At 35.4% G+C, this 72,089-nt stretch overlaps 2 protein-coding genes and 1 pseudogene across 7 annotated transcripts in view; 2 read left to right on the top strand and 1 right to left on the bottom strand.

Annotated features, from left to right (window-relative positions):
* The window catches only part of LOC113110546 (keratin, type I cytoskeletal 13-like), a 15,783-nt pseudogene extending 8,419 nt beyond the window's left edge, over positions 1–7,364 (top strand).
* An 11,223-nt stretch (positions 7,365–18,587) lies between these two features.
* On the bottom strand, positions 18,588–68,643 carry LOC113110646 (sarcolemmal membrane-associated protein-like). Of its 6 annotated transcripts, XM_026274767.1 has the most exons (24): positions 67,311–68,641; positions 56,545–56,692; positions 55,290–55,362; positions 45,757–45,793; positions 44,506–44,568; positions 43,176–43,271; positions 42,949–43,020; positions 42,724–42,864; positions 42,249–42,386; positions 41,710–41,878; positions 41,515–41,565; positions 40,215–40,277; positions 36,506–36,565; positions 36,296–36,370; positions 34,319–34,399; positions 33,734–33,793; positions 28,820–28,939; positions 28,667–28,741; positions 27,307–27,612; positions 25,416–25,533; positions 24,847–25,018; positions 23,645–23,779; positions 22,698–22,785; positions 20,386–20,740 (listed from the first exon to the last, which is right to left on the bottom strand). In XM_026274767.1, the coding sequence occupies exons 1-23, from the start codon at positions 67,506–67,508 to the stop codon at positions 22,702–22,704; spliced, it is 2,535 nt and encodes an 844-aa protein (XP_026130552.1). In that variant the 5' UTR covers positions 67,509–68,641; the 3' UTR covers positions 20,386–20,740; positions 22,698–22,701. The 6 variants fall into 6 exon arrangements, with proteins under 6 accessions (XP_026130551.1, XP_026130553.1, XP_026130555.1 ...); XM_026274766.1 differs by lacking the exon at positions 22,698–22,785 and having other exon boundaries at positions 18,588–20,740; positions 67,311–68,643; XM_026274769.1 differs by lacking the exon at positions 40,215–40,277 and having other exon boundaries at positions 67,311–68,640.
* Positions 68,644–70,544: 1,901 nt separating this feature from the next.
* Positions 70,545–72,089, top strand: part of LOC113110656 (protein DENND6A-like) — a 20,396-nt gene continuing 18,851 nt past the window's right edge. Inside the window, exons 1-3 of the mRNA XM_026274785.1 lie at positions 70,545–70,858; positions 71,331–71,369; positions 71,465–71,507. Of these exons, the coding sequence (XP_026130570.1) occupies positions 70,655–70,858; positions 71,331–71,369; positions 71,465–71,507 (286 nt within the window). The 5' untranslated portion in view covers positions 70,545–70,654. The remainder of the gene's footprint in view (positions 70,859–71,330; positions 71,370–71,464; positions 71,508–72,089) is intronic.

Raw genomic sequence — 72,089 nt, 5'->3', positions numbered from 1 at the left:
ATGAAATCAATATAGTGTTTTATTATTATAATTTTTTTTTGTATAATATAGTAGTTTTTCCAATCCGAATTTCTAGAAACATATACTCTTCTTTATTCGTTTATGCATGAATAATGATGTGTCTAATAATATTGTTGGCCTGATTTTGAAGCTCAGATTTGTTTTAAGAAGCACAAGTGGTGTTTGACATGCACTAAAACGTTTAAATGCGAGAGAAACTGAAGTTGTGGCATTAGCATATTAATCTGAAATGTGCATAATTGATCAAATCTCAGGTGATTTATTAACCCACTGAATACTTGAAACTGAACTATATAAAGTACCAGCTAGCCTGAAGTTTACAAAGCAATAAGACAGACTACTATTGCACACAATAAGTGCTGTTTAGATGAGGGTGGAGTATAATTAGAAGGATTTGATGAAGACTAAAGCAGGCTTGAGAAGCTCCTTGTTATTAAATCACTGAAACTGAAGAGAAGAGGAGAATATGATCCCTCCACAGCTTTAAAGTTGGCCAGTATGGTCGTGTTCAATCCTGTCCAGGCTCAAGAACAGCTGGGTGGGATCTAGGTTAAAATTACTGACATACTGAAATAATAAAGGTTGCCAAGTTATTCCATCACCACAACAGCCAATCACTGTGAGAAAAGAGGGTCATGTGACCTCTAATGGCTGATTCCTATTGGAAGTCGTCCATATTTGCATGAACTGCATCACATACAGTGGTCATTAATGTTTGCAATGGAAAGTCTCACTTTTGCGTACTTTGTCAATGCAAATCACATCTCATTACACTGATTAACAGGCTCAAGGTTGCACAGAAACCGATACCTCACCTGAAATTATTTCTCTTATTCTCCTGTCAAAGACTTCAATTACTTCTGAACAACCACATGACAAAGAGCCCAATAAACCCTACTGAACATTCAGGATCTGCAGATCCTTGGCTCGATATTGCAAACAGGAGCACAAGAGAAGCCTGCAAAAGCAGAAGGTAGCGGTGGACGTCTCGGGTTTCCCGCTTCCAGCCGGACACAAGAGCTCCTGTATGAAAGCCAGTGTAATCTCAGAAAGTGTCTATTGTAGGAGCTGGGGGAGAGGAATATAAGACAAGAGGAGGCAGAAACCGGCAGAGAAAGGACGTCCTGAGCAGCCGAATGACATTTCTCATGCTTTAAAAGGGTCTTTTTCACCTTTGCACCAGAAGAGTTACTCAAAACCCAGACATGAGAAAGTCGGCCAAGGCCCAAAGGTTTCCAAAGTAGTGCTGTAAAACAGCCAATTACTGTTGCAATGAAATGAGGTGCTGAGAAATCTGCTTTAATTTGACCTAAATTCAGTAATTTATTTATTTATTTATTTTTTACAAATTTCATTCCTTCTATTTTTTTATTATTATTATTTTTTCCTTCTGGAATGCATTCTAACTAAATTAAATGTATTAAAAAGCATTGGCTAATTAATTTAAATCATGATTTTTTTTTTTTTTTTTTTTTAAACAAAAACACTTTTAGGGTTTCCTTTTAATCTAATTCTGTTTTATGTTTACGGAGTTCTGTGCTTTCAATTTATTGCTTTCAATTTATTTTTATTTTTATGGATTACATTTTAATAGTTTGATTACATTTTATTAATCAAGCATGTCTAATTTTGAATTGATAAATACTTAAAAAAAAAAAAAAAAAAAAGCTGAAATACAATTTGTTTTTAAAGCTTATTCATATTAATCAAATGGAAATTCAACAAGCTTTGAGTCATGCACAAAAGGGGTTTACCGTTAAAATTAAAACATTGAATAAAAATTATGATTATTACTTAAAAATAAAGTATTTATAATCATTTTATTAGCAGTAGTAGCATTACATCAGGAACTGTAAGTCGCTTTGAAGCGTCTGCTAAATGCATAAATGTACATCAAGATGTATAGTAAAACACTGCATGTCACAATTTCTTCAAGTTAAACCAAACTTGTATTATGATAGGCTGTTGTGAAGAGTTTTAGGTTTCTGTGTATATATGATCTGATGATAGTTTTTCTCAAATAAATGGCAAAAGGCTCATGAATTATGAAGATGACAGCGACTGAAAACACTGCGAGTGTCACACGTGCTTCAGTACACGTGTAGTAAATGAAACCGTGCCATTCATTCATAGAGGCATGCAGAACATATCTACATAGATTCATATCTAAATAGTCCTTTTGCAGCTTAATATTAACAAAAATGAATCCATATCACCATTTCATTCAAGCACACTGGCCTACTTTTAATTCATTCATCCAATATTTTCTGCATTATACAGTAACTTCCAAGTTCATGACTGGATTCTGTCAATCTGTCTGCAATTTTCTCATCATGGCAATCAAAGGACCCTAAAAATAGCATGCAATACATGCAAAAGAGTGAAGAGAATTGCATCGAAGAAAAGGTCCAAATGAGCAAATCTTGTGTAAAGCCCAAATGTCTGAACATGCCTCAGAGAATAGAAAGGCTTTGAAGCTTTTTTAGACATCTGAAGTCATCCAGGCTCGGCCGAAGCCAAAGTAAATAACACAGTAGGCAGGAAATCTGTGTAGCTGTTCGCAAATCTTTTGACTTATTTCTCGGTGACAAACAGCAGTGAAAAGTCACATAGCAACAGAAACACGACTGGCCTTCTGGGTGCCTTCCAAACAAGCAGATTGCTTTTCTAAAGGACCCTTTGTTTTGCGGTTTTATTTGTGCTTGTAAAAATCCCCAGCACTCCCTGATCTGACAGACAAGTCTGAACTGTAAATCAAACACAAGCTGTGGTACCTTCCACCGGGCAATACGACCTACACACAAGCACAGAAAACACTGGCTTACACCCAAGGGTGGAGACTGCAACTGCTTAAGGAGCTCCACTGTGTGATACTCTTCTTAGGTTGAAGTTCATGTTAACAAATCCTATATGCTGCATTTATACGATGCATTTCAGCCTTAAACCAGCGCAAGAGCGTGCAGGGAGTCCATGCAAATGTTTACAGAAAAACTAAATAGACAAAGATAAAGAAAAATCTAAATGATATAAAAATATCATTACATTCAAATAAATGAGTAAATAACCAAAAATATAAAAAAATGGAATAAAAAAAAAGATAAAAATACATAAGCTGGATAATTTAATAAAAATGATCAAAAAAACAAACGATTAATAATGAACAAATATTTAAAAACAAGTATATTTACACATTTAAAATGACTTAATCTGATTAAAAAAAAAAAAAAAAAAATCTAAAACCGATTAACAATCAGAGTAAAATATATATGAACAAAAACTAAATTAAAACAAAAGGTAAATTTAATTATATAAAAAAATGGATTAAAACAATTAAAACAATTTGTTTACATGTGTATAATACATATATACACTTATTTTGGATATGATTAATTGTTTTACAGCACTAAAATTAAGCATTACATTTAACAAAAATAAAAAGGTGTTAGCATGCATGCATACAGTAAGAACTTGATAGAAACAAAACTATTTTCCAAATAATATTTGTAACTTATAACATTATGTTTGAACAGTAGAACGTTGGTCTTAATGCAAAAAGCTATACAAATACCTTTTAAATTTTAGGATGGGGGTCACTCACATGAGAATGATCATATTTGGGGGTCTGTGGCTTTTAAAAGACTTAAAACCCACAGCCTAAACAGGCTTTTTGACCTTAAACTAGCAGCCTCTAAACAGAAAACCCAATGCAAATCATTGAAAATGGTGCACATTTGACCTGCAAAGTACAAGCAGCAGAACATGCAAGAGATGTTTTGAATTAAGCACATGACATCAGAGTCAAAGCATCTGAAAAATGCCTATGAAGAGGTTAAAACGAGCTTCAGGAGCGTGCTTGTGTAAGTCTGTATGAGATCATCGGATGTGCAGACGCAGTCTTAACACAGATGGCAAGTCAGGAGAGTAAATGATTAACTTTAAAATCACATACTGGCCCACTGCACGGGTCTAAAGAACAGCAGAAGGAGCGCTTCGAGCAACATGGTGACTGAAGTGTTAATGCAATCCAGATAACATGGAGGAAACCAGAGACGCTTGTAAACTTCTCCCTCTAGGAAGCAAAGCCAGTCACTTTAAGAAAGAGAAATTGCTTTGTCTTAGGCTGATGTCAATTACATGGTTTGCTTTCGCTCCTTGCATTGGCCCCCGAAGGTCAAAGCGTCATTGCAAGCAATGCAATCTGACCTTTGCTACCATGCATGCATGCATTTCCCGCTTTGACCTAAAAACAACTCCCTCAGGTTGAGTCGGTGTAAAAAAACCTCATGCGGTCAGACTTAACGTAATGGAAGATGTTAACTTCCAACTCAACTGCAGACCGCAAGAGAAACCTGTGCAGACGTCCCACAGAAAGCTGGGGTTGTTTTAGGCAAGCTCACCTTCTCTGGCTCTCATGCATGTTTTAACACAGCGTGACTGAGAATATTAATGCTGAAGTTGTTCTATAGCAACCCTGAAATATTTGCTCAAGGTCTCGCCTTTTTTGACGGATGCCGTACGTGTTGGTTTTCCACTTTGAGGTTTCGTTATTTGGACCGAGGGCAGAATGTCAGTATCTGGGACGCATTACTGAAACTGTGATGCAATCCGTTCTGCTGCAGGAATGTGAGGTTTCTGCATCCGCGGCTTCTGGCATCGGTGCGAGGAACTGAACTTTGGTTAGGGTTGCATTAGCGAAGCCCTGCATCCTGTTGCTTCTTTTAGACTCCAAAACTAAAGCAGATTACAGCGAATTACAACATGTCAATATCTTGTTAGGTGTGGCTTATTCATCTGAAGCTTAATTAGCGGATTGATGAAAGATATGCTACTTATTTAAACGACTCTTTCAATTGAAGGTGGTTTACATATGGGATTAAAACTAGGTTTTGACTTTTTATATCACAATTTTAGCTTTTCTCTTGCAATTCTGACATTTTTCTCAATTTAGAAATGCTCCGAATCACGAGATATAAACATGAAAGTCAATCACATTTTCATTCAGTAAAAAAAAAAAAAAAAATCATTATGATTCAAAAAGGTGGGAAAAAAATCATTGGAGGAAAAAAATTGGGGGAAAAAATGCTAAAATTGAGAGACGTAAAAAAACTGAATTCAGAGGTAAAAAAAAAAATATATATATATATATAAAAATTTAATAATATTCAGAAAACGTCAAAACCACAAAATTCCAACAGAATTTTGAAGGAGGGAAAAGAACCATAAAATTAAAAAAATAATAATTAAATTGTGAGATATAAAATTAGAATTCCAAAAACAAAAAGCTAAATGAAAAAAAAGCGAATTACAACCGTTTCTTTCACAGAAGTTTCATAATTGTTGAACTTTGCAACTCTGAACTGAATAATGATGACACTATTGTATTGTGTAGAGCTGCTTTATAAATTGAATTGGTTTCATAATTGATGATCTTGCAACCTTTACACTGTAATTTTGTTTATTACTGTGAAGCTGTATTGTATAAAGTGCTGTATAAATAAATGGGACTTGGGAATGTGGTTATCTCTTTAATACAGTCAGTTTAACATGAATGCAAACACTTTCTCAGTGTGTTTGTGTGTGTTAAAGGCCAACTGATGGCCAGAAGCTCTACACTCATCCAGTACAACAAGTTCTGAGAGTTTGGCTTTGTGTATAAATCAGTGCCTCATCTGAGACAGAGCGGGTCGGATAACTTTGGGGAAAACTAGAGATGGACGGCTTTCATTACCTGCATTTACCTGAACAGAGAAGTAAGAATCACCAGGTGACAAATAAATACAGGTTTAGGATGACCGACTACATGCAAGGCTGCACTGTTTGGTGTGTGTGTGTGTGTGTGTGTGTTATGGATGTACAATTTGTCCAAACATTTTGTGATTTCCAAGACCACAATTTGACTTTTAAATAATAATAATTACTTAAAAATGAGTAACAAAATACTTTAATATTTCACTAATAATTTCACATTATTTCAAAGAATGGTAATTTAATAATATTATTATTAAAAATATAAAATATATATAATAGAATATAATATGATGATGATGATTATTATTATTATTATAAAAATAGGATCAAATAGCATTACATTTAAATTAATCTCTGAAATTTCTGTTAGATAATGTCTAATAAATAATATTGTTTTATTATAATCATTACTAAAAAATTTGCTACAAAATAAGGCATTAATTTCTCAAATTAAAAGATCAGTATTTAGTAGTAATAGTAGTAGTAGTAATAATAATAATAATAATAATAATAATAATAATAATAATAATAATAATATAGAAGATTTGAATTACGAAATCTATGTACGATGTCTTAAATATTTTTTATGACTTATTGCTACTAAAAAATTTGTAATAAGACATTAAAGTTTCACTAAAAGAATTATTATTTTTTATTATTATTAAAAATCATGTGGAAATAAAATAGAATAAATTACATTTCTGAAACATCAGAATAAGAGACAATGTCTACTAAATTAAATCATTGCTCTTCCATAATCGATATTACTAAAAACTTAAATTAATATACTACTACTACTACTTCTACTATTACTACTAATAACGTATACAAACTTGATATAATGGAATAAATGAACTAATATAATCATACAGAAAAAGCATTGTCAAACACCAATTAGGATACAAAGGCTAAAATGTAGGGCCCTATAATTTCTGCGATGAAGAAAAGGTTATTTTAAGAAACAATTGAAAAAATGTAGTTGTTTTCATGCATTTAAATAACTAGACATGCTAAAACACAGAATTAAGTAACAATAAAACATATGGTGAAGAAAAAATAAAACATTGCAAAGGGCCGTAAACATATCATTTTTCTCACACTTTAATAAATTGTTGTGAAAATGTATAAGTGTTATGATTTTAATTAATTAGACATGCTTTTTGATTAATACATTTAAATGTAACCATTAAAAATAAAGTTGAGAAAATTAAGACAGAAAAAATGGAAACCATTGAAAAAAAATTTTTTTTTTTTTTTTTTTTTTTTGAAAAAACATAATTTGGGAAAAAATAAAATGGATTTATTAGGGCCCTAAAAATGTTATTACATTTTTTGTTGGATGAAGGAGACTAAATGGTAGTTGCAACAAATACTGATATTTTCAGGCCTTATTTCTCCTACAAATACAAATTCAACTAAGAAACTGTCCACACCCTGAACATCTGATCTGCTCATACAGCGGCCTGTCGGAACAACTCCTGAAAACCTTCACAGCCAAAGAAACTAACAGTTCCCCTAATCCCACACGTTACTCTACAGGTCCGACTCCTGCCGAAAGGGAACGTCTTGAACGAGGAAAAACTCTGAAACTCTGAACTAAAGATCATTCGGAGTCAAACGTGACCATAATGACAGGAGACAATCCAGCCCACAAGAACTGACTGAAACCATTTGTTTTGCTCCGAATCGATCTACAACAGATTAAACATGATCCTGAAATTAAAGCATAATTTAACGCCACTCCAAACAAAACTCTTTCAACTCTCTGGTGGGGAAGCTGGCACACAGTTTTTAATAATAGGCTTTTCCATCAGCCTTTGCCCTGGGAACACATTCAGACGTCTTAATTTGCTCTGAATATCTCCGAGGGGAAGTTTTAAATCTTGGGCGACTCGGACGAACTTCAGTTTTGGATGTGACTAAGTCCTTCACAAAAACACTCCAAAAATCCCTGAGCTATTCTTACCAGCAACAAACATTACAACGAGATGAGACTCAATCTGAATCATTATCTGCCCACACTTATAAACTGGTTTTTGTGAACAAAAGAAAAGCTTAAAAGGCTTTCCTGCGGTTTTCCTTCTGTTTAGTGAAAAGGAAAAAACATAAAAACAAATTAATATTAGCATTGGTACTTTACAGTTATACTCTTTACGGTTTATAAAATAAAAAATTATTTTCTTATGGAATTGATTTTTATTTTACAGGCAAATGCAATAAATATTATAAATTATTTTAATTAAATTTGTATTGCTGCCAACATATTTACTGCCAACAAATATAAAGGACTATAATAATAATAATAAATATATTTAATAGAAAAAATTAATAATTTGTTAAAAATAATTTCTTTTTTTTCATTATTGCCAACATGTCCAAATTTCAATAATAATAATAAATTATTTTACAGTGAAAAATATTTTTATTATAACATTTAACCAAATATCAATAACAATAATAATAATAATAATAATAATAATAATTAATAATACATTTCCTATATACACAATTTATTTTACAGTGGAAATTAGAAATAATAATAATAATAATAATAATAATAATAATAATCAATACAACAGCGACAAAAACAACAAAAAACACAATCTTATATACACTATTATTTTAGAGTAAAATTATTATTATTTCCAAATATTTGGCCAAACATCAAATGACAAAAAAAGTTACTATGCCAAGAAAAGTGGTGATTTCTGTCAATGATATACACCTGAATATATACTTTAGAGTACAGCTACTTATTAATATTATTTTATAGTCATATTGATACATAGAAATAAAACGTTTGGTCAAAGCGAAGTGAAGAAGGCCTACATGCAGCACGTGTCTCACTGAGAAGTGAATCAAGAGGGAACTGAAAGAGCAGCAGACTGTGTTTACGCAGGACTTTCTGAACAGATTACAGTCTGAATCTGTCTGAGCTGATCTCTGAGGGAGGCCTGCGGTGGCTTGAGGCTGCTGTTGTGATTAAAGGACATAAAACACCAGTGAGCACGAGCAGAGCTAAAGCTTGAGAGCAGAAGATGCGAGCGGGACAAGCTTTCTGCATCTTCCAGGCTCAAGACTCTCTAACATCATCGCTGAGCTGCTAGCTTTTAGAAGAAGCACAGCAATTTCCATTCCTGCAGTGAGCCGAACTCTTGTAACACTACCATTGAGAAGAACTGCACAATAAATCTGAATTACAAAAAGAAAGAAAGAAGCCAAAAATAGTGTTTATTTAATATATTTGGCTTGCGTGAGTGAGTGTAGAATCATATTTATTATTATATATTTGCCACAAACAAAGTTGATTTATATATAAAACATATGGTGACCCTGGACCCCAAAACAAAGTTCGGGTACATTTTTTGCAATAGTCAAAAAAACACTATGGGTCAAAATGATCGATTTGTCTTTTATGCCAAAAATTATTAGGACATTTTTACAAAATATCTAAACATTAAAACTACATTTTTGATTCGTAATATGCATTGCTAAGAACTTCATTTGGACCACTTTAAAAGCGATTTTCTCAGTATTTTAATTTTTTAGCACCATCAGATTCCAGATTTTCAAATAGTTGCATCTCTGCCAAATAATGTCCTCCTAACAAACCATTAATAGAAATAATTTTGAATTCATGTAAACTTGATTCACTTTAACAAACAATCCTTGTCTAAGAGGGAACGAAGCATCAGTTTTGTGAATGACAAACTGAATTTACTTTGAATTCAGCAGATTTGCAAATGTGCATCACCTCCCAGAATACAGACTGGAAGACGCTTAATGATTCAGTGCACATGATTCAGCACATCCTCATCCCACAAAACTAATGCTGAACGACCCTAAAGACACTTTAAATCACCTCCCGCATGCCTTCAATCACGTCTTTAACTGTGGAAAAATCAGGACACATGTCAGAGCAGAGTCAGAGTTAATGGACTGACTCAGCACGAACCGTCTTCAGAACATCAGTAGAACCACTCGGGATAATTTGGGGGGCGGCTGATGACCACATGATGATCAAAGACATATTTTGGAACCAAATTGATACGGTATATAGCCATCACGTCAGACCACACTCTCAGAGGCCAGGGGAAAACAAAAAAAAAGCACAAAGGAGGACTGAAATGACATGGGAACTGGCTAGAAACCACTTTACAGCTTATTCTGGACTAGAAGAGGCTGTAAAAGTTCTTCAGCTGACCTTTTCGATTATGTCTTCTTGTCTTTGACATTAGAGAGAGATTAACAAAAACACTGGCAAATGTAACCCGGTGAGATTTACGCTCAAAACAGCAGACGGACGCTGTGACCTTCTCGTGTTTGTTTAGCTGGGACTTCTCACCCATCTCTGAACACCGCTGCCCTTCCAAACAGTGGAAAGTCTGGGCACTGAACCTCACGATAATGCTCAACCTTTCCAAATGTGTGCGAATGAAAAACGCCCCACCAGACTGTTTCTGGAGCGGAAGATACCGTCATTCAGGAAGTGTCTGTGTAAATCCCCAACTAAAGAGCTTCTCCATGCATGTCCTGTGTGACACAACTACTGTAAGAGAGTAAAAACAGCAACACAACCAAGAGTATTCAATAAAGGACTCATAAGGAAATCTAATTTACTTTGTTATTTTATTACTTCCCACTTGGATCCTTCATACAGATCAACGCATTAACACAGGAAGATCCATTTACACGCCTATTGTGCAATCGAAGGGTTAAATTGTTTTGGAAGGATCACCGTTAGAAATATATATATATAAAAAATATAAATTTCTAGTGAAATAAATGAATTAAAAAATTATTTAAAAAATACATTAAAAAAATGTAATCGAATATTAAAAATCAATTAAAATTATTTGAAAAAAAAAAGCTAAATAATTGAAAATGAAAAACAAAAAAATATATAAAATGAAAAATAATATTTAAATATTATATAAAAAATATATAATGTATTTTAACATTGTATAGGAATAAATACAAGTGAAATGATAAAATATATTTAAATAGAAATTAGAGTTGTTCCGATTCCGATACTAGTATCGGAAATATCTCCGATACCACAACAAATTCTGGCATCGGCATCGGCGAGTACATGAACCCATATACCGATCCGATACCATTTTCTTAAAAAAGACCTAGTTATGACCGCAAGCTTTGCCTAACCGCTGCACGGTTCTTCTTCGCTGCTCAAAATGCATTGAAAACACAGGAAGTTGTGCTGTGTTGCCACAAGCAACCCCTGTTTAGAGCAGCGAAGAAGAAATGAAAACGCGTTAGCAGCCCTTATCTAAATATGACTGGATCACTCATCACATTCTAAACTGCCAAAAGACAGTGAAGCCGCTACTATATTATAGATCAGTGGTTAGCAGTATGTCTCTGTAGTACCGGTAGTTACAGACTCTCGAGTATATTCAGTACCGGCAACTGCGTTCAGTCGCTTCCGTGTAAGTCAAAACGCAGGGCTCCAGACAGTAGCCGAATATATACTAGTGTCTGTGAATATTAAACTGCAAAATACTATTTAAATATTACTCCCGCAAAATCTACATCTCTGTGGGTGACTGGCACAGATGCGCGAGAGCTCGCTGTTTTGTAGTCTCTGCTGTGTGTCATGAGGACACGAACGCATAAACCGTCACTTCATGAGAATTTACCGTTTCATTTGAGAATACTGTCATATCATAAACACAGACACTCAAAGATCTTCATGGCAGCCCATGAAAATAAATGTTTGGTTTACATGAGTAAATTGACAATATATAAAGCTACTGTTGTAGCCTACAGTAATAATAATACATCTCTATAATAATAATAATTATGCCTAGATGGTTGCTTGTTTTTTACTTGTTTTTTACTTTATCTGATTATCTGATTAATAGATCTTTTTTTATATTCCTAGACTTATTTGTTGCAGTTTTTTTATACAGTTATATTGTAAAACTTAAATACCTTTTTTAGTTTGCGGTGTTAGATTTTTGGCTGCATTTGAAGTTCTTTTTTGCATAAGAAAATAAATAATACTGTCAAATTCATGTTAGATAATAAAAATACTGTAATAAATACAGTAGTTCACCATGTATTTGTTCATGTTTTATTGAGGGATCTGTCTGAAGCACACCATAAAAAAATTCTAGCAATTTACACAGGGCTAGTAGTATATACAGCTGTATATACAGATATACACCCAGGTATCGGATCAGTACTCGGTATCGGCCGATACCCTGAGCCCAGGTATCGGAATCGGTATCGGGAAGAGAAAAAGGGTATCGGAACATCTCTAATAGAAATTATGTTTAACTAGAAAAATAAAAATGATCAAATAAAATGGACAAAAAAAATGCTATAAAAAATAAAATAAAAAAATAATGTTATTTCATTTAACAACAAATTTGCAGCTGTATACAAACCATGCAAAGGCATGTTTCCTAAAGGCACAGTAGCAAAAACAGGGCATTAAAAAAATAATAACGTGGTCCCAGCACAAAACCAACAACAAATGTCAAGCCTCAGGGGAAAAATAAGTGTGCTAAAAAATATTTTAGCACATTTTGTACTGATAAAGTTTGTCGTCCATCCAATCCTCTCTATCTTATCACCTTCAGGTCTGAATGCACGTTACTCCCTCTCCCTCAGATGAATGGAGATGTCTGATGCAGTGCATGAGTGACTGGTGATTAGGTCACTGCATCGACACGCCACAGCTCTCCAAAGACACATCAAGCTTGGGAAAATCTCTACGCAAAGAATGATGAACATCCCAGAGCTCATCCTCTGCTTCGGAGACGCACAGAAACATACAACAGGAAGTCCAGCCTGACACGTGTTCACGCCCTCACACCTCAAATTTAATCACAAACGTGAACTTTGATGTCATTTATTTGCTCACAAACATACGTAACCGGGCAGGAACTGCACGGAAATCAGATTAGGCGTTGTCATGACAGTGTTTGCATGCATTTTGCAAACAACCGATTGCCAAATATGGAGGAAAAGTCCTCACCCCGACTGTAGAAGTGACAGTAAGCACCTGTTCTGAGATTTGATGTAGGTTTATAATCTATTTCCAGGGTTTACACAAGCACTGGCACGTAAAACAACAGCGAAAGCGTGAGAAATCACATTAAGCCGTAAGAAACGCAGCCTGGTGAATTTGGATTGGTCCCAAACCAGTCAAAGGTGTGGCGTTCACACCAAACACAAGCATAGTGGAACTACATCTTAATATTTAAGCCTCTGGAATCCTGAAAGTCTCCAGATTTCTAAATCTGGATCAACACAAGAATGCAATTAAATGGTGCAACTTTCTCACGCCGGCCCAAATAAGGAAAACCAGCAGAGATGAGGCTGATAATCTAGTGAGACTCAATAGACACTCGGTGGCCGTTATCTCTTTATCTGCTGTGAATGAATCATCTCAACAGCTCTTTAACATGCGCAAAGATGCATTTGGTTTATGATGCAACGACACAAACCAAATATGTTTTTTGAGGGGTACTTCCATGTAACACATCCATTGTAAACCACAGATCAATCAACAGATAGAAAATACAGAAATAGTAATTTTTTTTCCAGATATTGCACCACACTCATTCTGTTTTTGATAAGCATCGTAATAAATCCTATTATAACTGGCAATAAATACGATGGTAGATGAATATGATGGTGATTTAGCAACTGACCAACTTTGCAATATATAACAGCAAAAACACTTCTAAATCTCTAGTGTTTTTTTTTTGTTTATACAATGGCAAAGTCATTAAACGCATACAAAACAATAGAAAGACATGCATTTTAGTACTGTGGTAAACATACGACACCATCAGTGTGCAATGAATCTTACAACTACTATAAAATATCAATGCATTCCATCTGGTTCACATTAAAGTACCTATATATGATCCTGGAGCTCGAAAGCAGTCTCGAGGCGCTGGGGTATATTTGTAGCAATAGTCAAAAACACATTGTATGGGTCAAAATTATAGATTTTTCTTTTATGCCAAAAATCATTTGGATATTAAGTACATATCATGTTCAAAGAAGATTTTTTATAAATCTCCTACCGTAAATATATCAAAACCTAATGTTTGATTAGTAGCATGCATTGCTAACAACTTAATTTGGACAACTTTTTTTTGCCCTCTCAGATTTCAGATTTTCAAATAGTTGCATAACAAACCCTACATCACTAGAAAGCTTATGTTGCATAAATCTCAATTTCACAAAACTGATCCTAATGACTGGTTTTGTGGTCCAGGGTCACTTATAGGGGTACTTTATAGTAATTGAACCCCTTTCCCAGTCACCAAATGCAAAAGTGTGTCAATTTACTGAACTGGTGTTCACACTAAATACCAACGTAACGTTACATTAATACGAATTAGTAGCACGATACAATGGTAGGCTACTAAAGGGTTAACCGTGTATTATTGACACTTTGACTCAACTCTCGTCGGGTACAGCGAGCAGAAGAAGCTGAACTCACCGATGGACACGAGCTTTATATTCTCTCTGTCCAGGAACTCGAGCGCCACGGACACGTTCTCCAGCTTCATCTGTCTGAAGGTGGGTCTGGCGTGGTACTTTCTGTACATCTTCTTCTGGCTGAGCACCTCGAGCAGAGAGATGAGTCGGAGTCCGTCGCTCAGGTCCAGCTGCAGGTCCGCGACGCGTTTGTTGACGCTCTTCAGGTGCTCGTTACACCAGCGCGTGAACGTGTTCTGCTGGATCTTCTTCCACGGCGCGTCGTCCGCCAGGTCTTTCTCTGTGGCCGGCATGATGGTTTAATACTCGTGTGTTGTGTGGTTAATAACTCTGGCTGTGTCTCGCGAGTCTGCGCTCGTGCGCTCTGTATTCAGAACTGTGTCTCTCTCGCGACGCGCCTGCGCGCGCTGTTATATACGGCATGCGCGTGACGCACCTGCGCAGCATCAGACCTAACCTGCCTTTTTACTAACTACAGACCTTCTCTGTCCAGCGAGCTCCGAACCAACAAGAATTTTTGATGTTTTACATTTAATAAAAACATTAACATAAAGATGAATAAACAGTCAAATATAGGCTATATTTACAAAGTATATATTGGTTAACATTTTATTTTATATTATTATATTATATTATTAAATAGGAAATATTGTCTATATTTACAAATTTCTATAGGATAAACATTTTTTATATTATTTATACATTTCGATTAAATGTTGATTGTGTTCTCTAAAACAATTAAATTAGCAATAAAAAAGCACTGTTATTGTTTTTTTTTTATTTAACGTTTTAAAAGCTTTTTGTTTACTATTACTGTGTTAGTTTTTTCCTACTCTGTGATTTATTTGTAATTTTGTATATATATATATATATATATATATATATGTGGATAATAAATCATAAAATGATGTTAAAGCAGAAACATTTTTAGAAAGCATAAATAATAAGGAAACAAATTGATTGAGACCAGGATTATTAATGTTAACTTTTTAGATTTTAGTAAAAATAAAACTGGAATAAAATAACATTTTGTTAGAAGAAAAACTTAAAACTTAATCTAAAGTTAAAGTAAAACTTAAATAAGTTTAAAACAATAAGATTATTAACTGTTATTTTTATTAATATATATATATATAATTCGAAAATACTGAATGTAATGTTAAATACTAAATAAATGTATATAAATCAATAATAAAATAACTGCTAAAAGCAATGTAACAAACATGTATAAAAATATAAAGTAAAAGTTATAAATCAATCTAAATAGTATTATTTTATATGCAAAATATACAAAGCATCACACACTGAAGACTTGTTCTTAAACCTGTTCGAATCTTTTTATGTTGTTTTAAACTTTCATTTGATCTATGTTTTATTAACTTGGTTTCTACATAAATAAAAAGAAACATTAAAAAAAATTATTAATTACTTTTGTGTTTGTGTGTGTGTTCTCTAGTAATTTTCATAGCAATCTAGAGTAGATAATCGTGTAAATGTGCACTGATTGCAAAAAATGCTCTCCACAAAAGGCCCCCAAACACTTTCTACTTGTTTGATAAAAGCCACACAGTGCCGTCTAACAGATTTCAGATGCATCTCTGTAATGGACACTTTTATGATTCGCCAGACAAATGTTTCCCACACGTTTGGCAAGCTCCTGACGGCTTTGTTTTGTCTCTGGGAAGGTGTCAGCAGCACTTTACAATCATAACAGACATATCCAGAGGTTTTCATTATACACGTCTTTCCCCTTGCCCTCATATCCTGCACGGCTTCCCACCTTTGCTGACAGGAGTCTTAATATTCACTCCAGTATCAACAGCGGCTATTATTCCATTCAGCCCTGCCATCCCCAACGTTTCCCATGCAGCGTACAGTACATGATCAGCATTAGTCACCAGGGTGGATCAACATTGCATCACACTCTTACAAATGAAAAGAAAGACGCACATCTGCGATATGACAGCATTCGAGGCATTCGAAACAAAGCCAAACACTTAAAGGAACAGTTCACCTAAAAGTGAAAACCCTCAGGCCATCCAAGATGTAGATCAGTTTGTTTCATCATTGGAACAGGTTTGGAGAAATGTAGCTAGTATTGCATCACTTGTTTACCAGTGAATGGGTGCCGTCAGAATGAGAGTCCAAACAGCTGATAAAAACCACACCAGTCCAGCAGTAAACGTCTTGTTTGTGAGAAACAAATATATCATGAAGATGTTTTTAACTTTAAACCATCACATCTGGCCAAAATACGAGTCCATAATCTATAATATTGATTCCTCCAGTGAAAAGCATTATTATGGACTCATATTTTAGCCATGCAACGTTTTTTGACGTAAAAAAAAAAAAAAAAAAAGGATTTGTTTCTTACACACAGCTTTTGTCTTCACAAGATGTTAACTGATGGACTGGAGTGGTTGTGGATTATTGTGATGTTTTTATCAGCTGTTTGGACTCTCATTCTGACGGCACCCATTCACTGCAGAGCATCCATTGATGAGTAGGTGTGATGCTTCATTCCTATAAAGCTGATGAAGAAATAAACTACATCGAATGGCCCGAGGCTAAGTAAATTTTCAGCAAATTGTCATTTTTTGGTGAGCTCTTCCTTTAAATAAAGACTGAAAGAGGTTTTTAAATATCCTGAAGTAAATATGTGTTGTGTTCGCTGCAGAAGTCCGTCCTGTAATCATGTTATTTTTTAACCTCAGTGATGACGGTGATGATGCATCAGTCGGTTGAGAAAGATTGCAATGACTGAAGTGATAGTCTCTCACCTCTCTGAGCTGAGTAATGCGTCTGAAGCACAGATTACAGCCTCTGTCTGTCTGTCTGGACTCAAACCCACAGGCTGCACCAAACTGAGGCCCTCAGGCACGGCACGGACCGACCCATCTGTAGGATGACGTACTGCTGGTAAAGCAGATCGCATGAGATCTTTAATAGTGCTGGCATCACATTTCCAGGTGCATCTGAATCATCAGGATGTCTCTGTTAGAGATCAGCACTGTTCATTGTAATAGAATCAGAGGCACATTTTCTGTCTGAAGGGCACCTATTTAACAATGAATCTGTGTTTTACCAAACTGCTTTGATTGTGAGGCTGAACCTTTGAGCAATATACTTTTAATGTGTTTTCCAGTTAATCATTAAAGATTTTCAAAAGGAATTTCTTCTTGTGCAACCAAAAAAACCTTTAATACGTTCTCGGCACGGTTAGCTAAAATACTAATTTGTCATAAAAGGCATGCATTTAATTTTTTTATTGTATAATAGTAAACTGATATGTTTTGTTTTGTTTGATCGCTGATTATTTTATTGCATTTATTCAGTGCATGATTTTATATCAGATGCACATGCATTACTCGTCTTTAACTTGTGATTTGAGTTCGCTGCTTATACGACTGATGTTGCATAAATCTCAGTATGAGGGTGTGTAGTGCTATCAGACGGGGCGGGGAGCTTCCTATCATCGCTGCTGTCCTGAGTCAGGCCCGGTTACACTCCCACACCACAGACATGTCAAAGCGAGGCCCCGAGTGTGTCAGAGAGGAGTCGATGAGCTTCGGCACTGCTTTTTGACATTCTATCAGGACTCCATGAGAATGTGTTTCTAACGCCGCAGGAAACACTGAATCTCAAGTTTACAGATCCGTCCTGATTTCCAGACAATAGAACAATTCAGCAAAGGTATTCCAGACATTCCACACCTTATTAGCAATAAAGATCAAGGAGATTATACACTTAATAATCTCGCCCTGAGAACAAACATATGGCCTTGTAAATGCCGAAGACGCTTCATAATGCACAAGAAACGAGAAACATGACCGCTTCTAAAAAAAATTTTGTTAGGGCTGCCATCTTGTGTTCAAGCTGAAAACATTTTAACACACTATGCCTAATGTTTTGTGTTAGATTCATGAGGAGCCTATTCATCTTATTTTACAACTCTAAGCAATTTTCTGTGAATATTCATGACATCTATTTCATTAGCAGCTATAGGTATGCAAATATATATAAAGTACAGTAAACGTTTAAACTTAATCAAATTAATGCATTTATGATTATGATAGGTTATTTAAATAATATAAAATACCAGTTTACAATATCAAGCAGCATAACGGACTATTTTTGTACATTTAAAATTACTAATGAAACCAGAACCTGTTAGAAACGGTGCAATCACTCTAACGTTTGTGAATGTTCGCCTCCTAAAATATACTGATTATTAGTTTTGAAAAACCCATACAGAAACAAAAAAACTTTTATATGCTGATATAGCTAAAAATAGATGAAATAGGTGTAGACCACAAAGAATCAAGCTAGTCAAGTAAAGTGAAGTTGTTTTATTGAAGTCATGCACATCACACTTGTTAGTGCAGATACCCTTTCTGTATTCCAGAAACTGTGTTATATCATTCTGTGTCTTTACAAAATAGAATTTGGACAATTAACGATCTTTGATGTTTGAAACAAAAGTGTAATTCCAAGCTCTCTCGGTTCAAGAAAAAAAAAAACTCAGTATTTATGAATAGAAATATATACAGGCAGTGTGCTGTACTGTACTGACTTGGTTGGCGAGCAGTTTAAAGAGATCTTTGCCCAAAGGCTCATGTTTAACTTGTGAGAAACTTTATTGCACCACTATGAACTGACAGAGAATCACAAATAGAAACTTTATGCTTACAAAAACCAGGTTTTATAGGTTCAGCTACGACCTGTTTAACTTTACATCACCGTTAGCATCTTTTCCTCAGTTCTGTTTGTCGTCATCAACGAGTTCCAAAACTTCAATTTGCAATTAAAAAGAAAAGCGCTTGGTCAAAAACGGCAAATTAGAGATACAAATGCATCTATAAAACTAATCTTAATCGAACTTGAACGAAGAACTGGTGTCCCAAGTAAAAGGATAAGAAAAGGCCAACGCATCATATCCTAAAAACTGGCTTGAGCAGCAGATTAGATGTGACTGATATCATTTATATCCAATGTTTATTCTGTGACTAACATATTTACACACAAACATTCATACATACATATTTACAAACGGCCTGTGAGCATTCTTCTGACGTGAAGGACGATGTTCCACGCTGACTTTAGAAATAAAGTCCATCATGCTTTTTAAAGAACAACATCAAAAAAAAACACTACTTTCATTGCAAGAGATCTGTTTAAAGCTATCCTTTCTGTGCTACAAGCATTGCTTTTTTGCATTCATAGTCAAATCCATGTTGAAGTGTTCAATGGATTTTTGTTGCAGTATGAATTTCCAGTGAAACAAAAGATGCAAAAACAAAGTCCTGGAAACGTTGAACCAGATGAGCTCTGCTTTTTGCTCCACGACTGTTTATTTACAGCACAGCAGACAAATGTGAACCACACACTAAACACATCATTGGTTAATTCATCTTCCTGCAGTCTCAAAGCAGCTGGCACATCCACATTTAAACAACACATTCCCGTTCACCCTCAGAATAACTCACTCTCACCCATTTCTGTGCTTCACGAGAGCGGATCACCCATTAACCCCATTCATTTTAAAGCCTTTGCATCCAATTTCACTCTGTGAGAAGAAACCTGTGTGTTACAGGTAAGGCAGCAAAATCCCAGAGCCTTTATCAAGAGGTACTGCAGGAGTTTTAACGACATCTCAGTCCGAACAGCAGGACAGTATGTTGGTAAAAAGCTACAACAATTGTTTTTTAGGTCAGCTCTCCATCTGTTTGACACTGACCACAATCCTAACGTTGAATTGTAAGATCACCTAGATACTTGTAGTGTCTCCAGACATGAACATTTGCTTTTATATAACACAAGGTACAAGAGAAACGACGACATCACTGTGCTAGAAGCATGTCGGCTCGAACACACAATAACAGCACAGATGACGTGCAATTAAAACTTTTTTTTTTCATTCGAATCGATGAGACGCTGCATGAGTGGCACTTTAATGTGAACTAGTCCTAGTAGTATTTAAAGTAGGCACTTCTCCGCTCAGTGCCCTAGAGTTCAGATCCTCATTTGGATGCACATCTAGATGGATTACCACAACTTAGATGGCAAACCACAAGAAGAGGCCACGAAACCAAAACTTGCATGGTACCCATTCAAGAAAACGTGAAAATAGACCTAGTTTGACGCCATTTTTAATCATCAAAATTTCCATTCGAGTGACAAAAACGCTGATAGATTATTTATTCTATAATATGCATTACAACTTTATTCCCTCTTTCTTTTTATACTATATACATTTGCATTTTACACAGACATCGGGGGTTGTGTTGTCAAAGTGAGAGGTATTAGGTTCAGGTTTAGACCGAACGTTGGGATTGGACAGAGGGCCGTGCTGGGGACAGGAAGTGGTTGAGACGACGAGTGTTCTGATTGGTTCTCAGGATGAGCTCTTGGTCAAGTTGGGATAAAGCACCACTGCTGTCACAGCGACCACTGCGGCAACCATCGGCATCCAGGGCATCCAACCGCTCTGAAACAACAGCAATGCAATTAATAAAGCTCGTTATTTAAGATGCACCAGAGTAACCGGGACAGAAGCACTGAAGACTGGAGCTAAAGAGACAGAGAGAGAGAGGGAGAAGACAGGAAAAGCTAATATTTAAGTAAAACTGGGAGAACCAGTTACCTCACAGGAGTTATTAAGCAAACACAACCGGCTTTCTTCAAAGCCAAAGAAAGTAAAGCTGCATTTAAAGGAACAGATCACTCAAAAATGACAAATTGGACATCGTTTGCTCCCTTGTGTTCTTTCAAACCTGTATGCATTTTACCAGAATATTCCTGCTGCTTTTTTTCTTGTATAAACAGTGACAAAGGGATGTCAATCTCTAAAAACATAATAAAAATATTTCTTTCATATATTGTGATTACTTTTATTATTTTAAAATAAAAATAACCAAATTCAATAATATTGAACAGTACTTTGAAAATGTATTGAACGATTATTACATTTTTAAAGAATTTTATGGACAAAGTAAAATTAGAATAAAATGTATATAATATTTTATTAATAGTGCTGTTGTAATCAAAATAATCTTATTTATATGGATGGCTACATTTATTTTGGCACAGCTATTTTTTCCTCTCTGATTTATGCAATCTATATGGCTCATATTTCAGGTCAGGAAATACAGAAATCCATATAAAAACAAGAAACTCATCTTATAAAAAGGGAATAAGTAGTTGAGTAAGAAACATTGCGAAGTCCCACTGATGGCAAAACTTATCTTAAAGCTGCAGTAGGTAACTTTTGTAAAAAATATATTTTTTTACATATTTGTTAAACCTGTCATTATGTCCTGACAGTAGAATATGAGACAGATCATCTGTGAAAAAATCAAGCTCCTCTGGCTCCTCCCAGTGTCCTATTGCCATTTGCAGAAATACATCCGCTCCCGGTAAGAAACAACCAATCAGAGCTGCGGTCCGTAACTTTGTTTGTGTTCAAAATGTAGAAAAATGTAAATAATAAGTGAGTACAACATGAATCCATTTTCCAAACCGTGTTTTTGGCTTGTCCTGAATCATTAGGTATACACCTATAATAAGTGTTTATATTCGGACTATTTTAGATTGCTTCGGGGGTACCGCGGCGGAGTAACCCAGTACCTTTGTGATTCTTCATAGACATAAACAGAGAGAAGTAGTTCCGGCTACGATGTTCTTCCGCAAGACGCAAGCAGTTCTGTTTATTAACCGCTAGAGCGTCAAAAGTTATCGACGGCAGCTTTAATGCACCAAGTTTGAATATAAAAAAAATGTCCCTTTTTTGTTATAGGAAGCTAAATGATTTTCAGAAATTATTGACATAAATTGTCTGTTTCTGTTCTAAATTCTATTGTAGGACTTTGAATATCATGCAGGTGTTATATGGACTGTCACTGTGCAGTTTAGATATTTCTATAAAGCTTGTCATCTGCTGATCTCTCGCTGCATGGAAAAGAGCAGCATGAACATTTGTCTAAACCTCTTCTTTTGAATTCTTTGAATGACAGCAAGTCACAGGTTTGAAACAACACTGGAGTGAGTACATGATGACAGAATGTTCATATTTGGATGAAAAATGCCTTTAAATGTATACAAGTAAAGAAGAACAGCAAACGAAAGATGATGTGATGACCAAAAAGCCCCAGACGGAAATAAAATAAATAAATAAATAAATGAAAAAGCATCCAAAATCCCTGAATGCAGAGATTTATACGCCGATCCAAGCAAGACGAGACAGGTAATGTGTTGGGTTAGTAATTGGTGATTCTGGGTGGACGAGGAATCGGTTAAGAGTTCCCACGTTGACGCCAAGCACCGAAAAGGGATTTTGGGGCGAAGCGGGTGCAGAGATGACGGATGAGAGTTTGCCATGCACGGGTCGTATATACGTGATGATATATACAGAGACACACAAACAGACTCAACAGGAGCGTGTGTACCTTTCTACCACAACTGGCCGAAGCACCAATACAGCAAAGCCAGGAACAGACCGATGGAAATGGCTTGGACAGGCTGCAATATGGATGGCTAGAGGAGGGAAGGGATATTACAAATAAAACAAAAAATCAATCTTCAAACTATTCAACGGAAATCAGGCTGGGGGAGTCGAACAGCTACAACAAACATACACACATATACAAACAAAAACAGCCAAATAAAGGGGTGCGGTGGGAGGGGCCGAACATAAATCAATACAAACACCCCAGAATCACAAACACATCTGAACATCTAGAAGCAGGACGTCAGTGTTCAAGGCATTAATACATCACAGCGAACATTCAACTACAGAACAATTCATCCGTGTTCATTTCAAATCAACGACACATGAAGTCTGACTCCAATCAGCAGTGTGCAAGGGATTGTGGGAGATTAATGTGATAACTATTGTTTTGTGTAGCACATAAAAAATAACTAAAGTGTACAGCTGGCCAAAAATGAGAAATCTATGGTAAAATGTGTAAAAAGAAAACATTCTTCTCTTGGGTCATAATGATAAAAAGACAAGGAAAACCTGAAAGTGAAAAAGTCTTCGAGGGGTTAATTAATATGAGCTTCTAAACAATAATAATACTCAATGAAACAGATTGAGTATTTTTAACTACAGCTTTTTTTTTTTTTTTTTTTTTTGAGTATTACAGGATATTTGAATACACTTATGGATGCTTACAAATGTTGAACTGCGAATAAGTTTTGCTAACGACTCACAAAATCGTGCCGTAAATGTGTTTTCCAGAGCCGTGCGAAACAGTGAGGTAAGATCCATCACTGATTGCTGATAACTGCGATAAAGGTGTAATGTGGATGACAGCTAGTTAATTGGAGTAAGATCTTAATGTTGGAGTTTCGTGATGCTTTGCTAATGAACTGTGTGGGATGTGAGACTCACACTGCTGTTTTTCTCCTGCAGGAGTTTGAGGTTGACCTTGCACTGCTCCAGCTCGTCGTGGATTGAGTGTTTCTCCCGCTCCGTCTGCTCATAGCGCTGCCGCAGATCTGAGAGCAGATTCTGAGTGTCGTCGTACTGGAGAGAAACAGAGATTGTGCAATCTAAGATTCCTTTATGTTTTTGAAAGTAGCACAATCTGGTCACCAAGGTTGCATTTATTTGATTAAAAATACAGTAAAATCACTAATATTGTCAAATATTATTGCGATTTAAAACGACTGCTTTCTATGAGAATATATTTCAAAATGTACTTTAATTCTGTGAAGCAAAGCTGAATTTCCTGCATCATTATTTCAGTCTTCAGTGTCACATGATCTTCAGAAATCATTCTTATTTGCTGCACAAGAGACATTTCTGATTATTATCAGTTGAAATCAGTTGTGCTGCTTTATATTTTTGTGGGGATTTTATTTATCAGGATGCTTTGCTGAATTAAAAAAAATGCAAAAGATTGTTTATTTGAAAGAAATATTTTTTAACATTATTAACTAGAGCTGTCACACCTTAATTTAAATAATTAGTTATGCAATTAAAATATTTTAATGCAGTTAACGCACTGGCCCCGCCCCCAGACCGGTGCATTGTCTTATATTTCATACAGTTGGCACTTAACAAATATAATGCAGGGAAACAAAAAATTCAAGATATTGGGTCAAAAAATGCCCCTGTATAAGTTTATCTCAGCGATATCACACCAGCAGCAAGAGCAATATCACAGGAGTGCTGTTTTTGTCACAAAGAACAAGAGTGCAAATGTTATTTTATTCAACAGTTCAGTAAATAAGTTAATATTGTGCAAAATGTAAACACAATATTGTGTTGCACGGCATGAAAGAAGATATTGTGAATACTGTTGTTAACTAAGCTGTTTTGGTCACTAGTCACTTTCATTGCATGAACAAAAAATAAACAGATCTTTTTCTTTTATCGTATTATCTTATAATATAAACATTTAACACAATAGGTTTAAATTATCTTTTGGGGGCATTTTCAGCAACCTGTGATTAATTAGATTAAAAATTGAAATTCAACTATTATAAAGGTCTTCACTGTCACGTCTGATTATTTGAATGCATCCTTGCTGAATAAAAGCAATTAATGTGTTTTCAATAAAGATCTGGCTGGTCTTAGGTTGCTTGTACCTCTTTCTGCAGGTCCCTGGTGCGGCTTTCGGCTTGAGCTAGCTGGATCTTCAGTTTGCTAGCGTCCTGTTGGTGCTGGTCTTGTATCGAGCCCAGTTTGTTCTCCAGGGCACCCTGGGATTTCTCCAGAGCGTTTAGGCTGCTGCTCAACGTCGCGCTCTGCTCTCTGGAGCTGAGAAACAAAGAACGGAAAATAAAGGCTGTTTTCACAATATGAACTAATGAATGGAATAATTTGTGTCATGGGAAAGAATGCTGTAGAACAATCCTAATATTAATGTGAAGCTGTAGGGCAGATGAGCTCATAGCAGTGAGAGGTACACACACTGCCTAGAGCAGAGATTAAGCACAGGATAAAGGTACTTAAGTATTACAATGTAACCAGTTCTTTGAAAAAAAAAAAAAAAGCATCATTGAAAAAGTCTTTTGTAAATACAGAGAGATGCAGTTGTTGTGCAATATGGTGATCCAAACATTCTTCATTTAAGAGAGCAGGTGTGGAATCTGAACTGATGTTAAAAACCGTTTAAACCTGACTCACTTATGTTGTTTGTGTGAAAGCGACCCACCTGTCGAGCTCTTCCTCTAGTCTGTGGAGTTTCTGCTTCAGTGTTGTCTTCTCAGCCCGCAGACCGTCACATTCATTCTGCAGACTACAGCACTCGCCCTGAAGCTTCTCCAATTCACCTGACACACACAAACACAGAGAAAAACTCATTACAAAATTGATTCGCTATACTCCCACACCAAACACCCCATAACAATGTATTAAAGTGCAACCACTGTTCAGCTCACTGAAATATCATTACGTTAATTTTTTTTTTTTTTTTACATTATAATTTTTACATTTAACAAAAAAAATAAAATAATAATAATAATTATTATAATAATCATAATAATAATAATAATAATATATTAAATTACTATATACAGTTGTAAAAAGACACTTAAATATATATTTTTAAAAGTTGTATAAAACGTACAAATATGTAATTTATAATTTACAATAAAAATCAAATATAAAACATTTGTTATGCATATTTGGCAGAAAATATAATAAACATTACAATGTTTTTATTTGCATTTACATAATTTTTTTTTTACAATATAACTTTATACAATACACTAAAATTTAATATATTAGCCGTTAAAGCCATCACAGTGATTACGCTAAATTAAAACAAAAAAACACATTTTGAAATTTTTCCAAACACAGGCTAATTTAACATTTTCATATTCTGTCTTTCATCGAGTGTGTGTGTGTGTGTCCAGACCTGTTGGTTTCAGATTGGATTTTTTTTATTTTGGTACATCACTAGAGTTAATTTTATCGGGTCATGTTTAATTTAATTGCTTGAGATTCTTTGTAGGCTAAAATGGCTTTAAGCGATCTGAGAAGCACTGTCGGGACACTTTTATGCACATTTTTCTGTGAAAAACAAAACAAGGATCCGATAAATAATAAACAAACCCAGCAGGATGGACGATAATAAAACTGTTTCCGTGACTCTTGATTGAACACATTAAACAGGGTCTGGAGAGAAAGACCCCAGTGAAATTAATACCGCATGTGTGCCTTCTCAATATGTGAAGAAAAGTACAGACTTAAACACACTGAATAAACTAAAATCACAATATCTTGATAGTTTAGCCTATAAAACATTACACTCTGCTGTGGGGAGATATATTCAATCTTTGAATTTACACTTATTTAAAAGTCTGAAGTCTGTGAGATTAAAATATTTTTTAAAAGCTCACCAAGACTGCATTATTTGATTAAAAATGCAGTAAAATTGTGAAAAAATATTACAATTTAGAATGGCTCTTTTATACTCTATTTTACTGTAATCAATTAATTATTCCTGTGATTCGAAGCTGTATTTCCAGCATCATTCCTCCAGTCTTCAGTGTCACATGATCCTTCAGAAATCACTCTTATATGTTGATTTGCTGCTCAAGAAACTTTTTTTTATTATTATTAATGGTTGATTCTTAGATAAATACAAAGCTTAAAAACAAAACAAAAAGGAGAGCATTTAAGTGAAATAGAAACCTTTTGTAACATCATAAATGTCATAACGGTCGCATTTAATGCGTCTTTTCTGAATAAAAATCTCACCGACCCCAATCTATTAAAAAGTACTGCATGCTTTCTACTCCTTTAACTCGAATTCTCTTCTCAAGGCCAGTAATTCAGAAAAACTGAACTCAAACAAAGCAAATGAGCGGAAACAAATGTTTCCAAACAGGAATCAAAGGCGCTAGAAAAGAGAGCGATCACAAAACACCAGAGCAGTGATCTCAGCGTGTTCCTCTGAAGTCAGCTTGATTTATGACAAACAGGGAACCTTTCTAGCCAAACAGCACATCAGGGACACAGGAGGTTCAACGCAGGAGAGCGGATGACGACATGCTAGGTCTGGGTTTAACAGTGATATTGCTGAGCTAGGGCTAGCGTACCTTGGAGTTGACTAGCTCTTTCCTGGTGCTGGCTCTGGAGCTGGAAGCTGGCCTGCAGGTTGCTGATCTCCACTTCATACTTGGCTGCCGTCTGTCTCCATTTGTCCAGTTCGGCAGTGACGCTGCTCAGGTCTCCCTGCAGGGTGGCGATCTCTCGTTCCCGCTCGGCGGTGGCGGTCTCCATGGCGTGCCGGAGAACCAGGATCTCCTCCTGTGCGCTGTAGAGCTCCTCTCGAGTGATGCTGATAGTGTTCTCTCTCTGCTCACGCAAAGCCTCCATATCAGACTGGAGCTTCGCCAGTTGAGCTGAAGACAAAGAAGAGGTACAGAGATTTAGAAACGATTAATGGGTGAAATTAGGTCTAAAAATTCAAACATGGCAATTGAAAATATTCGGTTTGGGAGGGCAGAAATCACTGATTTTACAACTCCATTATCCTGAAAACAGTTTTTTTTTTTTAGTCAATGCTGTTTTCAGTTCAGTACTTGTAGTGTGTCTGGAATCCAATAACTGCAATAAGCTCTGGATATGAAATAAAGTCTCAAAATAATGTCATTTTCATAACTAAATTCAAGAAATAAATGTTGTTTTAATGCTTCTTCATGCAGCACCTTAGTACAAACTAGTTACAACAAAAAAGTAAACATGAATGAACATCAGAAAGTAAGATTAATAAATTTGTATGACTTAACATCTTGTGCGTTCCAACCACATAAAGATGTCAATAAAACAAAATATATCACAGGAAGAAATTAAATTTTTATAATCAAGATTGAAAAAAAAGAATAACTCCAGAAAAGCGCTTTTTCAAAAATATATGCACTAATAAATATTCTTTATTTTTTGACTTTACCTCTTGACTTTATTATTAATTAGAGCAGAAACATGATTATATCATTAAAAAGTTGATAAAACCACCTTATGTACAATTTAGATTAAGGCAGCCCTTGACTAAGGATTTTTGTGGTCGACTAGTAGTCATCAATTTTAAACATTAGTCGAATTAGTTGCATGTTTATTAATAATTTAACCATTTAAATAATTATAATGAGCCTTCAGTTGTCTACATAGTCTAATAAGTGCTCAAGCACATGCAGCCCACCGGCAGAAGTAATGGTTATGAATCTTAGGAATCGTAAAGCTGTGTATTTCTTTAATAAATACGCTAAAACTAAAGACTTCTTGGAGATATGAAGAATGCAGGTTACTGTATGGGTCCTCAAGGTTAACATGAGATGTGTGTTATGCCCCCTTTAATTTCAGTTTCAAGACTAAAACTGATCAACCCATCAACTCATCCTGATGATTATATTTAGAAGTCTTTTTGAAGATTGTAAAGATGTAAGTGAAACGGCTCACTCTGTAAGAAGCGGATCTGTTTCGCAGATTCTTCAGTCTGCTGTCTGTTGGTTCTCCTCTCCTCCTCCAGCAGAGCTGATGAGAGAAAGACGGTCAGCGCTTCACACTAATGCCAGTGCAGTCATGATTATTAAAGCTACTGAAGGAGCGTACCTTGCAGCTCGAGGCATCTCTGTTTGCCGGTGTTGGCGAGCTCCTGGGCCTCCTGCAGCTCTCGGTGGAGGTGAGGAATGACCTGCTCTGTGTCTCCTGACTCCAGGTTCCTGTCCATTTCTACAAACACACACAGAGCAGATGCTGAAGTGAGGGAGCATGAAGAAAAAACACGGCATCAAGAGATAAACTGATGAGTGAAACCTACTTGAAATTAATAACTCATCCTGCATGAACATGAATGATGCCTCAAAACATGCAGCTTGTTACGAAGTCCTCACTTTTGTTAATTACTCTATCCCTCAGAGACTCAAGCATTGATCAATTATTTTTTCACGTCTTCAGGAAGCTATTAGTTCAGGTTTCAGTTCAGGCAAAATTTGCATTGGGGTATAATTTGGCATAACGTTATAAAACTAACTCTGGGACTTTAGGGTTGCAAAATTTGTTTTTGATAAAATGTTATTTAAATTTAAATGTAATAAAAAAAAATTAAATCAAAGCATATTTTATATATCAAGTAATTTTAATACAACTTAATTAAAAATATATATAATTTAAATTGTTTTATAACTACAATAATTGCAACAATAAGTAGCCATTAGTTACAAATATGTTTAGTTACAGTATTTAGTTTGGAACAATTTGCATTTGGCAATGATTTATAAAATTTTGTGAAACTGTGCATTTAGATCGTTTTTTTTGTGATATAGTAAGTGGAACTTCTGAATTCTTGTGAAAAAGTTTCGAAAACACAATTCAGCAAAAATGTAACTATTTGAGCATTTAAATACTGTAAATGTAAGTAAAAGCATATTTTTTTATTATAATGTAGTGATTTTAATACCACTTCATTTAAACATATTAACTGTTAAATCAATGAGACAATGATAAAATAGCTAAAATAAATTAAAAAACACCCCAAAAGTGGAATAGTTTTTCTACCATTTACTGCATAGATAAATTTGAATATCAAAACTGTGGTTGTGATCAATTTCACAATGTCATATGTAGTTTGGACCCACATCTGGACTTTTGGACTTTTAAGTTATTATTTACTTGCTTTACATGAATATTGCATTTCTGGCTCTCAGAAAGCCAAGAGACTTTTGCACAGGAATGTAAATGTAAAATGCTGCAGCTCCTAAAAACAGACTGCAGACATATAAATAACGTATCTGTGCTAAAAATGCTTCTCCTAAAAGCCCAAAGCCGCTGTAAGCGTGAGACCAATCCATCACGATGGGTCAGTTACTCCGGCGCCACAAACGACACATTCTGTTCGACCTCATGGGCAGAAACATGATTACTCCTAACCAAAATTAAGATGCTTGCTCAGAATCAGTTCATTATGTGAAGAATGATGCATTTCTGTTTGCTCAGTGAACGACTCGAGTGCAAATGCACAACATGCACAACCCTGCTTGCATCGTACAACAGAATATCCAAAATACACTGACTTTAGACGACAGGACACAACCTGAAGCCTGATTACGTAAGTCCAGCACACGCTCAGACGGCTCTAATGCACGATCTACAAATGGGCCGTTTAGATGATCTGCACCATGCCAAGCAAAAGAGACATTAGACATTCTCCTGCGTTCCCTCATAAGACTTCATGCCGAGCAAACGCACATTTGCAGTCTCTCTGAGGAGCATCCAGTTGGTCTCTCATGTGGTCTTGTGTAACAACAGACTTTTGGGAAACCTCCTCTGACCATAAACTGATGAACGTCCCCCTCTCTGAACACGCTACAGATGTGGGTGAAATCATGCGCTAATTTAAGGGCTGGTAATCTGTCATGATGTCAGACGAAGGGTGTTTACTGCGGGCAGGGGAAAATGATGTAACAAACTAAGCGGTGTTTCTGAAGCTTTGCCATGTAGTTAATGAGAGAGGGCATGAAGTGATGTGTAATCTCATTCTGCTCCTTCATCTGTGATTTCATCAAGAGTGTCTCAAAGGATTTTATGGCTGAGATTGAGGAGCACAGCCGTATAAGGTTACATGTGTTCAGATAACTCTTCATTAAGGCAATTGAATAACTCGTGCCAGACGCCTCGGTGTAGATGCAAGCTAGGGGTGAAAGAGCAATTCAACAGCGCCTCCTAGTGGTGCATTTACCAATGCTTTCTGGACAAACCAAATCATTATGCAAAAACAATTAATGATCCAAGATGAATACAGTTAATTGAGTTACAATTAAGATATCTGCCTCAAAAACACATGGGATGGAGCATTTTTAAGGGGGTAAAAAAATTATACATGTATAATACAAAAACACCTAAAGGTCACGATGAAAACCATCACCATATTTCATTCCAGGGTTACTGGAGTTAACTAAAAAAAATAAAAATAAATCTTGCTGCTTTTGCAATAATTTAAAGCTGGAAAAAAAAAATCTATAGAAATATTTAATAAAAAAATAAAAAAATAAACCTACCAAAACGGTAAGAACCAGAACCCCAGAACCAGAAGGATTTATTAATACATTTTAAAATTGAGACTTTAAGACCTGGAATAAGTCTTGAAAATGATTTAAAAATCCTAAAAAATAATGTACATTTCTCGGATGAATACAAATTTCTTATGCCAAGCTCTAATATAAATATATTATTGAGTATAGAAATTGTTACATTTTGAGAAGATATGCTATTTGTGAGTTAAAAATCACTTTAAAAATTATAAGACATACAAATTCATAATTGAACCTTGAAGAATATTCAGTTTTTTTAATGTTCTGAAATCAGAAATTTAATTATTCTGATTTCAATATAATTGAATATCAATATTTATTTGGGAAATACCAGTATTAAATGGGGATAAAGCTGCTCTCTCATTACAGAAGTAGTATACCACAGATATAATCTTTTTATTTTTTCAAAAAGGTTGAGAACCTGATTTAATGTGATGAAAAATTTTCTAACTTTTCTTGGTTGTATTGTTTTGGCTCGGCACCCAATTTTATACAAAATGAAGGCACTTTACGCCTCAATGTTTTCCATAATCTTCCAAAGATAATTCTTTGACATAATTATTTATATATCACTGTATAGAGAATATGTATGCTGTATATGCATGCTTTAATCAAGGCGGCAGAGAAAAGCTCCAGCGGCACACATCCCTCTGGTCTTGGCCGCCTCTGAGTCTGTCTGGCATCAAGTGTGCCCTCGAACAATGAGGTGCTGAAACTGGCACTTCCTCCCTGATCCGAGCCAGCGCTCCTTATCTAACGTGCCGTTAAAGGACATGAGCTCAATGCAATCACGACAGCCCACTTAGACTGAATTAAACCAAACGCCAGGCGAGTCTGAACAACATTTTTGTTCAATGAGAACTTGCCTAATTGCTAAAAAAATCTGAAAAAACGAGGAAAAACTGGTGTGAAAACATGAGTTTTAAACAGATTAATTAGAGCATTCTGGACAGCCTACACAGAGCCTTCTGCTGTGTCACATCTCTTATTTAGGACAGATACAGAGAGAGTTCTGCAGGTCAAATGAGTCACACAACTAGAACTACACAAACACAAAGTCCACTTAGTTTTACTCAAAAACACCCATAATCACATCTCAAATAACACTTAGAGTGCATTAGGTTGCTGAATATTCATCAGGCAGTGAATATGCAAGGATGGGTGTTTATATATTAATGAGCTCATGACTCTGACATCATATTGATTTCTGAATGAGCTGATTTTATGGTATAGTCTACATTTCTTGATTATTTACTTATTATGAACGTTATGTATGGCTGTATAAAACTTCAACCTCAAATCCTGTTTTCATGATGTGACCCTACAGATGAGATTTGATTAAAACCGGATGTGTGGGAGACAAATGTCCTGCTGTCTGGTGTGACTCAGCAGTGTGAGAGTAGATGAAGGATCTCAATATTTTCAGCCTGAGTCACAACTGGGGCGATGCCATCAGAGATGAACCGCGTGAGAAGGGGACAATCGTCCTCGAGCCACTATGACATCCAGAAAACAAACTACCAGAAGAGATCAGTGCCATTTCAACTCATCGCCCTAGTGTCTATTTCATCGTCATTCATTCTAAAAATGCAGCTTGAAACTGTTTTTCTTCATACTTTTTCTAGGAGACAATGACTTAAAATTTTCACCCAACACTTTCTGCCTGTGTATGACTGTCTCTTTTATTTTTAGGTGCTTTGTGCAAAGCCACAGTTTGAGCAATATTCTAAGATAGCATTAAAAATCCATTTAAAGGCACAATCCAATAAAAGATAATGCAGTCATCATTCACTCATCCTCATCTGGGTCTAAATGTGACTTTCCTCTAAATAACATAAAACAAAGATATTTTGAGGAACGCTGGGACCCCAACAAATAACACATTAGTTTGTGTTCCATAAAAGAGAGCGAGTTATACAGATTTTAGAATGACATTAAAGTAAAACGATTACAGAATATTCAGTTTGGAGCGGAACATCCGTTTTTAAAATGTAACATTAAACACATTTAGAATTTCAGAGAAACTAAAAAGTGATACATTGTACCCTTCTTCTGACTGACAGACATCTGAGCAGCAGCTGTACATGACACTGTGAAAGCGCTCAGGGTCTAATTGGGCTGTAATTGGTTTAGATTCAAGGCTGTCCTCCAGTGGAACATAAAGTAGGGCGAGGGGAAAGAGACAAACCAGGATGAAACCTGCCAGGAGGACACCTTTGGGTCCCGCAGCTGTCCTCTCCAGCAGCTGCAGACCATATAAAGAAAGACTGGGGAACAACACACACATGCCAGTCCCCTGAGCCCTAATGAGTGCAGATAAAGAGGGTGACTAACAGTTCAGGCCAGCCAAAACACACAAACACACCCACATCAGCTCTGGCGTTTCAGACAGGGAAGCTGAAAAGAAAACTTCCACACAAAAGAATGGAGGGATTACCTTTCAGAAGAGAAACCCTGTTCTGGGGCTCGTTCAGTTCTTGTTCATCCATTTGTCCGTCTGAAATGAGAGAAAGAAAGAAAGAAAGGAATTAAAACAAGAACACAAAAAGAGAATCATGGAAAATTTTAAGGAAAATAAAAAATTAAAAACATGGAAAAAGCGAGAAAGAAATAAACAGACAAAGACAAATAAAAACTGAAAAAAATATAAAAAATATAAAGGCAAGAAAAAAAGAAAGGGAAAACATGAAAACAAGAATACAAAAAAAGAGAATAAAACATGGAAAATTTTAAGGAAAAGAACAAACAAAAATATAAGGAAAGAAAAAGAAAACATGGAAAAAGAAAAGACAAAAAAAAAAAATTAAGGAAATAAAGAATTAAAGACAATGTAAAAAATTAATAAATAAAGCATAGACAAAAAGATCACACAGACCAAACAAAAACAAATTAAAATCAGACCCTGTTTACATAATCTATAAATTATAAGATAGATATAGGTTTTTTATATAACACTTATTATATCTTGGAAAGCTATGGTAGCTAAACACAGCAATTCATACATTACACATGTGTCACGTACCTGATGTGTCGTCACTGCTTTTCTCCTTGCTGGGGCTCAGAGTATCTGACATATCGCACTCTTTAGCGTCTGTCTGGTTTTCTATGGAGGCAGAGCAGAAGAGACCACTTAGATGAGAGGGGGGACACAATCATAACCCAAAATAACAGTTAAATAAGCATAACTATACAGCGATCGCAATCTTTACCAGGCTCTCTGCTTCAGTACCTATATCCAAACTGGAGTGTGTTTGATGGCTGTTTATATATGAATCACAATTCCTCACAGCAGCCAATGAATGAGTGAATGAGTGAGCCCCCTGGAGTTCATTCTCTCTGGCTGGTGGTAGTTATTGCCCACACATGGTCATTTGAGTGACCTGGGCTTCCAAAGGGACATACAGTCACATGCTAAACTAGTTGCAGATTTAGTTTTGTGCTGCTGTAGTATCCATGTGGACTAAAAAGAGTTATAAACGTGGTCTGGTGAAATCGGTCTAAAGAAAACTCCTGGTAACATGTTCATGCATCAATGTATATGAATGAAGGGCACCTCAAATCTTCAGTATATCTTCGATGAAAGTTGTAAATGTCAATCAGGAAAATAACTTTCAGTCAATGCTCTCTAGATTCTTCTATTCCTCTCAGACATCAGTTCAAACATTGCACATTTAAATCGATATATGACCTGAAAACCACCCACCCTGCAGTTACATCACATGATAGATCTTCTGAACTCAGTGTTCATGAATAAGTTTGCACAGTGTAGCGAACAAACAGTGACTCAGACTGAATGGATGAAAACCATAAGTGATGTCATCAGAGGCAATAGTTGACCGGTGAATTATGATCTAATATGTGTGAGAGGTCAGGCACACAAGAAGAGCACAAAGAGGACGAGGTCAAGGTCTCAATGACACATCATCAGCAGCACTGCTGTTTCATGAGGTTATAACCTGGTCCAGAGTGAATGTACTCTCCTTTTTTTTTTTTTTTTTTTTTTGACTGATTATAGAATTTAAATATTTAAAATTTAAACTAAAAACAATATAGCTTTTGTTATTTTTATCTATTATCATCTTTATTATTTTTAGGCAGAAAGGATTTAAAAGTTTTTATAAGTAAATAAAAAATGTACAACAAGTAGTTTGTTTTAAACCTATTATTGTTAGGCAGAATGAGCAGGAAGATTTTACAATTATATTTATAAACAATTTTTTGTTTGTTTTCAACTATTATTATTACTTATTTTATTAGTATTATGATATTTATTATTATTATTAGGCATAATGGTGCAAAATTCTAAAAAGTAAATGAAAAGAAAAACAAATAGGTAACTTTTTTTATCAATTATTTTTTACATAGAAAAGGTTTCAACATTTTAAAATGTAAATGAAAAAGTTACAAACAGATTTTGTTATTTTTATTTATTAATATCATTATCTCGCTGAATATATTTAAATATAAAAAAGTTTGTTTTAAACATTATGATTATGCAAAATAGTTTTGAACATTTTAATGTGTAAACAACAATCTTATTTGTACTTTTTTTCTTTTTGACCTGTTATGATGATTTATTAAGATCAATGATTTTAAACATTTTAAAGCAAAAACGAAAAACGTACGTATAATTTGTCTTTTTTCTATTATTATTATTATTATTATTAAATGTAAATTAAATTCACAACAAGTAGTATACCTATTCATATTTGAATAATAATGCGCTAAAACTTCACGAAGACGATGATTTTATTAGAGCTCATTACAGTAATGACCCTGACCTGGTCGTGCTCTTTGAGGATGCTAAAAATAACCATAATGCTCATTCCCGCCACCCAGAGAGCGCAGTTGTTTAATTTGGTTTTAAATAGAGGTCAGGGTGAAACCATGTGCCTCCATTGCCATCAGATTGCATCATACCAATGTTCCCTATAACAGAGCTTAATCTAGAAAGAAACTTGATTAAACTTTGATGAACGTGACAGAACTGTGATGATACCTTTAAGCCTGTCTGGACTGGCCAAGCTGTTGTCCACTGCCGTCTGGTTATTCTGAAGATGTGCATCGATGACTTCTGTGGAATAAAACAGGAAAACATGTCAAGTCTCTGCTCCATTCTCGAGTCCATGAATGGTTCACCTCAAATGAACATCAGAAGTGTGAAAACAGCCTTTCAAAATCAATCGATAAACACAATCTGTGCTCTTACCGTCAAAGTTGGACAGCTTGTTAATAGATGAGTCCACTGCGTCCTTCAGCTGCCTCACCGCTGGTTAAATAAAGAGAAAAAGCATTGCATTAAATCTGTCTTTAGCATTAAATATCAAATCTCAGTCATTATGACACTGATGCAGCCCGACTAAACGCAGTATCAGCATTTGTAGTTTTTCCATACATACAAAAGAAAGCAAAGAATGAAACATGAAAAGCATCAGTGGAAGCTCAGAACGCATGCTGGTGAGAGTGAATATCCTCGGGAAGAGAGAAAATCCAAGTCAGCTGCAGGTGACGTGGGAACAGACGACATGCAAGAGCGTTTTCGTTAAGAAACCTTGTCGAGTTTGGAGAAGGATATTCATTTATGTATAGATAGACATGGACCTCAAGCTTATGATCTGATCTCCACATACAGATTTCAGTTACACAACAGATCCTGAGAGCCTCTCCGTTCTGCAATACACCATAATTTCCGCACTATAAGGCGCCTTTAATTTTCTCAAAAAACGACAGTGCGCCTTATAATCCAGAGCACCTTATATATGGTCAAAATGAAGTTTGACTTTATCTGACTGTTTTGTTGACATTCCCTTAGCACAGCTCCATCTAGTGGATGCATAACTCAAACCCAGTCAAACGTTTGGCTGCAGTATCTTCTATGCGCCTTTTATTCTGTTGCGCCCTATATATGAAAACAGTTCATTCATTGAAGTTGCGCCTTATAATGCGGATAATACGGTAGTGTAATGTATTCACATATAGCATGGTGTGTTAACTATGACTTAGTTATAGAAAAAGTACAAACCAAAGCATACATCAAACAATGTTTTGTTCATTACAAGCTGAATGAAAGTCAGAATATAAGCCAGGATTTGACTAGATCTGGAACGAGGCGCTTAAATAGACAGTCAACAGCAAAACGCATTTTTTATGTCTTTCCATTTTACATTTCCAGCATGTTACGGACAAGTCTATTCGACTGGGCTTCACTATGCCAGACTACAGCCAATAATATTTCTGTGAAACTGAAGTGCTTGGATTTATTTTACATTTGATTTCATCTACACAATCAATGACTTTGAACAATCACGGTTGATCCTAATGAAAAAAATATTATTTAACGACAAATGTTTTTTGGTTTTAAAATGATTTTTGAACTCTATATAATGGTTCTGATTAGTTTACCGATTATGAATTTAACACTGATGTGTAAATCTTTCTGAATGACAAAGAACCAGATCATAAGAGTAATTTGTTCACAGTGAATTGCTTGTTGAATGTACAACACTTACACTTTTGTGTTTAGCATAATAATAAAGTTAATATTAAAAGAACAGCATATGGAATAAACATTTTCTAGTATCACTGTCAAAAATATTGTATCACAGTATTTTTTGTTTTTACTATTTTGCAAGTTGTCTGAGCATAACAGCCAAACTATTCTCGATTATAAATACAAAGCCTTTTAAGCTAACAAAATATGAAAAAAGAGAGGCAGATATTTAGGCCAAAGTGGGCCAAGATAAAATCTTTGTAATAATTAAAAAAATTAAAAATTCACATTACAAATACACATAACATTCAAATAAAACGTTGTTGTTTTTTTAGGTTCAATAGATGTATTTAGCAGGAGCATTTAAGAAATTGAATGAACAAATATAAAAATAAAACACTATATAGATTGATTCCTATTAAAGCAATGGTGTTAAATTCTTTCCGTCAAGAGCAGTAATTGATTTTCTCTTAGTGTTTTGTTGCTTAACATTAGAGGAATAATAAATCACAAAATATTTTTTATAACATAATTTACTTAAACCTGAGTTTCTTTTTTCTGCTGAACCTAAATGCTATTTTGAAAAACGTGAGTAACCAAACGTGGGTCTTCCACTGTATTTATTTTTCCTACTATCAAATTCAATGTGGATCAGCAATTGTTTGGTTTCAAAATATCTTCTTTTGTGTTCAGCACAAGAAAGAAATGAATGCAGGTTTGGGAGAACATGTGAGAGTTAGTAATAACAGAAATGATATTTTAGGGTGAACTATCCCTTTAATGACAGTCGGCTGCATGTTTAGTACTGTCCCTTTAAGAGCTGCACGCGTCAAATATACAGACACGTATCAGTTTTTCTCTCAATGGTTTACTTTCATTTTAGAGTCTATATGTAAACCTTGTGTGTTTTGACAGTATTACCGCAAAATATAACTTAGTCCAGTAATCAGGTGCTGTTTGACAAGTTTTTTAGTGTGCGCGCTTCAGAAAAAGCGGACGTCAGAACAGCACGCAAATGAAACGCATCAGATGAAATCATCATATTGCACATCCCTAAGCATCATCAAGGACAAAAGACTGTAAATTAATTTAAATGTGAAAAAATACAAATATATCACCCTGCATTTGGAAACTAACCAAAAAAAAAAGCCTAGTGTGACCTAATTTGATGATGCGGAGTTGAAAAAAAGATCAATAAAAACCCTCACATTCGAACAGTATGATGGCGTTTTAGTGCCACGTTGAGAAAAAAAATTATGAGATTAAAGTCGAAACACTTCGAGAATAAAGTCAAATTACTTCGAGAATAGAGGTGAAATACTTCGAGAATTAAGTCTCTGTATTTATGTGAAAATTTAATTAAACAATTTACTTCATTAAATTCCAAATATGTGAAAATGTATTCTTGTAATATTTCGACTTTATTCTGAAAACATTTTGATTTTATTCTCATAGTATTTTGACTATTCTCTAAACATTTCGAGTTTAATCTCATAATATTTCGAGTTTAATCTCGTAATATTTCGACTATTCTTGAAATATTTCGACTTTATTCTTGAACTATTTTGACTTTAATCTTGTAATATTTAGACTTTATTTTCATAGTATTATGATTTTAATCTCAAAATATTTTGACTTTATTCTCTTAGTATAACGAGTTTAATCTCGAAACATTTCGACTTTATTCTTGAAATATTTTGACCTCGAAATGTTGCGACTTCAATCTTGAAATATTTTGACTATTCTCGTAATATTTCGACAATTCTCGTAATATTTAGACTTTATTCTTGTAATATTTCAACTTTATTCTTGTAATATTTCAACTTCATTCTTGTAATATTTCAACTTCATTCTCGTAATATTTAGACTATTCTTGTATTCTTATAATTTCTTTTTCAACATGGCACTAAAACGTCATCGTAGAATAGCAATAATTAATCATTTTTATCATTTTAGATTATACATTTATCAAAATAAAAGCATTCAAAGTTTTTTTTCAAAACGTTATTTTCACATACAAAAGAGTCCACTAGTGGAAACCAGCATTAAAAAATGAAATATCATCTGTAGAATTAATAAAACATGAAAACTTGCTGAGAATAACAAATATTTGTAATCTGGCTCAGAGGAAGACAGGAATCATGTCTTTACAGTGTTTTTCTGCTGATTAAGGGACAATACAAGACAGCTCCACCTTACTAAAGATTCTCAAAAACAATTCTACAATTTTGTGAAAAACTGCAATGTGCTTCATTAAAACAGGTACTACTTTTTTAAATCAGCACCTAAATATTAGTAAGAAACAAGCACATTCTTTAGTGCTTAAGTTCATTTCCTCATTTTACGGAGTAAAACCTGCTCTGATTGCTCATAAGATGGTTCATTAGTACGGCTGAGGAAGACGTTGGAAAGAATGCGGTGTACTCACATTGACACTCAATGTACTGTTGAATTAAAGTGCAGTCTCCTCCACTCTTTAAAAGAAAGTGGTCTACCAAAGAAAGAAAAACCCTCCATTAAATGAACAGCAAATGGAAGAAACCCCACATCGTGGGGCGTCAGATGATATTAAAACAGAAGCCAGATCTACAGCATACAACATGTGATGCAACCAAACAAAGATGCAGAGGGCGGGACAAGGACACAGACGCGTGATGCCTCACTGCCCTGAAGAGACTGACTGACACCTGTCAATCACCTGTCACCTCAGGTATTTAAATAGTATTCTTTTTTTTAAATCATGTTTTTTTTGTTTTTTTTTTTACAGTGGAATAGCATTATGATAGCAATATTTTTATATATTATCTTATTGTGTTATATAGATTTTTTTTAATAAATGTAATAAATTAATAAAAACTTTACTGGTTTGGCTGCCATATATATATATATATATATATATATATATATATATATATATATATATATATATATAAAAAGCTTAAAGTCAGTTTATTGTACAGTTATGCTCTTAACAGCAAAACAACTTGTGTAACGACCTGCACGTCACTCTTGGTTTAACAACCACACATTTAGATGCCAAAAGAACGGCATTTTTGACGTATTCAGTTACTTTCAGCTTTGCACAGGATGATGTTCTCCGCTAAGGTCTTATTGAAGTAAAAACCCCATGTTATGCCATTCTTATCATCCCTGAGATCAGTATATTTCATGGAAATTAATGATTAAGGGACAGCTCAGCGAGTGAAACGTCTCTGCCAAGAGGTTTGTGGTCTGTGGCATACCACATCAGTAGTTTCATTTACCTCTCATATTATTGACAGAGAATCTGGTTTAGTGCAACCCCTAATTTAAACACTGACTAAATGATATTAATTATATTAATAATTACCAATGTGGCACATTATAATGGGTCCACCAGAACATTCAGAACCTTATTATCCATCAAGAAGCCTAGAAGAAATAACTAAACAGGCCAATCGGTTCAGATTGTTAAAACTACCTTGCTCTCGTACTGAGATAAATTGACTTGGCGAGAAACGGCCAAATGACGGGGAGAGTCTTAAACTGTATACAGAGGTGCAGACTTGAACACACATGCTCAACGCAAAAGTTCAAGGCCTTCGAGACAGAACGGAAGCAAAGCAGGATGGACAGAAAGAAAGTGAAATGAAAAACAGGCAACCGAAGGCGAGCTCCCATGCTGAATTAGTCAAGGAGATGATGCAAGGTTAGCAGCACACTAGCAGACGCATGCGTCTCCAACTCACCTAAACTGTTGTTTTCCTTTATGCTTTTCTCCTGCAGCTGTTCTAACCGGACTGAAAAACGACAACAAAAAGATTTGGGATAACCAAAAATAAAAACAACAGCTCCTCCTCAACCTGTTTCGTCTGTTTAGTCACAGTGATAAGGGAGTGCACCGTTCCCAACTGAGAGAAATATAGCACATGTGTGTGTTTTACCTTGCAGGGCTGTTAGCCGCTCATTCGTGAAGTCGTTGTCCGCCTGCAGAGCTTCGATACGAGCTTGAAGCGATTGCTCTTTCTCCTCCATCTCTTCGATCTTCAGCTGTAGCTCTTTCTTCTCATTCAAGCCTTTCTGAGTGAGCTCCTCATGTTTGCCCTCTGCCAACTGAACATGAAGCATTAAGAACATAATACATCAAACTCAGGCCATCCATTATGTAGGTTAGTTTGTTTCAGATTTGGAGAAATGAAGCATTGCATCAATTGCTAATCAATGGATGCTCTGCAGTGAATGGGTGCCGTCAGAATGAGCGTCCAAACAGATGATAAAAACATCACAATAATCCACTATCCGATATGAACTCATATTTTATCCAGTTACAAACACACAGCTTTTGGCTTCTCAAGACTTTGACTGTTGGACGGTTGGATCACTTGTGAACTATTGTGATGCTTTTATCAACTGTTTGGACTCTCATTCTGACGGCACCCATTCACTCCAGAGCGTCCTTCCAGTGGGTGAACGTCAGACATGCCTTGATCTTTTCGGTGAGGTCCTTGATTTCGTTGACGGCTCCGTTGTATTTGTTGGCGAGTTCTCTGAGCTCCTCCTGTGTGCGTTCGTTCATCTCTCTCAAGTGTGTGCACTCGTCCTCTGTGTTACTCAAACTCCTCTGCAATGCAACAACAGATCGATTGAAATTGATGCTTTACATCTAAATCCTCCAGAGTAAAATCTATGTGCAGAGACTTTGCATATTGCTTTTTCTTGAGCAGCAAATCAGCCTTTTACAATGATTTGAAGGTTTATGTGATACTGATGACTGGAGTAATGATGCATTGCATCACAGAAATAAATTAGATATAAACTTTTTAATCTAAGATATGACAGTACAGCTTTGCTTCGATACATTTAATTAGGTAAATGCAGCCAGCACACACATACACACACAGCTCTTTAGAATAGCCCTTTCATTTGGGAGCTAATGAACAATTTTGATGTGTTGTTACCTCCACCTCGGACAGCTTCCTGACCACCTCTATTTTCTCCTGAAGGACCCGCCTCAGGGACTCTTTGGCTGTCGTCTCATAGTTGTGTTTGTCCTCTGTTAAAGCTACAAGCTCCTTTCGGATACCGTCTTCTGTTTGGTTCTGAGGGAACAGCATGCTTTGGTGAAACAGGAAGTATGTTCTGTGAGCGCACATCCAAATACTCGAAGCATGCATTGGCCTTACTTTTGAATATGCTTGCAACTGATTCCCCATCACCTCCAATCGAGAGAGCAACCGGTCTTCATCGATCAAAGCCTTAAAGACACATGGACAGACTCTGTTATCATACAAAACACAGTGGTATAGTGGAACAAACAATCAGAATTGTAACATAGCACTACTAAACATGTCTATTAACAGCCATCTGTCTTGAATAATTAATAGCGGTCTCCTCTTTAATTGTGATGTACCTGCCAGCTGCTCTCGGACGCTTCCTGTGTGCTGGCCAGCAGTCTCTGTAAAGTGGCCAACTTCTGCTCCAGCATCTGCTCTCTGTGTAAGGCCTCCTGAACAATATCAGTTTCATATGTATACTATTAAAAATACATATTTGAAACAAAAGTAAACGTTTAATAAGCGAGGGGATATTAAATTGAGTAAAAGTGACAGTATAGACTATAAAAGTTACAGATTGTTTTAAAAATGCCATTTTGTTAAAGCTGCAGTAGGTAACTTTTGTAAAAATCTATTTTTTACATATTTGTTAAACCTGTCATTATGTCCTGACAGTAGAATATGAGACAGATAATCTGTGAAAAAAATCAAGCTCCTCTGGCTCCTCCCAGTGTCCTATTACCATTTGCAGAAACTACATCGCTCCGGGTAAAAAACAACCAATCAGAGCTGCGGTCCGTAACTTTGTTTGTGTTCAAAATGTAGAAAAATGTAAATAATAAGCAAGTACACCATGAATCCATTTTCCAAACCGTGTTTTTAGCTTGTCCTGAATCACTAGGGTGCACCTATAATAAGTGTTTATATTCTGACTATTTTAGATTGCTTCGGGGTACCGCGGCGGAGTAACCCAGTACCTTTGTGATTCTTCATAGACATAAACAGAGAGAAGTAGTTCCGGCTACGATGTTCTTCCGCAAGACGCAAGCAGTTCTGTTTATTAACCGCTAGAGCGTCAAAAGTTACCGACTGCAGCTTTAATCCTGAAAATCCTTTTTTTTTTTTTTTTTACGAAAATGGATGAATGAATGATTAAGTTAATTAATAAATAAAAGGAGCGTATCAGCATATTAGAATGACTTCTGAACAATCACTGAAGACTAAAGTAGCAGCCGCTGAAAATTCAGCCTTGCGTGTAATAATACTTTAAGATATATTCAAACATAAAACAGCTATTTAAAATTGTAAAAGTTTTTCCTGTATATTTCATTAAATAAATGCAGCACTTGTGAGCATAAGAGACATTAGAGACAGTAAAATAGTGAATTATCACTATATTCACACACACTGTAAAATAAAATATATATTACATACAAGTTATACATTATATATTTTATATTTCATTATACACTAAATAAGATGTAGTTAATAAAGGTGAAATAATATTATTAATCTTGCATTTATTTAACTAATGATAATAATTACCATCATTATTATTATTATACAATTAGAATTATCAACCATTATATGCTCCACTGAATAGACAAGTATCTCAACTTGCTAAATGTTTGCATTTGGACTCTTAATGTGTTTAGATGGCCAGTAGAGGTCAGTGTTGCTCCATACCTGCAGGTACTGGGACAGCTGAAACAGTTCCTGAGAATACATACTGGGTGTATTTGCGGACACCTGCATGAAAGAGAGAAAGAAAAACACAGTGAAAAGAGAAATCATTGCACATCCTCTGTAAAACTCTTGAATCCACCGAGCATCTTTCACACGCTGGCCTTGATGCATCTGCATCAGCAGCACAGTTAGTTTTCAGTCTCACTTCATCTGAAAAGGTGAAAATGATAACGTAACCTTATATGGATAATCCCAGTCCAAATCAATAGAGGCTTTGTTCCTCATCCGCAGCTCTTAAATTGAATTGCCTCATTCCTAGCAGTTGTAATCACAGTGATCCAAATAATGAAATCGTGACTCTACTTTAGCTACATTTATTGAATCCATGTGAGGAGACGCTCCCACAGCAGAGAAGGCGGGAGGAGTGTTTTTATTTTGTCAGCGGTCAGATATAGAAGTGTGGACGTGACATTGACAGATCTGCATTCATGGGGTTTAAGGGTTGACACCAGTCTTTCCTCTCCGCCTCCATTAAAACAGACGAAACTCTGAAAGCGCTGCTGTAATGATTTACACATGCATGTTCATGTCATCATCACAGACGCAGATGATGTCATCACCTCTGACTGAACTCCAAACACACTCCCCTAAACACACTTCACTTTTAAAAACGCTGTAGCAGAGTCACAACTTCTTGTTTTTAGCAACTTCGTGTGTCAGTAACAGCATTTGACTCTAGATGCACCAAAAGCACTGAATGAACAATGCTAGTGTATTCCTGTTTAAACACTAACACGATAAAGCATGAGTGCATATTTAAAACTTCTAAAGAAAGACACGTCTGTTCTGGGAATGAGTCGCCACACAACCCAATTGTTCCCTGTTAAAGCTCCACAGAGCATCCCACACAGAGGATGTCATGAGAGGATAACTGCATTATCTAACTTCATGTGGACCACCTCCAGGATCGTTCACAGACGCTCCATATAACAGTCTGACGGAGAGCCGCATGCAAACCTCAGATAGAGGCACGTAATGTGAGGTGTTGATTCAAAGCTAGGACTTGGAAATCAATGGCATTCAATAAGACAGCTGCTTTGAGACAACATGGCAAAGATCCATGAGGTTTGGTTTACAAAAAAACAGGAACATAACGAACTGGAAAACATTCATTCATGACCAATGTGTAATTTGGAAAAAAAAACAAGCTCATATATATAATGCATGAAAAAGGCAGAGGTGAGTGCTTACCTTATCAAGAGCCAGCGGCAGGGGTGCGGGAACAACACTGGAAGAGAAAGAGAGATCGGGACGATGCATGAGGAAAGTTAGCAGAAAATATTTGCTAGCAGACTCACTCAAGTGATTCAGCTTGGCACTGTTAATCTTTTACAGTACTGCCCTTTTATAACTATTAGCACACCGCATGAGAGATGAGGCTTTGTGATACACTTTGCATTTCATTTACCTTTTTCCTTAATTTTTTTTTTTTTTACCATTTTATATAAATATAAAAACTTTTTTATTTAATATAAAAACAATTTAATTTTTATATTTTTCAGTTTTCATATTTTCTAAGGGTTAGTTAGTAATTGTGTATATATATTTAATTTCTAGCAATTTTAATTTTAATTCTATATTAAATAATTGTATTAGTTTTTGTAATAATTCATATTTAAATTCGATTTTATATTATAGTTATATTAATATTATATACTTCATTTAATTAAATTTTAGTTTATTTAAATTTTAATATGTTTTTGTCATTATTTTTTAGATGCATACAGTTGTATATTTTATAATTGTGGTTTTCATTTTTGTTTTATGATTTTCATTATTTTCATTTTATTTTTCATTCTACATTAAATAATTGTATTAGTTTTTGTAAATTTGATTTTATATTATAGTTATATTTATATGATATACTTCATTTAATTAAATTTTAGTTTATTTAAATTTTAATATGTTTTTGTCATTATTTTTTAGATGCATACAGTTGTATATTTTATAATTGTGGTTGTCATTTTTGTTTTATGTTTATCATTATTATTTGTTTTTTAAATATCCATACATGGATTATAAAATTTTATTTTAAAATAGCATTTACATTTTATGGTGTTTTAGATTTGTATTAATTTCTTTTATAGAAATGTACACATTTGTATATACTGTATGTCACTCCTCTCCAGCTGACAGAGCTGCACTTGAACAGTTTCTAGCACTTAAAGGATTCAAAAGGTCAAAGGTTATACCTGGCAGGCAGGCAGGAAACCAGGCAGATTCAGAATACGAAAGTCTCGGTCACTGGGACTTTGTGAACAAAGTCTAACTGAATGGAGTCTGAAGAAATGGAGCAAACCACCTGATAAACCATAAACTGAGGAACTAGAAAAACACGCATAATGATGGCCCTTACTCCAACAAAACATCCTGACCAATCACGACAAAAGACTTTCCAAAACATCAAGCCATAACCTTTGCATAAATATACATTTGAATATAATATTGCAGACTTTATACAGTTTGCTCAATAAGATGCTTTTTGATATTTTATTAATTTCCATGTGGTTCTCAAGCATGTCATTTTTTAACTTCCATGGTATTGCCAGATTTACCATGATTTGGGATTAGGGTGAGAAGGATGAGCCCCTTTTGGAAGAACAGACCCTTTAAAAATGTGCCCTGCATTAACAAGGAAATTAAAATGCACAAAATAAAATTCAAATGAACTAAAATTATAATAAAATAAAACAAACAAAAAAATGTAAAGTATTATTTATTTTAGTAAAATAAAAATAAATGAAATAAAAAAATTAATAAATAAAAAACGTCAAATTAAATTATAAAACAAGATAAAGTAATATAAAATAAAACAAGAGTGAGAAATAAAAAGAAAAACTATTATTAAATAATTAAAATAAATCATAAAACAAAATCTTCATGCCATGAACTGTTCTGGCCTTGGTCAAACAAACACAAATGATAGATTTTAAGTAGGCCTATATTAATAGTTAAATAACCAGCCTCATATTTCTATTAAAAGGCTGTTAACCAGATAACTGAATTGTAAAACACAGAGTGAAATGATAAGGCCTCAACACACCCATATAAAAACGTCCTGCTGGATACAATTCACATTTCAAGCATTTTTTCCCACTTTTACTGCGTCATTCCTTTAAAAGCCTGCCGATCCCTCTTTTTGGAGAAGTCTTGTTACCTGAAGCATAGGCAACGCAGGATTTAAAGTGCCGTATCCCTCAGAAGGCCTTCACTTCCATGGCTTTTTCTTTCAGGCGCCTAGCAGAAGAACATGTGGTCATGCTCTCTGTAGCGGCTCGATAACATGGCTGGATCCTCGTCGGTTGTGTCAAATCAAAATCCGCTCCACACAGTCCGACAGCATCCACGCCTCTAACAGAGGTCAAAGTTCAAGCGCTCGGTATGTGATCGTTTCAGACTCTTCAGAAATAAAACGCTCCAGGGACCTCCGAGCTTTCTAAATTTCATACGCAGTGAAACTAAGGCAAGACAATAGTAGCAGAACCTGATCCTCTGGCCGTCCGCCCCCATGGCATCGGCTCAGTAACTCGTGTAAAGAAACAAAGCCGACGGGTTGGAGAGCATTCCAGCAGACATAAGGGACGTTTATAACGGTGACCCATAAAAATCCTTAGAAATGTGGGATATCACATGCAACACCTATAATGCAAGCACACAAGTGGATTTTGTGAAGGGGCAAGTAAAAGAGAATTTTACTTGGCTGATCAAAATTGTAATAACAAACAATAACTAGGGCAGCCCTGAAACTTTGGTTAGAATGATTCTGATTTTATTACTTTCAGTGTAAACAGTGACTAATAATGGATAATGTATTGACATATCATGACTGCGTCAGTGAGGCTCGTGGAGCAATCAACACCATTGCAAATCAAGCCCGAATGCAAATGTGATATTGATTTTATACAACTTTAGTTAAATAAACATGTAATATTAACCGACTTACATTTTAGACACATTATGAGTCGTTTTTGCTCCATTTCACTAACAAAAATAGTTCACGCATCTCCAAGCCACACACAACAGTCTTTCGTTATTAAATAACCGGTTTTTGGTCTTATTTCCGGACGTTTTTTCCGGATGTTCGCTCACATGAACAGACTACATTGTAATTGTTCGCTATGTCATTTGTGTGGAAGAGTATTTCGAAATCTGTGCGCAGGACACGGGCAGCCAATCAGCACTGGAAGTGCAGAGCTACATGTCTGAGGCACAGATAGCAGGAAAGCGAACAGCCGTTGGTGTACTGACGCACAAATAAAAGCATTTCCTGCATGCACTGAAGCTGCGCTACTTTACCGATGAGAAACGAAACGGACTAAACTGTGACAACTGAAATTGTTTTTTTTTTTTTTTTTTTAGAACTTACATACACGTTTGAAAAGCCAGAAATAAACGTCAGTTCTGCATTAGGATGATTATTTTTTTTATTTTACCTTAAAATACAGACTTAATTTAATTTAAAAATCACCTGCTGTAGTACACTGAAAAAAAGGTGTTTCATTCATCCAATTAAAACATTTTAGGGTAATGATTCACATCTATATATTTTTTTTTTACTTGAGACAATAAGTTATTTATTTTTCACTGGCTCAAGTAAAAAAATATAGATGTGAATCATTACCCTAATTTTTTTTTTTTTTTTTAATTGGATGAATGAAACACTTTGCATCTTTGTTTTATTCGCACCAACATTAATTGATTTTTACATTTTGGTAAATGTATTTATATAGCATACTTTTATTTAGTCTCACTGGTACAGAACTTTTTTTTTTTTATTTAAAACCAAATTTAAAAACTAAAATACTGAATGCTGATTAAGAAACATCTTATTGAATGTGTGATGATTTGTGTTGTTTGGACTGTAGAACTATGCAGTTGTTGCCTTTAATTTCACATGGTTACAGTTAATCTTTATATTTAAGGCCAGTTCTGTGTAGTTTCAACCCAATTCAGAAACAAAGGCTAAATGTTGATGTCTGTACCATCTGTGTTTGTATTGAATGTAGGCTACTGATTGTGCAGTAACTGCCTTTAATTTCAGATAGTTACGGTTATTGTTTTCAATAGCCAAAAGCAAGTTTGGCCTATTAAATACCAAATATCTTGTTTATGCACACTTTCCTTCTTTCTTGTTTGTTGCTTAAAAGATTTTTAAAAAAAAAAAATCGGAAATAGGTATCGGCCAGTTTGCTTATAAAAAATCGGTATCAGAATCGGCCATGAAAAATCATGATCGGTGCATCCCTAGTTTTGAATCTAAATTAGCTTGTATATTTTAGAGATGCACGATATTTATCGGCCGATGATTAATGTGCATCTTGTCAGTGAAGCCGGTTCTCTGATCAGCAGAATTAATATGCATTTTACGGAGGCAAAATGAAAAGAAAAAATACCACTTTTCCCCTCAAAAGACATACATTCGTATAAACTCCTGCCCCTAACTGAATCGCGATCGTTTAGCATCAACCGATCTGAATCGTCACATATTTGAATCGATTTTCATCCGGTTCGAGGTTAATCGTTACATCCCTAAGACAGGAAATGGATTTGATGTGTCGCGACATTAATAAAGTAGCTATTCACAGCAGTTTAATGTCCCTGGTTTCTGTCATGAATGTCAATCAAACAATAAAACAGATAAAAATAACTTTTGTAGCTTTAACGGATTTATTTTATTTTTATTAATTAAACAGTGTTATTTTACATTTATTACATTTCTGTACCTGAATACTGTTAAGACTTACCTGAAAAATATAAAGGAATTTATTTAATATGCATCTTTGTTCTATTATATCTACCTATGCTTGTAATTTGTTTATTTTCTATGCTGATTTACTCAACTCCAATCATTGAATAAATTTTTCCAAATAGAGCTTTACATGTCATCCGGTAACGGTTTCATATTGCAATATATTATCGCAGAAAAACAAAATATCGCAAAGTGAGTTTTTTTCCAATATCGTTCAGCCCAAGCGTATAGCCTCCTTAAAAATAATAGGCATAATTCTATTTCTAATTCTTTAATTTGAAGCTCTGAGGATAGCAGCATTTCCCACAAGAGCATTGAGGGGCTTCAGACTCGGTGTCTTGTGAGTGTGTTTATGTAAGAGAGAGATGAGTCACAGTAACTCTCCTGTTCCAAGCCTGCAGTCACACACACACACACACACACACACACACACACACACACACACACACACACACGTTTGGAGGTGGTTGTTCCAATATGGCAGTCATGGCTCAATGATAATTCATGAAGACTTGCAGATATCAACAAAGGCCGAAACAAACACTGAACTGGACCAAGAAGCATTTCATTTAAAACAACTGATTAAACCAATAAATAATATAAAATTATAACATTGCCAATGGCAAAGCAAAACAGTCCATTTATATATTCCTAAAAAAAAAACTAAGAGGCTTCAAGTGATCTATATTTTTGTGAATGTCAACAACAGCCTATGAAAAAGTTATGAAGAAAAGTTATGAGCTATGAAAAGTGCTAAGATTGACCACTGTCTCATCAATAAAGATTTAGCATAATAAAGCAGCTTCCACCTCAAGATCACAGTCAAAGAAGACATTACAGAAAAGCATTTGCAGAAATTTAACAAACCACAATGAAACCAATAAAGTATGATTGTCACATTGGAAATACATCACATTTCCTATGAGTAAAGTGGAAACAATGTCCCAGCTCTGCTTGTGGATCTCTGCTGCAATCTGTGATCAATTACAGTGGGAAAGAAATCGAGTTCACCCAATAGAGGAATCGGGACATCTCCATCTAGTGCTTGACTTTCTCGCCCTCCAGATGGAAAATAAAAACAATCAGCAGCCACCCATCCCTCAATGACGATCACATCTCTCTCGTTTGCCGTCCTTCAATAAATCCATCCATTTCGACACGGGGAGCAACGACGCAGATCTATCTGAAAGAGGCTAAACGGACTGCATCATGTGGAAAGAGTGAAGGCATTTTGCTGAGAGGGGAGATTTCTTAAGCAGATGTCTTTTGTCGAATAGCTGGAAAGAATTTCAGGCGACTAGTGGGACGTAACGCTTTCAGAGGAACTGTTTCTCAGGCTGCCTTTTTGACCTCAAACAGCAAGTAAAAGCCCTGACCGCAAACACGTACAGCAGTCCCTCGAATGCATCTTCTAATAAACAGAAGACCCTAAACATGCATCTCCACTGTCCTGGCTGGGCTCCAGAGGCAAGAGCTCAACATCTAGATGCGTGTGGCTTCTATAAATACATCCACAAGCTGGATCTGAACGTGCGTCTGGGTCGAGAGCTCAGCCAAGGAGCTCCACTGCCTTCATGGGACACAACTGATGTTTGCTGAACAGGCCAAGCGGATGAGAGAATTGGGAGCGGAGCGAACAAAGATCGGACAGTAGGATTGTGCAATTGCAAATTATTCATATAAAACTATTAAATAATTTCTGCAGGACTAGAAACATCAACTTGTGACAAAAATGAATTCATCTGAATAAATGTGGGCTGGGAGAAAAAATTATTCACATACTTCCCTTTTTACATAATTTTTTTTCTACATTATTATCTTATAAATTCATTTGTGTGTTTATGCGCACATTGTATTAATAATTTATAAAATTATTTATTTTAATGTTTTTAAAAATGTGTTTTTAATTAATCATTAAAAAAATAAAAATTTAATTTTGAAAAATATATGAATAATTTATATTAAATAAATTGTATGTGTGAATTAATAATATATATTTTTTAATCGTATACATTTTATAAATATTCGATATATATATATATACACACACACACACACACATCATAAATCATAAATCATTCTTAAACATTGCATCAAATTTCAATAAATGATTTAAAAATGCATACTTTAATAAAAAAAAAACTGACATGAAACATTGCAGTATTGAATATGTAAGTGTATTATATGTATTAAATTATATACATAAATGTGTGTGTGTGAATTTATTTATATGTAATATTTTATTACATATTACATATGTGCTTTCATTAATATACTTTTCTAATAAAATATTATACTAAATATAAATACATTTCCAAAATAATAATACAGGCCCAAGGCTTTGTTTGTACGATATATCGATATTTTCTTTATAAGCGATTCAATATGAGGCAATACCGTTTATATCGATATACAGTAGTTTAATACGAGCGCATCTGAAAATGCATCTGAGCTGCTGCGGAGAAAGTGCTTTATCCAATTTGTTCTTAACATGTGACAAGCTTCATATTAAGGCCTTTAAAAACTGCTAAGACGTAGTTTATAGTTTCGTTTTGCAGTAGTTTTAGGGGTTTTTCAGGTGTTCAGACAAAAAGGCTGCATGTGCTACTCTCGCTGTTTAACGTGTTTGAGATGTGCCGTCTTCCTGAATGCATAACTTACATTTCACAGGTATATCCTCCACCTGTAAATGTTATAAAGCAATTTTCCTGTCAGAAGTGCATGAGCCTTCTGTTCAGGGATTGCTCTGCTAAACTCCAGTGAACGAGCACCGCCTCGCACATGCGCCAAACAGACAGAGCTCAATTAAACAGAAGCGCTATAATTATAATCACACAAGTCAGTCTATTTTTATGATAGCACTGACTGTAAAGAGACTTCAATGGAATATTTAAAACAGCCAAACACATTTATTTTCATTTTTAGTTTAGTGAATTTCCCTTCTGCTATAAAAGCCTTGTTTTTGTTTTTAGATTGTAATGTTACAATTTTGGAATGAAATGCACATATTATAAAGGCTTACATGGTTACATTAACATTCCGTAGTCTTTAACATGTATCGTTTTGTTGGACAACATTGGGCGGTAAGTGAAATAAATGAATTTAAATACAGATTTTTTTTAATCCAACTGCAAAAAAATACAGAGATATGATTTTTTTGACCATATCTCCCAGCTCTATACAGGCCATTTAAAAACCGTTTTGAAGGGGGAAGACAGCTGGTCTAACTAACAGACTAGTCAATTATTAAACAAGCAGTCAACAAACCCTAACAGAGAGGGGTTAGGGTAAAGAAACAAGGTTCAGTCATTAATGCACCTAGCCACAGGGTGGATTTAGACACAGTCTGAGACTCAAAGTGTGTGGTCCCTCATCCCTGCCAGTGTTTATGGAAGTCTCTGCCATTTCCTCCTGCTCGTATTTATTCAGCGAGCACTTCCACGTTAGACAAGGAGAGCCATAAAAATCTTTTAAAGCCCCAAAAACAGCAATGATGCCCCCAGCACACACCTCGTTTCCACGCGAGTTGGCGCGAGAGCCATCTGCTTCACGGATGCCTTCCGTTAAATGATTTTTATAGCTGGTGATCCATGCACAGTCAAACATAGCATTCATATGGTGGTAGGAATTCCCCTCCGTCAACAAGATCATCAATATCCATCTTCATGAATATAATAAACACCAGCCGCGCAGAGCATCAGATTACTAACTACACGACCGTTTGGCTCTGGAGCCAGGACGTCAGTTCAATGGACGCTATGGAGCCTTTTAACTCAATGAAGAGAATGCAGGTGAACGGTCAAGTCGCTGGAATATGCCTAGATGTGAATGTAATAAAAGCTGACTAGATTTGGTGACACTCAAGCGACTAATGCTGTAGAAACGGAGCAGATGGAGGCGGATGAGACCTGCGAGACCCCAACGGTGCCTGTGCTCATCTCTCGTCTCAGACAGTCTGCTGTTCCTGCAGCTTCACCAAAATCCAATCAAAAATCAATAACAGCCCGGGGCACAGTGAATCACACAATGTAATGGAGGCCTTTGGGCCATAAAAAAAAATAAAAACCATCACTACCATCACATTTGAAAAGTACACTGTGTGTTAAAGCAGTGCAATTTTAGATTTATTGATATATTTTTAAATCAGATTAAATTTTTATATTCGGCCCTTAATTTTTTTAAGCCATTTTCACACGTTTTTTTGGTTCTATATTTTTTTTTAGACTATATTAAATTTTCTTTTATATATTTCAGTTTCAGTAATTTTAGTACTTTAAGGTAAACTAACTGAAAATTATTTTTGTCATTTATTTTTATTTAAAGCTATAATAACAAAGGGTTAAACACAATTTGAGTATCACACAGCAGCCACAGAAAATAATACAGGCTTATTATTTAGGTAATAAAAACTGAGCTAGGTAAAACAACATTACACAGACATTTATGTGCATTTAAGAGACTGTTTTCTGTAAATTAATATATGTGATTTCATTCTGAATATTCTGAAGAATCAAAAGGCTTTGCCTACATTAAAAAAACAACAACAGTGCATCATTGTAACATGTGGGGAGGTAATAAGTGTAAATATGTGCATTTGCTAAATAACTGAGAAAATAATCAAAAAAAATAAAGAAAATTATACAACCACGAAACAAAAACCAGCATAAAAGCCAAGATCTGCTCCTCCACTAATTTCCCTCGTACAACATTTGGCCACTAACTGTCAAACTAACAGCCCACATGTCATTTCCTCTGAACAAGCACAGGCAAATGTTGTTCTGGTCAAGTGAATCAGTGGAATCAGCAGCTGTACGCCTCAGCTCTCAGAGATTTTATCACATCATGTGCATGTTTTATAAGTGATCGAGCTTGTAATACCTTAAAGAATATCTCACCAGGTTGAGCAAAGCCTTAATAGAAGCTTTTTCTGAGATTAAACCATGAAAAATATTAATAATCTTTAAACAGGACTTACTCTGATCGGCGCCGAGCTTCCATGCCATCTGGTAAGAAGAGCTTGATGCTCGACACTATACAGCCATGAGTGACTAAACAACAAGAGAAACATCAAATACGGATGTATGACAAACAGTGGTTACACAAAATAGCATTATTTCATTACAAGAAGAATTTCAACAAAGCTACAGCTTATCTCAAGCAAAAACAGCTCATTAAAATGAACTAATATGATCAAAATCATCCAGAGACTGATATGAATTCTTGACGTTTGAATGAGACTTGTGCCAAAACAACAGAAAGACTCAAATGAACACTACTTAAACGTGACAGTTTCCAAAGACAACTGGAACCTAATTTCAATACCTCACCAGTTAAAACACTGGTTTTCATCTTCATGTGTTCTTTAGTTCTGTAATGTTTGCTTGCATTCGTTTTAAAGGGTAAGTTACTTTGCATCTGTATCTGATTGTGCAAGCGTCCCATTGCATGTATTTGAGTTACGACACATCAGAGCAGCAACCAGACAGAGCTCTTGGGTTTCTAAAGCAGTCTCTGCATTACAGCATCATCAAAAAGTGTAGTATATAACGGCTGCATGTGTGTGACCCTGATTCCTGAACCATAACACACACACACACAAAGTAAACATGCAATAGTGTCATATATTACAATAACAAAAAAACAGGGTTCCAAATTAAAAGTCATCAGCACTAAGAATATTAACAAATGGTTTAATTCGATCTACAAGCATGGCATTAAGCAAGTGACACTATTTGATATATATACATTTATATTTATTTATAAACAATTATTATAATATATTTTATATTTTATATGTTTATATATTTAATATATATTAAATATAATATTTAAATTTTTAAATAATTTAATTAATTAAAAACAGTATATTTATATAAAATATTCAATATATTGTGTATTTGTTATATTTATGGAGAAGTAAAATATACTATATTTAATACATACTATATGTCTAAAATATATTGTAGCATTTAACAATATATTAAATGAATATCTATATATTTTTAGTGTATAAAATCCACAAAAAAAATTCAAACTCAATAAAAATTTTGATTTAATAATACATATGTAAATATTATATGTGCAACATAAAAAAAACGAAAAAATAAATAAATAATAATTATACAGTCGTTTTATACATTTATATGTACACCTCCACACCTGCATTACAGACAAACGTGAAGACAGATCATGTTTCATTATTGCAGGCAACACTGACAGGCTTTCCTCACCTTTCCGGGTGTTCTCCGTCACATCCACCCCAAACTGAATGATGTCACCGGAGAGCACCTCACAGGGAGGGCTCTCCTCCGACCCCCGGCTCAGACGCTGGCTGTTGATGAAGGTGCCATTGCTGCTTTTGGTGTCCTGAAGATAGAACTGAGAAGAGAGCGGAGACGGAAAGATTACCGACGCGTCAAATACAGCACTACACTGAAGAGTGCAGAACAAATGTCACAGATGAAAGACAGCGATTGTTAAAAGGAGGAAGCACTCAAGATAAACTTGCATTGACAAAGAGGAGAAACAATAAGACTATAGTTTATAGAGGTCGGCAGTTTCATTGTTACAAAACAGGTTATAACACATTTTAAATGCAGTAGAGGAACATAAAACCTATAATTTTACTAGATTGGCAACTAGACACCTCAGTTTTGTTATTGTTTACTACAGCTATTAAAAATAGTTTCAAGGAGGCAGTAGTGAAACATAAAAGCCTGGTAAAACTGACTTATTTCAGTTTTGTTCTTTTTGTTTAATTAAAATGAAGCCAATATAAAAATAAAATACAAATAGACGAAAAAAAAAAAAAAAAAAAAGGTTTGTTTAGGCAACTTCAAAAATGTTGCCTATACAGATATTAATATAAACAATTGCTCATTCAAAATATTACTAAGAATACATAAAATTAGAAATATTGTCTTTAACTGAAAAGTTCAAGTGCTAAAATTTAACTTAAATTAAATAAAACTTAAATTAATGCTTTAAAGTATTAAAAAAAAAAAATTAATTATAGTACGAACAAAGTAAAATTACTAAAACTTACAAAAAATATATACAAAATATTAATAAATACTATAATGGTAAATAAATAATGCTAAAATAAAACCAGCACCCATCTGACATATGAATTAGCTTTCTATTGTGATCAAACATCACTAATTCAATGTTATCTTGAACCGAAAGGCAATCGAAAGCAACCTCTACTCATACAAGTTACTGGTGAAGATAACCAATACTGTCCTTAAGTGTCTCAACATCCCTGATCAGTCTGAGCTACGCACCTAATAACACACAGCCATCAAGGGCACCAGAGAACTGGCTTTGGAGCTGTCATGAATTGTAATTGTTTCATGTACTCAGTTGAACTCCCTTCATTCAGAATGAATGCTGCTGAACTTCCTTCTCTCGGCTGGATGAATAGATACACTGTCAAACACGACTACATTATTTCCGCCAACATCCCACATCATGCGTCACGTGTGGGCATCGCTGCTAACAGGTTCATCAGGTTAAGTCACATGATGAATGCGGTTTCCTTCAATGCAACTGAATCAAGGTTATGACTTCATTAGACCCACAAACCTGACATTTTAATTTACACTGTGCATCTGATTGGCCATATGATCAAGCAGGAGTGGAGCGCTATCACATCCCCCATCATAGCAGGAGTGAAATGTGATATCTGGGTTTGTCTTACGTGTATTTTGGCATGAAGACTGCATGACATTTGTGATGCATTAGCAACCAGCTCATTTGGAGAAAACCGATTAGCTCAAATGCATAAAGAATAAGACTGGTTTAATTCAGAAATACATCTTTATCAAAGCCAAGCAAGAGGAGCGTAACGCATGCAGAAGCAGAACTACGTCTGATTCACAGTTTGATATAGCTGGATGCTACAAACAGTCCTTCTACTTTTCTAAGTGACATAGAAAAAAAACACAGAACTAGTAAGTGTACAAGCAAATGAGAACGAATGGAGAAGCACAAATGACATAGCATATTCCCTCCTATTTCCTCTTGCTAACGGCTGTGTGGACTGTATTCTGAGGTTACTGTGGTCGCAGATCTCTTTACGTTTTACATTTGTTACATTTTATAAAAGTCCGTAATGTTAATGTCACTTATGCATAAGCAGGAACTGAGTAAAAATGAGATTATTGAAACTCGATAGGTAGCACTACATGACTGCAACAAAACTATTAACATTTATACTTCAATCAGATATTAACAAACAATATCTACTGATATGTTAAGAATTATTTAATAAACATTAAAATACAGGCACCGTTTAAAGAAATAGGTATGAATAAGACATGCACTCCTGCAGGTATTCACAAACGTTTTTGATAGCGAAACCCCTTTGGCATTAAATATTTACATCGAGATTTTAGTCAATAATTTAAAAACATTTTCACATGTTCAGGCTTCTCTGATGTTGGTTAACAGTCACATGCAAGAAAACAAAAGTATGCAATTTTACAGTCATTTGAATTGCCTTTTTTATATTTAAAAAAACTGTTTAAAAAAATTTAAATATTATTGGTGCATTATTTGTTTAAAAAGTGTACTTTATCATATATTATGGTTCCAACTGCAATGTAATAAACATTTAGGCAAAAAGGCCACAATATTATCATCGTTAATAACAATATATTATTATTTTTACTCCATAAAAATATTAAACAATTCAAAAATAACTGTACTTTAATAAGAAATTTGTATTTTATCATTTAATTTTTACACCACTTTAAAACTAAACTGTCAGACAAACTTCAATCTACATTATAACAGTTCTCATTTTTTTCTCTCAGCCTTACTTGGTAGTGTGAAATGTGATTCCTAAACTATAATTATAAAGTCAAATGGTAGCAGTTTAGGGAGGAACTTCAGCATGCCTTCATTTATAAACAGCTGGCATGTTAAATATTGATTAAATATGCTGGGACACGGCACTAATGCACCTGCGTGTGACACAGCGACTGTCAAGTGGCTCCTACACAGGGAGTACAATACGAGAGAGCGAGAAAGAGAGAGGGATGATTTTTCTGTCAGTGATTCGCCCCCACATCCCATCGTCGAAGCACACACTGCCACCAGCCTTCAACACAAATCTGACTTGAAGTTATTCTGCAGCACGTCTCAAACTGGTGCCAGTATTCCTGAGATCAGCGTGAAGGTCATCATTCATCCTATATGAAATCTTTTTATATTCTACCGAACTGAGTCCATGTGCAGACTGGAACTATTTTGAGTGCAGGTTTTATATAAGCTGTACAGAAAGGCAGTATTACCCTGTGCAAACAAGAGCAGAGCAGAATTGTGCAATTAACACTTCCAACACTGATAATTAAAAGGAATCATGGGAAGGAAGGAGGTTGAATATCAACTTCAGTTCTGCTGGTAGAATGGTTTAAGCAAGACATTTCTACTCTAGTTGGATGGTTATAACCGTTTTAGAGATTTAGAGATGTCAAATACAAGACAGCTCATACGAATGCTCCTTTATTAAAATTAAATAAGAATGCAATTTTAACAAATTCAATTAAAATGTCTTAATGTTTCCAAAAAGTAACCTTCCACTTTTTGAAGTTTTCACTCAAGTCAATAGGTTTGATATTCTATCAAAGTCTTGAATCTCTAAACACTGCAATCATAAGCTATATTCATATCCACATTTCAACATAAAGTAGAGCAAATAGACATAATTATACAATACAAGTTGTTTTAAATAGTTATTCATGTCTGTATTTTTCTCTCTCCATGAACTAAAATTAAAATCATAAACTCATTACTTCAAAATAAACATTAACTGCAATTAAATATTAAAATAAAACTCAAACTAGTATTATGTTAGTTACAAAGGCATTTTAAAACAAACAAAAAACGAACTACATTAAAACTAATAGACAGAAAAACTGACAAATAAAGACAATTAAAATAAACAAACAATTAAGGCAAAAACAGGAAATATAAAAATTTAAATGAAACTAAAAATCTAAAATAACTGGTGCACGTTCATTTCCATTACAAGGAGATTCGGTGAACTCCATTACTTCATTTCTTTTTGGTCATAACAGTGCAAAAGCTCACATCATACTGTCTGTGTTGGCTTCCCTTAATCATATCAGCCAAATGTCCCATGATTTATTTCATGAGAACAGCTCTGAAAGCCAACGCTGAGATCTTGAAGGAATGCAGAGTTTACGCTTCAAAAGCAAGTCTAAACCTAAATCACTCCTACCTGAAGAGCCCCATCCTAGAAAGGGAAACAAACGGCCTGGCTGAGGAAATGATCATCGATCGGTGCAGGCTGTGTAAAAAAGTTCAGCTACAGCAAAGACACTAACCCGTGAAGCTCGGTTACTAATCAGTCAGGCAATAAAGCACCCTTAACCTCAATCCTCAAGAACCAGGCAAATCAATACGAAACTGGAAAGCTTAAATCTTCTCATTCATGCTGGAAATGTGATGCATGTAAACACACATGTAAACAAACTCCTTGCAAGTAAAATTTTAGCAAACCTGAATTACTGCAGCAAAAACAAATATAAAAGCCTCAAATATATTTACTCAGTCAAAATACACTCATACTTCAAAAAACAACCTATTATAATTCAGAGGCCAGTAATCAATATCAACTTCTGAAGTTCTGGCCAATGTTTGCGTTTCCTAAAGCCTGTCAAAATAATCAGCATCTCAGTAAAATTTGCCAAATCAAAAGTATGAACTAGATTAGTACAAAAAGCTCCAGCAGAGGTGAGATGAAGAAAAAAGGGAATGAGAGGGGGATTTTTAATAAGGCGGCATGATAGTAAATACTTTGTTGATGGTTGTGAATTAGTTAAGTACAGCAGTTTCTTGAAAGATGTCATGGTCTCAGCAGATTAGATGATGGGGGTTTGCAGCTGATTTCACGAGGGAAGAGCGAAGCGAGTAAAGGTTTCAGTAATTGCCCTTCTGCCTAATTGTGAAGGAATGACCATGCAGCTTCATCTACAAACATCCAGCATATTTCATGCTTCAGTTATTTGAGGTTAGAGATATAATGAGGAGCTGCTAGCATCACAGAACAGTCAGGAAAATATCAAACAAGTGCTAGCCATTGACTCATTCAATGTTTTCAATGAAAGCTCATGTTAATCGTGATGTGCAGTGAGAAGGGTTTGATCCTCATTGCAGATATATACCCTGGAAATAGCTCAAGTTTAAAAAGGGGATTGATTTAAAAGCTACAAATAAGGAGACCACTGAGAGAGTGTTTACAGTTACTTAGAAACCAAATGAAGTGATTTTAGTAGCTTGGAAGAAAACATGAGGACCTGTAAAATAAATGTAGTGTAGTATCTTAAAACATGGCTTGATACGTGTTTGAAATATAAAACGTAGTATGAGCGTCCTATCTGCTTTCCATTGAATTAACAGGGTGGATAAAATGGACTCAGTTTCACGAGTATAGCACTGTAGACGTATGTCAGAGCTTTGTGTGGTGTTGAAAACTTCACATTTAAGAGATTATGAGGCATGGATTTACATAGATAACATATGATCCAATTAAGACGTCTCGGTTAATATTATTAATTGCACTGACAAGATCTCATTAGATAACAGCACTTGCACAAGAGTCTTTTCCAGATAGAGTCCTACGGTTTGTTACCGGTTGTCTGCAGCATTGTATGCATCTACAAATATTAAACAATTGCAAATGAGATTTGATATTTCTACGAGAGCGGTCTGAATTATTAGAAAGCATTGCCAAATCAGGACGCTCGCTCACATATGAACTCCAAGACATGGATTACAATAATATCAGTATTTTCTGCCGATAAGGAGAGAGAAAGAGAGCCAGAGTGTTGTACAGCTGTTTGAGATCTAGGGTGTGGGTCGCCCCGCGGGGCACTGGGCTCCAGTAGCTAAAGTCAGCTGCTTGCCAGTTGTCCCTGTCTTGATGCTGCCTATAATAACAACAGACTGAAAATAACAGGGCGCAAATGGCATCATACTATTTTAAGACTCGACAACAGAGTGCACACTTAATTTGCAATGGCCATCAGCTAAAAATGCTAAAAACAGATGATCAGCAACCCCACAGACACATGAAGAGAAATCATTTAATGAGAGATGTAAGAGACTTGAGAAACTGCAGAACAATAAATATCAGATGCACTAAACGGAAAAGCAGCAAAAAGCAAAATGTATTTAATATGACATTTTACATAACTAGGACCAATAAAATGTAATGTGACTTGCATGTGCATCTCGTCAGTAAAGCCGCTCTTGTGTAGTAGTGAATAGTAAATCACCAACACGTGCTTTCAGATCAGTCTTGCCAAGTTCCCCGTTTTCTGCAGAATTGGGCTACTTTTGTTTTGCATATTCGTGGATTGAAATGTCCCCAATAAAGCAATATTCAGAAATTTTACTGGATGACCCCACTGGGAAAAAAAAGTGTATTTTGGCTAGAAATGATGGTTTAAAAATGCGCCTGGTTTCACAGCCTAGTCCCAGACTAACTTGCATTTCCGAGCTGTCTTAACTGAAAGCAACTTGATATCTGAAGATATGTCAGTGCCATTAATTTGCATCAAGATGCAGATGAGTAAGGTTTTTTAAGGCACATTTTAAAAGCTACTTAACCCTTTAACGCGCTTTAGCTGGGGTGAAGCTAGATCGGAAACACTGAGCGCTTTTCATATTCAAGTTTGTAAAATACATGCTGATTTCTACTGAAACGGCAATAATGATCCTTACAAATATAATCTGACTTCATTAATATCATAAACGGATTGTGTAGGTAACTATAAAGTTTACTCTGCTCTTCTCCCAGTTTACTGGAGACCTACTTTATTTAACGTTTTTCAGGGAGGAGAGGATCCCACAGCTCAGATTCAGCATGAACTAACATGGCGGCGCCCATCACCCGGTATAGATTATTAACACGGTCGATATAAAAGTCTTTATAGATTTACTTGTACATATTTCAGAATCGGAATATCAGATATCTCCTAATATAATGAGCATGTCTGTGAATATTTTTAATAAAACAGGAAAAACTAAATATGAGCGATCCATGTGTCATACAGATCTATTGTGAATGCGTTGCGTCACATGACAAGAATGACATGTGTGAAAGGGTTAAATGTCCTAATTTAACTAAAGCCTAATCCTGGCCTAATCTAAGCCTTGTCTATGAAACCAGGCCTGTTTTTTTTCTTTCATGCAGCTTTTCACTTTACAAGACGTTAAATGATGAACTGAAGTCATGTGGATTATTGTGATGTTTTAATCAGCTGTTTGGACTCTCATTCTGACGGCACCCATTCACTGCAAAGGATCCATTGTTGAGAATGTGATGGAATGCTACATTTCTTCAAATATGATGAAGAAACAAACTCATCTACTACTTGGATGACCTTAGGGTACAGGGCAACACTAGAGCTTACAAACATCATGAAATTTAATGCAACACAATACAAGTAGATCAAAGCAAACCTGTGCATTCACCAACTCAAATCCTGAAGGAAAACATAATGAGAAGTGAACCCCATTAATTAAAAACTGGTTTAACTAGAGCACAGATGACAGCCCAGAGCCTGGCAGGACAGTGCATCTTGGCTTCATTCTCATGGGTGTCATTTTGCCAAACCCATTAGAAGAAATAACAGTCTCCAGTCTGAGAGCAGTCATCTAGACACTCTATTAGCAGCCTTGAGGCTTTGATTGATGTCTATAAATGCAGGCGACATTCTCAGGCATTCAGTAGCAATCGCCACCATTTCAGCAATGCCGCATTTGTAGTACACAGCATCACAAAGCCTGTGGACAGGTGGTGATATTGGCACCATTGCACATTATGCCAACTATTGGCTGGCCCAGTTTAGGTAGCTTCATCTTGGCACATCTTTCCGACAGAAACCGTGCCAATAGGAGCAAACTCTCTTCAGGTCATTACTGCACTGTCCTACGTGGACAATCAATCCCCGTGATGGAAATAGACGGTTATTAGATTTTCAGTCTTAAGCAACAGCCGATAAAAACTAAGCAATTTAGACTAAGTAGGAAAAGGAAAAGTTTAACTAAAAGTTAACATTTGCTGTAGATTAAAATCCAAGTTTTAGAGGAGTTTGTTCTTCATCAGATTTGGGGACATCAGTTAACGGCTTGTGAAGTGAAAAGCTGCGTTTGAAAGAAATCAATCCATCATTTTAAAGTTTCTAACTTCAAACCATTCAAACCAGTTTTCAGAATGAGGAGAGAATTATTCACAAATCAATCACTGTTTACAAGGCAAAATTGGATTATGGACTATTTTGGCCAAAAGCAATGGCTTGAAGTTAAAATCTCTCTAGAGATTTGCGTTACTCTAAATCTGACGGCACCTATTCACTGCACAGGATCTATTGGTAAGCAAGTGATGACATGCTACATTTCTCCAATTTTTTTCTGATAAAGACACAAAGTCGTCTACATCTTGAACAGCCAGAGAGTTGGACATGTTCAGCAAATTTATATTTTTTCCTATAATGCAATGGAGAATAACATGTTCTGCAGAAGTATTTAAAATGTACCAGTAAATATTAGTTAATAATCAACTACTTCTGAAATACTGATGATGAAATGACATTCTTTTATAATAGGATATAATGCAAAGTTTTGAGATTGACAAGTGCATTTAAGTGCAGGAATGCATTCATTAAATGACTGTTCACTAAGTGTAGAAACTGCAATTTAACTAGATAACCAAAACAAGACCGCATCTCAGTGAACCAAGAAACATTGATTCCAACAGTCTATGATTGGTGTAAGCTAAAATGCATTATCAAAAATCAAACGAGATGAAGTCTACATTATCAAACACATTAACACATAGTTAAATAATTTATAAAACAATCCAGGGACATATTTTCAGTAAAAACAACTATATTTTAATATATACAAAGACTGTGATATAAAATAACTGACATCATGATATGAGAATTTCTTCATACCTCCTCTAGGTTTAAGTAAGGTTTGAGGTTACAAAATATTTACAACATCATTCTTATTTGTATTTAGCACATGAAGGTCTGTTAAATAATCATTCTTCTTTAATTTTCCAGATTAAAGTTTTCTTTGAGTTGTTTCTGAAGGGTTAATCACCTCACCTGGTTTTGTAGCGTGCAGCACTCCCTTAATTCAAACACCACACCTTAATCTACATGACTGCAGTTAGCAACCATAGCCGCAATTATTTCACAACAGCTGAGAAATTATCGCCCAGAGTGATGATGGCAAAACTTCACTGCATCAATACTTCCTCTTTACAGGCAAAACACACCTACACGCCACCTCTTTACACATGCTAACTGTACTAACAACAAATAGAGAAATCCTTATGTTAGACAGAGCCACAAAAAACCACTCTCAAAACATCCCAAAGAAAACCACTGAAAACCATAAGCTTGCCTGAGGGAGAAAACAAGTTATGACTCAATACATTCTGTGCACTTGCACTGTCAAAATGTGTCATCTGAAAGTAGAAATCACTAGCATTAAACCCAAAACTCACACTAAAAGCATGTTCGTGGATAATATAGGTGTGAGTGGAATATGTTCTGCTGCTTTCAACAGGATTATTTTACACTTTCATTCACACACGATGCTGTGAAATGAGAGCCACACCTGACATCTAAAACCTCGACATCCAATTTCACGAGCCAGACCAGAATTAAGAGCAGTCATTTTCAGCATCAACACATGGAGCAAAGAAATGCCACAGCAATGTTTTACTTCGATTTACCACAGCAGTGTTATGTGAGAACAATTCATCTGTTGCTGTCAATATGCTCTGTCGCCTGATTGGTGAAATGGCAAAAAAGCACATTTTATCTGTCCAATGTCACATAAACATCACTCTGTAGATCAGAGATGCCCAAGTCCTTTGACATTTGATTTGGCACGCCATACCATAATCACAGGGGAGGGGTGGACAATCCATTAATATTAATTAGATTGTTTTATTTTAACATATATTTTTCTTTTTTTTTTGCATTGAAATGTGTGCTATATGTATTAATTTTGTTTACAAATACATTACAATGTAATACTATAAGCTCATTTTAGCATATATATATATATATACACACACACACAGCAGCCCAAAATATCTGGACACACAAGCCACACTTGGGTCTGGTGCATGAATCTCATTGCATTAAAGTTTTAAACCATGCATCATTTATTTACATGAAATATAGTACAAGCATGTTTTATGTCAGTATGTCTCAACCAAGGGACTCGTGTATAAAACTGACAACATGCATTTTTCAAATACAATGCAACAAATACAATTTTCTTAAGGACTATGATCTTACCTTTCTTACTGACTATGGAGTCCTTTGTTTATCTGTTTGTCATTTTACATAAAAAAAAATACTAATTTAAAAAGAAAGATGATTTCGAGCCAATGAGCAAAAACGGCTGGGAAAAAGTGAAATTAGTTCCAAAAACTAAAAATTGGCTTTGCATAATATAATTTTGCTAATGCAATGGCATTCAAGCATTAATTGTGAAGTAACACGTTACAATAAGGTTTCCCCATTAATTTTGAACTAACAACAATTAAAAAAAGAGCAGTAAAATTCTGGTGCTTCTTTCAGTTAATTTCAACATTACCTAACATATTACAAAAATAGACAGTTTTATCTGTTATGGACTAAAAATGAACAGCTGTATTTTTATAAATGTTAACAAAGATGAATAAAGAGCGTTACAAATGTACTCCTCAATGATATTGAATATTAATGGAACTTTATTGTAAGTGTTACCAACTGGGGCTTTTAGTGTCTAAATACTTCTGGGTGGGGACCACTGAATGTAAGCCTATTGTAGACAGAAAATCCTAATGAATCAAGACAGCTCGAGGAGCATTTTTCATCTGCATGTCAAACAAGCAGCTGACTTAAGAGCCAAACTGACCTGTTCTGCCTGCAAAGAGCTACAACACCCGACTTACCTTCCCCGTCTTGTGGTCGAACCAAACCAGAGCGTGGTTCCTGGACAACACCTTGCAGTCGAAGGTGGCATTGTTCTGGGCAGGGCGGCACCGGGCCACGGAGCGCCCGATCTTGACCGGCTCATCCAGGTAGACATGACGTTCCTGAAACGGGTGTGAATTCGGGCGACAGGTGAACACGGCCAGCGCTGAAGGCATTGAGGATGGCTTGGGAGTGCTACTCCAACCAGAGACGAAAGACAGGGCTTCTTGATCCAGACTGGCCACTTTCTTGCTCCAATTCTCCAATCTTTTTAATTAATTATCTTTTTAATGAAAAACTCTAGACAAGGCTCTCCTGCTGACTACATAACGTCAAAATGATTGTAGTTAGACACTATGTAGATGACTTCTTCATGCCCCCTTGCGAGACCCCCATGATGCCAACCCAGCTGCCCAATTCCATACAAAAATTGTTTATTTTTATTTGACAGTCCACAACTTGAGCAGCTACACCTCGTTCCCAACACAATTCATCTTCATCCCCCTTCACAACCATAGGCCTGACCAAAACACAAGCCAATAAATCTAATATACTAGTAGTTAATCTGTTGGACTAACTAATCTATACTTCCCCCAAAAAAATAAGACGTTAGGCATGCGTTTCTGTCAATGACTTCTATATACAAAACGCACTAATGCAAATGTTAAACCATAACTAGGATTATTAACGTGAGTGGGTTTGGTATGCAAGTATGCAGGACAGATCATCAACCCACCACTCCCCAAGACTGATCAGCCTTTTACTATGAAAACAAAAGAGCAAAGACCTAATCAACCCGACATTTACAAGCTTTAAACTGTCACAATTCATGTAAGCTTTATAAACCGCCCCCGCGGAGGGCGCTTTCTAGCGTACCAGAGCGAGAGCTGGCTAACTTCATATTAGCGCGTTAGCTTCGCTGAGGTAACTAACGGTGGCCTTTATCTTCTATTTATCAAGCCTCTCGGACTGAAAGATACTTTAGAAATAATTCCGGGTGAATTTATCCAGGAGGAAGAAGTTATTCTTTCGTCTGTGCAACTTTCGTGCGCAGAGAATTCGCGCAAATCCAGTATTAGCTCGGGAGCTCGATACCTAGCTTAGCTCGCTGAGGGACACGATTCATTTCCCCAGAAAAGAAACTCGCAAACGAATAAAGTCCGTCACACGGTCCTGGTCTAATCCGTGGAGGTCTCCGCTCCCGCGGACGCTGAAAACGGGAGGAAAAATCGTTGTGTGCGAGAGGATAATTGGAAGTAAGTCGCCCTCCTAAAGAGATACACACAGACACACGAACACACACACCGGCCACAAACCGCCGCGGGGCTCGCGCACCACTGAGAAAGGGGCGGGGACTCCGTCGTGACGCGCTAATGAGGGCGTGACCAATGTGTGGACAATTTTTTATTTTATTTTTTTTAAATAAGTAAGACAAAAAATAAATATTCAAATAAATACATATGAAATTAAACTTTTACGTTTTCACTTCACTTTAAATAATCGAATAAATGACTTGGTAAAACGAACACAATTAATTTGTATTTAAATTCAGTCCTGTATTAATTTTTGTAGTACTTTTTTCACTTTATTTAAATGTATTTATAAAAAAATAGGTTACACTTTATTTGAAGGTGTCCTTGTTACAGTGTAATTATACATAAGTACTGAATAATATTAATTAACTACATGTAGATTTGGGCTAGGATTAGGGTTTGGTTTAGGGTTACATGCACATAATTATGCATAATTTATTGTTATTTAAAATACTTAATGCATGCAATGTGTAACAAGAACAACTGCAAATAAAGTGTTAAAAAATATATTTTTACATTTTATTATGTTTAATCTGCTTTGTTGTGTCTTTACTTTTCATTGATTTATTTGTTTCCATGTTTGTTTGTTTGTTTAAACTTTTTTATTATTCTCACATTTGTATCTACATATTATGATCTTATAATGATCCCAGCCTTTATGAATATATGGTAATTTCTAAACCATATTCATGAGGTGCTTGCTGGATTGCCTTTTAAAATCAGCACTGATCTGAAGGAGTTCCTTCACTATCTGGTCCAATTTATTCATTTAAAAAGTCCATTGAGCACCTAAAGATTACAAACATGAAGAGTTTACTTAATATTCATTGACCAAACAGCTCACTTAGCAAACTGAGAAAACACAAAACAAATGCATATTGGCAAAATCAAAGCCTTTGGAAGGTACTTCTAGGCTCCCGGTAAACATACAAGATGTTTATGGAGTTAAAAATAATCCCTGGAAAGTTTTTGTTTCAATGAAATTAAATTAAATGAAATTAAAGAAATTAGGAGAAGGTTTCAAAGCTAACTCCACCCCCTGTCCCTCTGTTTGGACTTGGAGACTGTGGACTAAATTACACTGAACATCTGTCATACCAAATGGAGTGTGTTGATTTGACTCTAATGTCTTGCTCAAGATAATCCAATTGCTTTGTCTTGGTTCTTAATATGACGCATAAGAAGTAATTAAGTGATCACTGTTGGAACATGCAAACAATGGTGTGGTTCAGTGGCAGCTAAACGTTCAGTGCTAGGCCACTATGAGCTCCATTCCGCTCTGTTCATTTGATTGAAAATAGACAACAGATCCTACTATGTTATTATTTTTAACAAGTGTGCCACAGAAATTTACAACTACAATAGTCCTGAGATAAAACAAAACCACATTTGACCTAAGAATTTTAATATCAGATTAAATAAATGACATTAAACTTAATCATGCAAAGATGAATTTGAAAAGCATTATAAGTTTTTCTCATTCTATACTATAGTCATAATTTATGTTTATTGGCCAAATTACACTAAACAATTAGCCTTGGGGGTTGCTATATATATATATATATATATATATATATATATATATATATATATATATATATATATATATATATATATAATATATATATATATATATATATATATATGGCATTTTTGTAATAAAATATATAATTGAATAGTGTAGCAGCCTATTGTTCTTTACATTACAAAATGTCATTCTGAAAAAGAAAGCATAAAATACATACATTTCTACCATCCGAACCATAGACACAGACTTTATAAAAACCATAGACAGTAAAAGATAAAAAACGAACTCATCAACCTAGTAATGAGACACCGTTTTTGCGTGCGCGCTCCCGTAAAAATCTTGACTTCGCTTATGACGCAAGCACGCTGTTGACGCAAGCCCCGCCCCTTTCTCCCTGGACGCGTTTGTACAGCTCAAGTTCCTCCTGCTTTCACCAATAAACCGAGTCCGATCACCCCTGGACCGAACGGAGGGTATCGCCATGGCCTTTCAGGGCTCTGAAGTACTGGAAGAACAGCTCGAGGAGCCGGAAGATACTCTGAGAGTGTCTCCGGCGGAGGAGATGCCCGTCGATGGGCCTCCAGCGGTAGAGGAGCCGCTACTGCTGCCGTGGGACCGCTTCTCCTCCTGGCTGCACTGTATCTGTGTGGTCGGCTTCGATCTGGAGCTCGGTCAAGCTGTGGAGGTAACGTTACAGCAGATTGTCATATTAGTACAAATATAGATCGAAGTGTCTGTTTAGTTTTCATCTGTGAGTTGGACTGCTAGCTAGGTGGCTAACTGTGTGGAAGTCAACGGAAACCTGCTAGCGTCAGTGGCTAACAAAAGTAGTTGAGTCATCAAAAATAATATATATTATTATATGTACTTATATATAAATATGTATGTATATTTATGTATATGTATATTTATACACACACAAATCCGGCTAGATGGGAACTCATATGTCCTAGTTATTTTATTGCATTTTTTTTATGATTTTGCTTATTTTTATTTTATTGTTACTGTGTCTGATCCTTTGTGTTGTGATCAATATGTCTGAAAGCTTTCAGTAGCTATGAAATATTTGTGCATAAAAATATTTTCATTCATGGCTTTGATTGTGGAATGCAAAAAAAAAAAAAAAGTGCATCTTTTGTTTTTGTTTTTCGCTTCAGGTGATTTACCCGCACCACTCCAAACTCACTGAAAAAGAGGTAACTGTTGTTTTACATTATCCTGCTAGTTTCAACCATAGATTGAGCTGGTCAGTTTTAAGGTATTTAGTGTTTTTTTGTTTTTCTCATTTCAGAAAACAAGTATATGCTATCTGTCATTCCCCGACTCCAATTCAGGTAAACTGCATTTCCTCATTACAGATGTTTTTAAGGTTCTTCCAATATCTGTTGTAAATAATAAACAGTTGAATGCACAGCCACAGATGTTTATCGGCTGCAGATTTAAACCTACATAGCCTAAACTTTTACCATTTTTGACTCTTAAAGGTCTAGTCTTAGATCATACGGTAAGCTGAAAGCTAACGGAGAGTAAGTTTATTCGGTGACCATGTCAGAAGCATTTTTCAGATTGATTATGTTTAATGTGTTTATGAAGCCTGACGTAAAATGTGATCACTTTCTATATTGAACATGAGTATTATTAGTGCTCAAAATGTCTGTGTTGTGATTAAGCAGCGCAGTCGTAGTGTATTTTCCTGCAGTTAAGGTTTGATTAAGAGCATTGTAATTCATCTGAATGAGTTCTATGACCCGTTAATGTGTGTGGAATGAGAGTTTGACATCTCCCTCTAGCAGAAACCGCACATGCACATTCAGAAAGAAATGCGTAGCATCTCTGACTCTTCTGCATTAGAGATATTAATGCACCATTACTGACTGAGAAGGTCAATATCTGTGACTGCACACTTGTAGTTGCTT

Source organism: Carassius auratus, chromosome 11 (genome assembly GCF_003368295.1).
Source record: "Carassius auratus strain Wakin chromosome 11, ASM336829v1, whole genome shotgun sequence".
In the NCBI taxonomy this organism is placed as follows: Eukaryota; Metazoa; Chordata; class Actinopteri; order Cypriniformes; family Cyprinidae; genus Carassius; species Carassius auratus.
This window is presented reverse-complemented; position numbering and strand designations above follow the sequence as displayed.

Bases quoted from the DNA above. Each gene is read 5' to 3' on its own strand.
- LOC113110646 (XM_026274766.1), bottom strand. From the start codon at position 67,508: ATGCCTTCAGCGCTGGCCGTGTTCACCTGTCGCCCGAATTCACACCCG. The intron at 44,569-45,756 runs GTAAGCACTCAC...TCTTTCATGCAG, and splicing joins TGCCGCTGGCTCTTGATAAG to GTGTCCGCAAATACACCCAG. The intron at 25,534-27,306 runs GTACGCTAGCCC...TGTGTGTGTCAG, and splicing joins AAGAGCTAGTCAACTCCAAG to GTGAATTGGAGAAGCTTCAG.